General features: G+C 43.9%; 4 protein-coding genes across 5 annotated transcripts in view; all 4 read right to left on the bottom strand.

The window, feature by feature from the left end:
- The window catches only part of gabbr1b (gamma-aminobutyric acid (GABA) B receptor, 1b), a gene marked incomplete at both ends in the record, with an annotated part of 75,607 nt that extends 61,321 nt beyond the window's left edge, over positions 1-14,286 (bottom strand). Inside the window, 5 exons of the mRNA XM_080013953.1 lie at positions 7,315-7,332; positions 7,462-7,647; positions 10,713-10,851; positions 11,721-11,785; positions 14,214-14,286. Of these exons, the coding sequence (XP_079870079.1) occupies positions 7,315-7,332; positions 7,462-7,647; positions 10,713-10,851; positions 11,721-11,785; positions 14,214-14,286 (481 nt within the window). The remainder of the gene's footprint in view (positions 1-7,314; positions 7,333-7,461; positions 7,648-10,712; positions 10,852-11,720; positions 11,786-14,213) is intronic.
- A 24,961-nt stretch (positions 14,287-39,247) lies between these two features.
- Positions 39,248-54,035, bottom strand: sh3bp5lb (SH3-binding domain protein 5-like, b; the record flags this gene model as incomplete). Its single annotated transcript, XM_080013167.1, has 6 exons — positions 53,727-54,035; positions 47,643-47,705; positions 47,079-47,207; positions 43,122-43,283; positions 40,292-40,465; positions 39,248-39,889 (listed from the first exon to the last, which is right to left on the bottom strand). Exons 1-6 carry the CDS (start codon positions 54,027-54,029, stop codon positions 39,248-39,250), a joined length of 1,473 nt encoding a protein of 490 aa, XP_079869293.1. The 5' UTR covers positions 54,030-54,035.
- A 544-nt stretch (positions 54,036-54,579) lies between these two features.
- Positions 54,580-62,713, bottom strand: gtf2h4 (general transcription factor IIH, polypeptide 4). Of its 2 annotated transcripts, none has more exons than XM_080005347.1 (14): positions 62,592-62,713; positions 62,387-62,505; positions 62,202-62,306; positions 60,622-60,753; positions 60,347-60,532; positions 59,646-59,754; positions 59,057-59,125; positions 58,561-58,644; positions 58,297-58,474; positions 58,068-58,198; positions 57,138-57,185; positions 56,944-57,022; positions 55,905-55,966; positions 54,580-54,917 (listed from the first exon to the last, which is right to left on the bottom strand). In XM_080005347.1, exons 2-14 carry the CDS (start codon positions 62,500-62,502, stop codon positions 54,807-54,809), a joined length of 1,410 nt encoding a protein of 469 aa, XP_079861473.1. In that variant the 5' UTR covers positions 62,503-62,505; positions 62,592-62,713; the 3' UTR covers positions 54,580-54,806. The 2 variants fall into 2 exon arrangements, with proteins under 2 accessions (XP_079861473.1, XP_079861474.1); XM_080005348.1 differs by having other exon boundaries at positions 62,387-62,502; positions 62,592-62,679.
- Positions 62,714-63,128: 415 nt separating this feature from the next.
- Positions 63,129-64,815, bottom strand: polr1h (RNA polymerase I subunit H). Its single transcript, XM_079999398.1, has 4 exons — positions 64,446-64,815; positions 64,191-64,291; positions 63,493-63,602; positions 63,129-63,362 (listed from the first exon to the last, which is right to left on the bottom strand). Exons 1-4 carry the CDS (start codon positions 64,561-64,563, stop codon positions 63,338-63,340), a joined length of 354 nt encoding a protein of 117 aa, XP_079855524.1. The 5' UTR covers positions 64,564-64,815; the 3' UTR covers positions 63,129-63,337.
- Between the last annotated feature and the right edge of the window lie 7,274 nt (positions 64,816-72,089).

The raw sequence follows: 72,089 nt of genomic DNA, 5'->3' as shown, positions 1-72,089 counted from the left end.
GTAGACAGCATATACACACCTCAGGGCAAGGGGATTTACCATATTGCTACCTACGAGATACGTAACAGTGTCCATTCAATGGCAGAGAAGAGCAGACACAGAGCTTCCACATGATACCACCCTGATGTTGAATCGCGGAGAATAGTTCTTCAAAAGTCGTATTGAAAGTACTAATTCCTGACAATTCTGTGTCTCTGACTGACATAACGGGTACATGGTTTGTGTTATGGTATCGATAATAAACAGCATTTAAAACCCTCTTTCAAATTTGTGAAAACTTGGATTTGGAAAAGGTGGATTTAACTGTATTTTCTACACACAGGCCACTTCAGAGCAGGTCTAGCTCAAAAACCATAGTACTTATAGTTGTCAAACCTGGACTAGATTAAACCCTATTTCAGATTTGGGAACCCTTATTCTTATTTATGAACGTGCAGGTGTCCTCAGGCCAGCGCCGTCTTATTTCACTGCTGGGTGTGTTCTTTAATCAAACCCGGCACAGTGTCTCGGGAGCTTTGTGTAATTCATAATTCATGTGTGTTAAGAGCTGGATCTCCCTACAGTGTTTTATAAGAACCTCATATACCTCTAACCCATTGTCCAAAAGGTACTCGAAAATGAATTGAAATGCACTTAAGAAATAATTGAAGTCTGTTTGTCTCGTATTGGCAACCTTTTGATCACTTACGCATGGAGTAGCAGTGCACAAGTGCAAGCATGGGTTTTTGTGTGCACGTAGGGATGGAAGCCACAGTGTGACCACCTACCAATTTCCACTCATACATGTCGCGGTGCAGCTCTCTAAAGTCAAGTTCTATTTTTGTCCACCCACCGAAAGCCAAAGAGTGGGTTAAAGTGTCGCTGCCCTATTTGCACAACTTCCCCTTTTTCTTCATTTCAAGTCATGTTTCTTTTAAGCTCTGGCCTGCGACGGGGAAAATAAATGGTGTGGGGAGTTCACAAGGAGACATGGTGTTCCTGCTCCAAAGAGCCAGCCAGGCCGGGCTAGTCAGCCCAGCGGCCGACAGGGCGCAGGTGGGGGTAGCAGTGGAGGGAATGTAATGAAAGTTTTTTAAAAAGTAAGAAAAAAAGAGTCCATTTTCCTGCTTGGTTCCAATAGCCACAGCGCGTCACTCGCTAACGTGACAGATAGATAAATCTCCTGCTCTCTCTCTCTCCCTCTCTAATCCCAGTATCCCTTCCAATCTTTCTGCCTTCCTCCTCTTCCTTCCATCTTATTTTCCTGCGCATTTCACCCGGGGGGCATTGCGGCTCTGTTTCGCCAACTCTTCCTTCCTTGTTATTTTTGGGCCCTTTTTATTTTCTCTCCTTCGCTCCAATTTGCGAGGCTATCTCGATGTTTGTCGGCCTCTCTCTCTCTCTCCTTCTCCCGCCTTAACCATTAGCTGTGTGCAGAGCTCTGGGCAGATTGCGGTGCTGACAGAACCATTTATCAATTTAGCAAACACAGTTGGATCATCCCAATGGTGTGGTATGAGCAAAGAGAGAGGGCACTTTACTGCTTTTTCTCTGCAATATATTTTAATCTAAAAAACTGCACAGGGCTGACTGCTACTTTGAAACGTCAAACTGCCCCCTAGTGTTTTAACTGTAATACTTGTAATAAACATTTTATATTACAAGAATACTCAAAAATTAAAATAAATAAAGTAACTACGAAGTAACTAACTAACGAAATAAATGATTATTATTATTATTATTATTATTATTATTATTATTATTATTATTATTATTATTATTATTAATAATAATAATAATAATAATAATAATAATAATACGAATTTATTGTTATTATTATTATTAATGTTTATGTGAGTTTAAATAAACAGTTTGGACTGATCAATTTGATTTATCTACGAAATGTTCCAAATATAATTCTAAAGTTTATAGTTTTTGGTTCAATTACATTTTGTGCCATTGGAATTCAATAAAAAACAAGCCCTCTGGTTGAATGGCCTCTGGTGGAGGAACATCAGATCAGGAATGTGCTGATACTGCCCCCTACCGTTCAAATCCACACCGCTCGACTGCCATTTTCATCAGTTGCTAGACATTTGTGATTGTTATTTTAATATTAAGACTGTAATTATACCACATGTTGTATAACCAGGGTATGAACTCTAAATCACAAATTTGTTGAATGGTCATCCTGCCCTCATCCTCCTGTAGGGAGGTTTGTGAAAGTGAGTCAGAATTCACATGACAAGTAATTCAAAACTATATTTACAAACACGAATCCAATGTATTACATTAGATTTAAGACCCTATATCGGTAGATTGAGATATTAAAGTGGTAATCCGTGAGATTATTTTGCAGAAAAAACATTTTAAAGAAGACCCATTATGCTCCTTTTTACACACATTAATATAGATCTCTGAGGTCCCCAAAACATGTCTTTGAAGTTTGTTGCTGAAAATACCACTTAGATTATGCATTCGAGCCAGTCTAATGTGCCCCTATAACCCTCCTGTTCTCAAACGGCTGTTTAAATGGGAGCAGCCACCCTCCCGAGGCCCCCGGTTCCGTGAGCCAATGAGGTTTGAGCACAAGTTCTAGGTTCTGTGAGCCAATGGCGTTTGAGCATGGCGTCTGGCTTTCGTTACTTTCATCGTATCTTTTACTGATTTCACCTTATCAGTCCACCAAAATCTGTTTCTGAACAAATTTGAGGTGAGAGATCTAATATGAGTCATTTGAGATGACTCATATTAGATCAACAAGCCCTGATTTAAAACCGCACCGGAACACATCAGGACTCTCGGATGTGGGGAATTTTTGTTTAATGTAAATGGCGGAAAAAAAAAAATATATATATATAAATAAATAAATAAATCTACAATAAAAAAATAGAGATCTGTGAGGAGCTCATGTCGGCTTGTAGAGAGTAGAAAAAACATTTGCAAACCGAGCATTCAGAGCAGTTGGAAGCCTGAGCGTTTTGTTCACAGTGATTACTTTGTCATTCGTTTACCTCATTATTTGACACTTCGGCCACGTCAAATATGAACATCCAACATTGTAACATTAAATTGGAACGATCAGCAGAAGAAGACACACGGTGCTTATAACTCACTGGGGTTTATTGTTCCTTCCAGGCAATTGTCGGGGCCATAAAATGCTAGGATGTACCTGTTGCCCTTTTTTAGTACGGGGAAATGGGCCCAAAACATCAATCCCCACCTTCTCCATTGGGCCCCCCACCAGGAACTGTTGCAGGTGGGTATGTGATCGGTCCGAGGGGCCCTTCCGAGCGGCGCAGCTGTCCCAGCGGCAGCAAAAATCCATCACTTCCCTTTTGTGTTGCCCCCAATAAAATCCCTGCTGCAATGACCTGTCCCGAAATTACCTGTCCCTCGGGGCATGTGTACGGACTGGCGTACTGTTACCTTTTGGCTGTGGGTACTACCACTTGCCACCTTATTTCCCCTGTAGCTGGCTCTTTCCACCCCCTCTGCAATACACCATCTTGAGTCTCGAACATGGACCACAGCTATTTGGTGGTTTGTGAGGTAGCCGCAAACTCGTCCAATGCAGGTTTCTGCTGCTCCTTCAACAAACACAACACAGGCTTAAGGTCCATTGTCCTCTCCCTGCTACAGCCTCCACTCTGCTGCATCAACCGCCTGGAGCAAATGACCAGTTGCCAGTTTGGACAGACCCCCTACAGTGCATCTCTCCTCCTTCATACAGAGTTCCCTCTCTCGAACTTCCAGTTTCTCACAGTAGCAACAGTCCTGTTCCGTGCAGGGGCGGCAGGAGAGGGCCTCTGCATTTCCATGATGTGTCCCGGCCCTGTCTACCACCCTGAAGTTGTATGGCTGCAGCGCTTCCAGCCACTGTGCGACCTGTCCCTCTGGTTCTCTGAACGACATTAGCCACTGGAGTGCCGAGTGATTGGTCCTCTCAGTGAGCGGCAGGGCCCCCAGGTAATATTTGAAGTGGTGGATGGCCCGGACTTCTGCAAGCAGCCACCCCTCTTGTGACACAGTAGCGGTGTTATGCTTTAGAGAATGGCCTGATATGGTACGCCACTACTCTCTCCTCCCCGCCAGGCCCTACGTCAGCACAGCCCTCGTGCCCATGGTCCTGGCATCTGTGTCCAGGATAAAGGGTAAGGCAGGGTCAAGGGGGGAGAGAACTAGGGCCTCCACCAGGGCCCTTTGCAATGCATCGAAAGCAGCCTGACACTCCTCTGTCCATGCAAACTCTCTGCCCTTTTGAAATAGGTGGAAGAGTGGAACAGCCACACAGAAGAATCCCCTCACAAACCTACTATAGTATGAGGCTAGTCTCAGGAAGCTCTTAAGCTGCCGTGTGACTGGCCCACTCCATGGGGAGTGGGCCAGTCTTTCACTCCCCCGACCTTGTCCTCAACTGTGCTGATTCCCTCTTCTCCGAGCTGGTGACCCAGGAACGTGATCACTCTCTCCATGAAGTGGCAATTTTGTGGGTGAAGCTTCAGCCAAGCAGCTGCCACTCTCCCCAAGATGCACCTTAGGGAATCCAGAGCTGCTCGGAGAGACCCTCCATGGACCAGGATGACGTCCAGGTATACGACTCCTCCTGGCAAGAGACGCCACCCAGCACCTTGTCCATGAGCCTCTCAAAAGTGGCGAGGGCATTGCAGAGGCCAAAAGGGAAACTGCCACAGGCCCTTATTGGTGGTGAATGCTGTTTTGGGCCTGGCCTCAGGGGAGAGGGGCACCTGCCATTAGCTGCTTCTTAGGTCCAGAGCTGAAAGACAGGGGGTACTTCTTGGTTACCCCATTAAGTGGCCTGAAATCCACACAGAACCTCTATCTCCTTGGTGTTTGCTTTGGGACCGTCACTGCTGGGGCAGCCCAGAGGCTTGCAGAGGGTTCAATTATGCCTGCCTGTTGCATCTCCAACAGGGTTAGATCTGCTGCCTCCTGATGAGCCAGCGGAACGTGACAGGCCCCCATCCTTATGGGCCTTGCATCCCCTGTGTTGATGTTGTGATGTGTGAGGTGTGTCTGACCCACGTCGTCTTCACTCAGGTCAAAAATGTCTTTGAAATCAGACAACCCCTCCCACAGCTGGTTCTGTTCCTCTGAACTAAGGCCCTCACAGTTCCTTCAACATAGCTCTCTAATAGTAGCCAGTCTGTCTTCCTCCCTCACTTTAGGGGGTCTGATCGTGTGCCGAGCTGACTGTAGGTTCTCAGGGGGACACATGACAAGAGGGGGTGCCAGTTTGTGGCGGGTGGGAGCGGGGGCAGGCTCTACCCTGTTGACCATGTGCGAGCTCGCGGCGACCGGTGGTTCATCGACGACTGATGTCACTGCGGTAAGGGTTGTGGATGGGGTGTGGTAAATCGACATGGGGGTTATGCGGATTGTACAGCCGTCAGGGAACTGCATGATCCCCTTTCCAAAGTCCCAGACACAACCTTACTCCCTCAAAATATCCGATCCAAGGATACAGTCGCAACCAACACTTGATGGCACACAGTCTTCTCTCCCACTGTGATTGACAACAGGCCCCTCCAAACCATGGATGAACACCAGTTTTTCAGGATGGCAGGCCTCAGAGGCCTCAGAAGTGTTGCTGTAGACCCTGAGTCTGCCAGTGCTGAGCTGTGCACTCCCTCCACTCAGACAGGAACATACCAGCAGTCTCCCACACAGGTAGCAACCACTACAACTACCTGCTGCCGTAGGTCCCTGCTTCTTGCTTCTGGGTAGTGTGTGGACTGTCTCTCTTCCTTGTGGAAGTGGTCTCTCTGGCGGAGTAGCACAACTTGGGACACAGTGTCGGGGGGCTGTGTTATCCCTTCTAGGCAGACCCCAGGCCGCATCCCTGTGGGCCGGTGGACTTCGGGCATTGTCTGAGGAGATGGCCAGGCTGACCACATCCCCAGCCGACTCTAGTAGCTAGTAGCTGAAACAAGTTAAATCAATTTGCCCAATCAGGTTTTATTGGGACCACCCAAAGCTCTCTGGCAACTATATTCTAGTCTGCCCACGGTGATACCGGACCAGACCAGCTCCCCCTCTATGGCCACCTCCAGGGCCTCCTGCAGGGATTTTGGGTGGGCCAACTGGGTCTGGGTGCATAGGTCGACGGGAGAGAGTGCTTGGAGGAATTGGTCCCTGGCGAGCTCCCCTTGTATGTCGGGCGGCATGTGTGCGTACGCCCGACAGGCGATTCCCTCAATGTAATTTGCCAATGTCTGTAATGGTTGCCGCCATATGCTCCGCTCTCCCCGTAGCCCCCTGTTTCCTCCCCCTTCTTAACTTTGGGCAAGCCTTCGGAAAATATTTGCCGTTCTCTCTCTGCATGCACGCGGTCCAGCAGCATGGTTCGCAGTTATTAATGATTAGCACTTGATACAAAAACTCAGAGGCGTTCCACTCCTTTTTTTTTTCTTCTGACACCAGTGTGGCGTTCCGATCGGCAGACGAAGACACACGGTGGTTATAACTCACTGGGGGTTATTGTTCCTCCCAGCTCATTGTCCAGGCCATGACATGCTCGTAGAACTGTGCACAACACTTCTCTCTCCCCCTTTCTTGCGAAATTTGGAACCGCCCACCGTGCAACACATTCTAACAACCATAACAAGTTCCCAAGAAAATAAGGAAAAAAATAACAGGTCCTCTTTAAGAAACTACCATTCAATGTATTTGCGTTATGCATTGGCTCCTCTCTACAATTATGGAAAAATGTCACCCACCGCCTCAAGTGACCAAGAAAAAAACAAAGCAAATCAATCGATCAGAAGAAGGCATCATTTCAAGAAAAAAAAGTGACCATCTGAGGGCAAAGGGGTAAACCTGGATGGCGAAAAACAAATCATTGCAGTTTGAATGGAATTTGGAAACTTCAACTTAGAAATGCTTCTACGCATGTGACAAACAGAACTCCATGAAAGAATCACATTCAAGTCAAGCCTGAAAGTCTGATTGGTGGATTTTGGATGATTTAAATACAAAGATGCATCGAGTGGATATGTTGCTGAGGCCTTAACACGGTTGTTTTTACCCCGTTAAAACCGATAGAGGGCGCTGTCTTCTCGATCGTAACACTGTCTCTGGTTATTCAGAATGTGCTTCTGATGTCATACCCAAAGCAGGTCTACCATGTAACGCAGCCATGGCAGGTGCTCATTAGGGGTGTATGATATGATATGATATGATATGATATGATATGACATGATATGATATGATACATAAATAAGGTCAGACCATGCAATCACAAGACCATGAAAACCCATGAAACAACAATACACACTTATGCCACAACAGGCCATATTCAGAATAAAATCGTACCTGTGTAGTGACGATCATCTATGAAAAAGCAAAAATAGAGAGAAAGGATGCTGTGTTGAGTCAATGCTGCTCATAACAAATGGCACTTACACACAACATTCATTCCACAACATGGATTCCTCCTCCTCCTTTGATTTTAACACTCACAGTGACAGACAGGTTTCGGGGTGTCCCATTTCCCCATTTTATTGCAGTGAGAGGAGTTTTTTCCCATAAGGATGAAACCGGGCAGGCAAATGTAGTGAAGCACAGTGCCCTCCACCGGAGGGCCCGGGGGCCACTCGGACACACGGCCATTCTCCAGCGACGTCCACACCCGGGGACACAGCAACACTGGGCATAGGGACACAGCCACAGAGAAAAGGCTTAAATCACGTTATGTCATTTGGTGTCAGGACTCACAATAAGTGGATTTGTCATTGGTCGTCGAATCAAGTCTTCGTCAGCAAAACCTTCAATGAGAATGAGAAAGAAACATAGGTTAAGGCCTTATTTTGTTCAAGGTAAAGAGGTGAGGAAATGGAGAGGTCCCTGTGAAAGACTGGTTGCGATCCCGCCATGCTGACACCAGGGGGTACTCTCTCCACTACTACGGTGCCGGGGTGTTACATTTGTGACAGACAGACAGGCAGACAGACAGGGATCAGGGATATTAGATTAGTAGGTGAGCAAGGTGGTTACACTGCACGTGCATGTGTGTATGACCAAGTGGTGCAGGATGCATCGAGGGAGTAAATATTATCGAACAAGGGACGTGACAAACATCTGTCAAGGGTTTCAATGTATTTATGCTTCAGGCGGGTGACTCCAGGTTCATAAAGTTAAAGTCCTGCCATGTTTTCCGTGCCGCCCATTCCACTGTACCAGCTGATTTTACTCATTTAGTTGGACCCCTGGGTAGCAAATCCAGGCGCTGGACTCGAAGTACTGCGAGGACTTTTTACTTTTTTAACCTGAGCTATTTGTGCAGGCTGCAGGACAGCTGTTTGTGGAAGTGGGGGAAACCACACTCACCTCCTTGCTAAACCGAAGTGAAGATCTTGCTTCTTTCCTCCGCTATAGGATAGGGCCAAATATATATGGGAAAAGACCATATATACATCATTTGAGCATGTAAAGAGTATTACATACAGACCTGCCAACTGTACGCATATTGTGTACCAACTACGTAATTCTTAAGTCAAAATACGCAGGTACGAAATGCCAGCTGAACTACGCATAAAAATGTAATTATATGTAATTTAATGATGGCAATCAGTCAATGCAAAACTTTGGCGTACGTTTAGTGGGTATTTAAACCAAATTCCCTCGGATTGTACCAGATGCTGCGATCTGTGGTTCTGTGACCCTTCCCTCTCACTCAACATCTAATGATTTGCAGCACTGAGCGCAGCGGTACTTTATTATCCACCGAGGTGTAACGTTGTATTGTGAGGTAAAATGGGAAGTGGGAGATATATAGTTATAATAAAGCACAAAAATGAGATCGTAATGCTAACATATAAAACGTGAAATGCACCGATCGATCGGCCGGTGACCGGAGTTGGTCGGTTTTCACCGGCCGATCAGTGTCAGATATATTTTCAAATTCTGTGTCGGTCAAAGTTACAGCCCAATACTGTGCTCATGTACTGTACTCGTGAAGATGCTCAAACCCGATACCACTTAATGAAACTTAGTTGACACTCAAAAGAGAGCGAAAGAAAATGTCTGTTGGATGGCTGTTGGATTGGATTGGATTGGAAGATTGGATAAAATACTCATCTATCGCCTGACAATATTCCAAAATTGAGCATTTTGCGTATCTATCGCTGTCACTACAGCAGAGCATCTGCTCTGGTTGCTCCTAGAGCATGAGCTCTGCTCATGATGAAAGTTTTGACTCTTTTTTTAATGGTTCTTGACGAGTCATTCAGTAAAACGAGTCGTTCGATTTGATTCAGTTGGTTTAATGCACGGTGAGGGAAGGAGGGCTTCCAGTGAACGAGGGAAAAGTGTCGACCATTCATTTTATTTGTTTTTTTTGTAATCATTGCAATTTATTTTCAAAGTACCATATAAATATAATATAAATGTATATTTGCACTTAAAGTGAAAGAGTCTTTGATTTGAAGTTTGAACTGGACATTTCCATGTTAGTTATATGTTGTGTTCGACTAAAACTCAGTGGGAGTTAGAGGTTGAATTATGCTGAAACTTGGTGACAGTCCCATTCTATATTCTATTTTATTGAAACTCAGTGACAGTTTCATGTTCTATTATTGTTTCATAGCGAATAATGAACAATAATAAACAGTGTCAAAATCAGAAAACTCACTATTGTGGTAACCTTAATTAATTGCAGTGTAGTCCATATGTGCAGCTGTCCAATCACATGATTTGTGATCAGATCACATGATGTATTTGTCATCGACCCACAGCAGATGGGAAATCGGAATCTGCAGGTCAGACTTAAAAAAAGAAACAGAAATAGGAATCAGCCAAGAAAATTACAGTCGGTGCATCTCTAGTTGGTGAACATGTTCGTAACTTGAGGAGATGATGCATTTCAAAGGGTATATCCTAATGATATGAATGTTTATACTGTATATAGTTAGCTGTAGTAGCTCGCATATGGCTACGGTATGAATACCGTAGCCCAAGTAACCTAAAGCTCAAGTAGCCTAAACACCACTGAGACTCCCTGTTACTCCCTGTGGTGGTACTCAAAATATTTTCCCGAGATTGGCAGGTCTGTACATATAAAAGTTGGCCTAAATACTACAGAATTTTTATTCAAGACACGTATCCAAATAAAACCTCTGAACAAAAAAACCTTAACACCAACATAACAGATCAGGCACTTGATAGTTCAGGACTATTATTTCCATTTCCTGTCGTACCTGTAGTAGTATCTGTAGTATCGCTAACTGTCGCTAGGGGCACACAGCACCCCGTGGTCAAGCGGTTTTCTGGTATTACCTCCATTCTGAAACCAATTGGTTAAGAGCTGGCCTGCATGTAAGCGTTTGCTAAGATTCGGGTCCTCCCGCCTTCAGTGCACTGTGCTTTTTCAAACAAATTGGCCTCTTTCACACCAACTCAGCACTGGAGGAGCAGTATTTGCAGGGACGTTAACTTGAAGGACGAGTTGTTGGAGTATTGTTATTGGGAGAGACCTGATTTCGCAAGTGTACATTTGAAATGTCATTTGTCACTGTGAGATCTATTTCAGAGCATTCTTGAATGTGGTGGGAACAGGCCCACGTTTCCCATCTAACCATGGCAACTTACCACCACCGCTGTGAAGCAACTAGGAACCAGGAAAAATAAAACAAAACAGCTTGACAGTTGCCAGTCGCGGGTGTATGTGCCATCTAATGATTTATGAGAGTCGGGGCGTGTGGCGGTGCACTCACAGCATCTGCTGCGCTGGCTCAGATCCGTCCAAGTGCCGTTGGGCAGACACTTCCTGACCTTGGGCCCCACGATCACCCTGTTTCCTCTGCAGATGTACTCAATCTCGTAGTCCACCGGCAGCACCTGTACACTGCGGATCTGCGCACCACACACGGACGGGCGAGGGAAGCGATGTTGGAAAGAATACAATCAGGTTTTTTTCTCTCGTAATGAAGTGAGGTCGGGTTATTCAGTGAGGTCATTCTTCACGCAGACGGGTGAAGAATGTATACAGTAAATCCACAATAACACGTGAGGCACTGCGTAATTTGAGCGGCTCTAATCTCAGTTCTCCGATTAAATAGGAGGTTAAATCACTCGACATTTGCATTACTGTATCATGTCATACAACCTATCTGATGGCACCCTGATGCAATTAGTGGATGTACAGTTAAGCAACAGCTTTTCAAAAAACATTTGCACAACTTCCAGAATGTGAATGTGTTGATACAGAGGTGTATGTTTCTTATTTTTGCTTTTTGAGGTTTATTGCCATTCTGTTTTCTGTTTACATGTTAGGTTTCTTTTCTATTGTCCTTTGGCTTAAATGTAATGTTTTGTCATTAGGTTTATTATACATTGCCTTTCCCCCCTCACCTTGGGTTCAGTTCAGTTCTCTGGATCACTGCTAGCTTTATTTCACTACTTATTGCATATGACCACATTTTTAAGGTTTATTTATTTATTATAGTTTTTCCTGTTATTTTTATTATACCTAGGTGATATTTTGTTGTTTATCATTAGGTTTAGTGTATATTGTCACATTTTATTGGGTATAATTAATTGTAAGGTTTATTGTATATTACCACATTTTTCCATATACAGTACATGTATTGCCATTTTATTTAATATTTTTTATTCCATCGCTTGATTGGCACTGCAATTTCCCTCCGGCGATGAATAAAGAGTCTGTCTGTCTATCAAATGCCCCATAGGACAACATCTAATCAAAGTATGGCAGATCTTACCTGTTCTTGAGTCAGACCCCTGTACCTTATCCCTCCATCTCGAGGAGGGCGTATGATGGCACATCCTGGAAAGGGATACAAACCATCAGATAACTGATTAGGCATAAAAAAAAGGAAAGCCCCAGCCCTCTTTCACTGCTCTTTGGGTGCTGGGAGAAACTCCAGGTGGCTGGAGGACAGCCCTCCTTACGACTGACAGTGCCCGCTGTAGGCCTCTAGATGGAGATCCCAGGTGTGTTTTCTCTGATTGGTCTCTGGACTAGACGTCAGCGTTTTAACCCCCCCAACACCCCTTAAAAACAGTCCTCGCAGCCGGCAGAGCTCAATGAGGAAGAGGCGACGGTTGTAAGTGTGCAAATCATGGCGAACAACGGGTTTAATATTTTCAGATCAGCTCGACACTGGCAGGGAAATGACCAACGCACACCATGGGGGGAAGTTAAGCAAATGAATCAAGACATCATTCGACTTAGTATTTTCAGAGCGGCCAGCTTTGTGATTTCTCACCAAATCTTCTACTATCTACTTTGAAAAGCCGACAAAAGGTTTAGTTTTTGGTCTCTTTTGAGTGGTGGTATTTGGCTCTACTGCTGTGCATAGGCCGACCTCACCTCATTCTCTAGTAAATTAGGGAGTGAAATTGAATTGACAGCCTAAATGAATTTTATAAACACAAGGGTGCTGTATAGTGCTCACTTCACCAAGTTAGGAGATTAGTCATCACTACATCCCTACATCATAGAATAAGCAGATAGAAGTTCAAAGCATTTGCAGGCTTTCGGTAAAGGGCAGGTTTTCAGTAGGCTTTGGGCCACCCTGCCTTATTGGAATAGAGAATCGCCCCAATAGCCTAGATGCCTCACAACTCTAAGATTCAAATTCAAAACCATGCATTACACAGCAGTGGAATCAGTCTCCAGACCCCATTCCATTTTGAGCGCTTAAGAGGACAGCGGCTGTTAAGAGGACTCTTATTTCAGTGCTAGTTTTCCACAAAGCCCTATTTCCATTGAAGCGGAATACTTCCCGGGTCTGCCTGGGCAGCTGGAGTACACCGGATCATCATTTTATCATTTACAATTTTTTTTCTCACTCTTTTCAGCCCCCCCCCCCCCCCCCGCCCCCGCCCCTCCATACCGGAGGACATCACATCTGGAGATTTCCATTATACCAGTTCGGCCGATAGCATAGTCCCCTAATTGCTGGGGATCAGCCACATTTCTCACCAGAGGGCACAAAAAGACCAAGGGGACGTGACTCTAATAGCAAATTACCACAGGAGCGGCACAAACGGCTGGGTGGGGGTGGATGGGAGGGTGTCTACTAGGTTGGGGGGTGGTGACAGCTCACTAATCTGGTGGCAGGTTTACGTCTGCATTACAGGGATTCGACATCTGTCTCCGGGCATTACCATCACACCACGGGGTGGGGATGTAAAAGCACGATAATAGACACTTTGTGTTTTGAGCAAATATCCATTAGCTTTCCCTTTTCTCCTCCCATTGGTTGCAGATTAATTTTTAAACATGGCACTGCGCTTGCCAGCCGAGCCTGGTTGTTAAGAGTGGGAAGTGGCGCTGGTCTCCAGATCTGTGGCGGCAATTTCATGCCCAAGAGCAAACTGATGGGAGAGATGAAAAAAGGCCAGCAACACAAACATGGAATAACAAATAGCTACGTTTAAAGCCGGCCCCGGTGGCCATTGTTATCTGATCATGCACTGGCACAATGGATGCCTTAATATCACAAATTGGCAGCCGTCCTAAATAAATGCCACGAGGAAAGTAGCATCTATTGTAAAAGAAAGCAACCTGGTTTTCTTTTTTTCCAGAATCTCTATTATTAGGTAGAGTAAATTTTCATGTAGAAGGAATTTCACTTGGTCCTGGTTAAGCCTACTTCACACCAAATCCGTGTCCACATCCGGACAGTCAGATCCTGCCCCTGGTGGCCGCCGGATGAACTGCGTCTGAGTTTCACATCACAAAATATGTCAGTAAAATATGTTTTTCCAGTACAGACAGCAGTTTGATCATCCGGACATTTAGCATGTTTCATGAATAAACGTTTAAAGCTCCTTTTATGTAGTGTTTGTGAAGTGCAAAAAAAATATATGCACAATTCACTTATATACAAAAAAAACCCATTTATTAATAGAAGCAAAAATGGTGACATTCAATATGTGACAAATTAATTGAGTTTAAAGCCCAGTTCCGTCACAGCTTTTCGCATGCAGAATCTGACGCTCCATACAAATGAATGGACTTCTGGTTTGTTCTTGGCGATTCAGTGTGAAGTAGCCTTTAATGTACTGTTTTACACAACCAGACATTTGCCGAGAAACTATTCACGTGACTGTGTCTTCACGTCTTCAAATCAACAATAACAGAACAAAAACAAATCCCGCAAAAAGAACACCCACTTGCCCCCGCTCGGATTGGAAGACGTTCTGCGTGCCAACATAAATACTTAAAGAGTGAGTGCGGTCATTACCGGCGGACGTATTGTGCACAGCGGTGAGCGAGGGGAACGCCAAGACGATAAGGAGAAGAAATGACAGTGCCATCCTTCTACCTGTGGGAGGGGAAAAAAACAAACAAACAAACAAATATATATTCAAATGAAGGAACTGAGAAAGATAACAACAACGTAAAAAAAACAAAACTAAAATGAAAGCAGATAGAAAACAGGAAGGAGAGAAAGAATAGGATCACCGGAAACATTGTGGGGAATAATGACGGCCCGTGTCAGGGGGCTTCCACACTTCCCTGTGAGTCATTGCCATGTCAGTGCATTTGGGAAGGTGGGGAGAGGGGGGGCTTAGAAGAGTGCGAAATTGGCCCACACGCAGCTCTACATCATGGCTCGCGGTGAGATATTTATGTCCACTTCATCTTCGGCATTCGCCGGGCCGTAATTGCGGCGTAATTGAAGGGACCGTTTGTTTTGACCCTTCTATGCCACTGCGGTGGCTCGGTGAAAGACGGGGTGGAAGAGCGCAATTATATACCTTTCTCTCACACTCTCTCTCTCTCTCTCTCTCTATTGGCCAACTGGCACAAAATAAATACAAAAAACAACTGAATAATAATCACAAATGATGGAATGCCGAGTGTAGGAGCAATGAGGCGGCAACAGCAGCTGACTGTGCTGCCAGGCTGGAGACACGGTGCTAAAAGATAAGCGCGGTCGTGCTTCATCCATACGTCACATCACATCATGTCACGTCACATCACATCACATCACATCACATCACGTCACTGCCCCCCAGTCCCTCGGGATTTAATTGAAAATCATCTAATAGATTCTATTTTTTCTGATTAAACAGGCTTTCCGAGCTCTGAGTCGGGGGATGATGTGGCCAATAGTGAATTTCGACACGTTTCGTTCGAATGCCAAGTGGCGGCGGAGGGCAAACTTCTGTCACGTGCTGCGAGGTTGGCACTCTGACTGCCGTGGCCTTTGTAGTTACTTGTCCCGGGGGGGGGGGGGGTGAAATGGCTGTCCTGTGGTAGGATTAACCGGCTGCTGCCGCGCGTGATTACAAAAGCGCGCGTTTTCAGATGCGTCACAGCACCGTGACGCGAGGGCTGAGGAAATCATTTCAGGTAAAGCTGTTTGATGGTCGTACTGTGAACACGTAGTAGATGAAAGTCGCCCCAATTACCTCTCAGTGAGTATTTCGTGTTCATGTTCGTCTTCAACAGAGCTGTGTTATTAATTTTGTATAATTGAAGCAGGCAGAGAGGCTAATAAAGAAACAAATATCACCTCCGATTAGTTCCAATGCACGCTAAATCCTACTCTAGTGGTCACAATCAATGCAAACTACTAAAAAATATGGTCCGTTGCAGAGTGGAAGCGCTGCCACTACCAGCCGTGTAGCATGCATTACCACACTTGTTCTCCTTCGATTTGAAAACAACCCCCATGCCTTTAACTCAACCTAAAGACATCTCACAGGGATAGAAAAAAAGATGCAAATTGGAACACAGCAGCCACCTCAGATAGCACAAGCACACTTCTCCAGCGCTACGAAGGCGTAAAGGCATTAAGACAGCTCCGTCCACCTGCAGTGGTCGGAGTCTTTGGGCCATTCTCCCCTCCACCGCCTCTCGCACGCAGCGTCAAATCTCTTTCTGCAGTCCAGCAGACTCGCAGGCCTAAGGAAGCTGTTCTCAGTGGGAAGTGTGTTGGCTGTGCTGGTGTGTGTCCCAAATACTCCCCAGTTGAAAGAAGAAATGGTGCTATTCTTGACATCAGTGTTATTTTCAGTTCAACCTGTACTTAAACTACAATGGTGCATATTAATATATATCTCAGGGTATGGAATACAAAAGGTAGACGTGGTTGAGGCAAATTAAATTACGAACCACCCACTACATGCACACACACACACACACACACACACACACACACACACACACACACACACACACACACACACACACACACACACACACACACACACACACACACACATGTGTACGTGCATAAATGCTGACAGGTGACACTAGGGGACACATGGAAGAAGACAATCTCCTCCTTTGACTGTAACGAAAGCTGAACGCTGGCTAATTCTGTTGCCTGGCAACCATTCATGCACACTCCCTCCCTCCACTTCATTCGAGTCTCATATTTTTGCAACATTTAACCCATTATGACAAATTCCCTCCTCTGGTTATAAATCTTTTTACCGATACCACAGACACGGACCAAAGAGACTCCAATCTCTTCCTCCCTGTCAATTGTTTTGAGAGAGTGTTGTACATGCACACCAGCTCTGGAATTTGCACACACATACCATGACACGTGCACACAACACACAAACAAATATACGTGGCTGTCTTACTCATAACCGCTGGGATACATGATATGGAAGCTCGTTCTATGGAAGAATGTTTGCAGGTGAATGTGGGGTTTATGGTTTAAGACACGGGCTGACAGCAGCATCTCCTCCTGAGGACACCGCATCGGCTGCTGAAATATGGAGGGAATGGAACAGGGGATCGAATCACAGGAAGCAGGTTTCAGCGTTGGCAGAATCGAAATTTTAATGGAAAGCTACTGTAAGAGGCAAACCCAACTTCTCACACCTAACCATGTGTAAGGATTTGTATAATCTGCTAGGGAAAAACGGGTGGGCGATTCTAGATCAACCGCCTGAAAATTTCAATTTAGGCAGTAAATAGGCCATTATGGTAAGCACAGACCATCACAAGCTGAACAGAAAGGGATTTTACAGTGCTTAACTCCAGAATCCCTCTTTCAAAAAAGCTGCATTCGCCTCATATAGCACCAGAAAGTGAGCGCCTCTTCAAAGGTTCCTTTCGCGGCTCGTCGTGAGCAAATAACCCCGTTCAAGACCTATTTCACTGTAGTATAACTAGTCGTGTAAGGCTGCGTGATTCTATTCAGTACAAAGACAGTATAGAAATCCTGAGAATCCGCAGCCAGAACGAATTCCATGTGTCTAGCATTCAACAAATGGTTGAATGCCGAGTGGCATTCAACCATTTGGTGTTGAGGGAAAAAAGAAGCCTTAACATTCACTGGCCAACAATATAAGTAAGTTATGACAAACGACAAGCATAACCACAGATATTGAGGACGGTCACAACCTATTGACAGCTGACTGTACCGAGTATCTGATGTCAATTCAAGCAGAATTAATTCAATTACTTCAATTACTTCTTGCCATGTCTGTGACCTTTAATATGCACATATTGAAAATTGTGTGGGCGCAAATACATGTACTCACACACACACACACACACACGCGCGCACGCGCACGCACGCACACACACACACACACACACACACACACACACACTATCATCAGCATTTAGGCATAGTTGAAACAGGTCATCGAGGTCTTTAAAAAGACAATGAAGAAGTTGATTACATTTGAAATGTCCTACTTGTACGTAGGGGGCGGAGGTGTCAAAGGGAGGTGAGTGGCCAGGTGATTCCAGTATACCTGTCCAGCAGGAAGAGAAAACACTCTCATATGAAAGCAACTTGAGGTAAATGCTGTCTGAGACCATCCCATTTTTTATGGTTTGTTCTCGACAAGACGATCAAAGTCTTGGTCTTCCAGGTAGGGTGGTTGACCAGGACTTCTGACTCACAGCCGGGAATTGGGGCGGAGGCAACAATGCTCGGAACGGACCGGAATTCTGACATCCTAGACTTTCTATGTCTCAAATGCTGTGTCATTTGTCCTTCACCGTGTCATACTATACGATTCATGTTGTCTGAGGTGGCCTTCAGGGAGTCTTCCAAAATCCGACATAAAAAGCTCAGTGGACCAACAGGCCCGTGGGGGCCAGCATGATGGGGGTGCCAGCTAATCTTTACTATTTGTCTCATGAGGCAGCCTCTACCACCTCTGTGGGTATCAACTATTTCAGAGTCCTTTGCGAGAACATGATAGTTATTGAAGAGTGCACTTCCATTGCCGTAGCGCCTGAAACCAGAGCACATCGATAGATCAGGCACCGTGCCTTTGACTGTTCCGTTAAACTTCCCGTAGACTGAAACAAACCGTTAAAGCGATCAGCCCCTCGATGCGGGTTCTGCTCTGTGGGTGTTGGAGTCCTCTTGCACTCAGTGGTCGACGTTATCAAAGGCTCCGCTTCCACATGATGTCACGGACAACAAAGCTTAATATTCAGAGCCAGTCATAGCATACCCCCACCACCACCACCACCACCTCTATCAACATAACTTTTATCTGTAGACCCTGTTGGAAGTGATTTCGTCCTACTCACTGCGGATAAATCTCCCGATTTGCCGATGGAAAAAAACAAAACAAGATGTCAATTCACATTCTGCCAAAAATAACGGGGGGTGTCTGAGTTTAGGGGGGTAAAGGGGAGGGGAGGGGGGTTAGGACGTGACCAGACGTCAGTGGTGGAGGAGGGGTGGGCTCAACGTGAATCCAATAAGAAACTGCGCATCAGCCAGTCAATAATCTTTTCAGATGGATTCAGCTCTCACCACCCGCCCACGGTGGGCCTCACGCTTCTTGCATTTCGGAGCGGCCCTGCAACAGAAGACGTGTGAGCAGCGTGCGAAAAATGTGCAAACAACGTACAACAGCGCATCTGTACCTAGTGCGCCCCCATGCGTCGCGTGTTAAAGGGTGTTAAAGTTTGATGCGGGGGGGGGCAAGACGCTGCTCGTCGCGGGCGTTTTGCATTGCAGTCCCTAAACGGCGCTAAATCGCTTATCGTGACCCGCGACTCTCAGCTGTTTTTCCAATTACATTTATTTTTAAGGGGGCTCCAAATCCTCCGACTCTGACATTTGAAAGCTCCAGTGTCGATGATCTTTCCCTGAACTCTGAGATAGAGCTCTTTGTAATATGACAGGAAAGGTAATGTAATTTTCCCCTTCCAATCTGATATTCAAAAGATGAAAGACATCCCTCTGAACAGTGTTATGCAAATGAGAGAGCGAGAGAGAGAGAGAGAGAGAGAGAGAGAGAGAGAGAGAGAGAGCGAGAGAGAGCGGGCAAGAGAGCGCGTTCGAGGGGCAGGAAGGAAGCGAGAGAGGGACTGTGCGGAACCGAGAGCGAAAAACTGCAACACAGATAGAGTAATAGAGATAGAGTAATAACGCTGAGTGTGGGACGGGATATAAATGAGCGCTTGTCACATCGCGGGGAACGGATTGGAAGGAAAGCAGTGCGTTTTGCAGCGATTTCTTTGTGTGTGTGTGCGTGTGTCTTGCAGGGAAAGTGCGCCGAAAAGAGGGGGATATTTAATTATGACTGGGTGCAGAGTGGGGGGAGGGGAGGGGAGGGGGGGTCTACAGGGTGGAGGAGAATTGGGGGGGATCTCACAGGGAGACCAGGCAGACACCGCTGTGATAAACTCTCGCATCAGATCCGAGCAGAGACGGCCAGGCAGCGAAGCAGAGCGCGGACAGAAGCAGGGAGAGATATGGAACATAGGGAGCAGAGGGAGGCAGACGGGGGGGGCATTAAAAACATCTATGGGATTCACATATCCATGTACATACTGTATATGACACATGAATATAGAGCATCGCCGTTTCCTTAACTGATAATGGCCCCTTTCATGTAGAATTCCTACATTATACTCAGATTACTAGAGTATATGTTGTGTATTATGCTCGTTCAGTATTTCATATATATCTGTATATGATATATCATATTAAAACATACAGTGAAAATATTGTACAAAATGGGTATGAGTATAACGCTTGAATCCATATCATCTTCAATAAGTAAGATCCACGAATGTGATTGCCTGCGTCTTATCCACACAGAGCTATTATGCTAAATTATGTTTTTTATTAAGTGGTAGTAGGTTTTACAAATGACCATATTGAAATGAATTAATTAGTTCGTTATCTATGTTTTAAATGAAGGAACCACAAAATTGCTTTCGCATTCAAATTTGGTGATATTCCATGACCCCGGCAAAAATGATCTCCTGTCTAGAAATGAGTTTTCAAAATTGTCATGGAATCCATTGTGGCTCTAGTTTTCTGGGATGTAATTGAGTATCATTATAATTTTTTTTTTAAAACCTAAATCTAGTTGAGGTTAATTCGATTTTCCATAAAACAAACGTCACAATCACAGAATCATGGATCCCTGATATATATATCCTGATATCTCTCGCTCCGTCTTTCTTTGCTGAATGGACTGGGAAAGGGCTCCCCAAAATGACACTGGGAGAGCGGCAGACAGACCACAGGCGTCACCACCCCTGCACCTTGGTCCACTGTGGGCAGAGGCCGCACTTTTCGGCAGCACAAGCAGGTGTCTGTATTCCAAATGCAAATGAACAAACTGTGATTCTCTGGAGAACGTGAAAAAGACTCTTATGGTGTTTACATGATCGGTTTTGACACGTCAAATCTGATTTTGAGGTGCTCCGTGTGTTGGATTTACACTGCTCCGGGGATTGAGCGATAAGCAAAAAAGCACTCAGCCAAATCAAGTTACATTTCTTTCACAAACTATTAGGGATTTACTTCCAGTGAGCACTGCTGAGCGGAAGAAAATAAACAGGCCTTTTTTTTTCCTTTTCAGTCCGGGACACATGTGAGGAACAATCAGGCCCATTGTGGGAATATGGAAATCAGGAAACCTGCTGATTCTCAGTCCTCTCACCAAACAACAGGGAATAAGGGTGAGCTAATGTGCAATGAGTGGTAGGGTTTGATTGAGGTGGCCAAAGAGGATGGCGCAGTTGGCGGAGAAATACGAACACCCCAGAGGGTTTTTGAGCTCATAGCAGCTGAGAATTGGCATCTGGCAGGGGAGACCACCTCAATAAAACGCAAGACCCTCACAGGGTCTCACACACACACTCATTCACTCACATTTACACATCATTCCCACTCAGGGGGATTTCGGTGTCCATTGACCCTAACCAGCATGTCTCTTAGAAGGTGGGAGGAACCTGGGGCACCCAGAAGAAAACCTGCGTACCAACTAAACTAAAATGAATCAGGAGAACAGGATATCACTGTATGGTCAGCATCTCATTTTCAAAATGGAGATTTAACGTTTTCCTTTGATGGTGCGTTTGCCTCATGGGACTGCATTGAAGAACACTGAGAACCAGCAGCAGATTGGTACTTTTCTCGCTAGCAGAGTACTCAGTGAGGTTGTGCGGTGAACAGATGAAAACGACGGGAGACAACATTTTAACAAGGCCTGAGTTGTGATCCCCTTTGAAAAGCTGGCGGTTTGGCAAAAAAGACGGCCGGCGGATAGTCAACTGCCTGTCACAACTCAACGACAAAATCCATCCCAAAAGAAAGGCAGCGACAAAAATGACAAAGGCAAAATGCACCACGGGACCGCACGTGGAGATTCAACGGCACCCTTAAGTAACTGGAATTACTCGATCGAGGTCTAAACAGTCCTTACTTTTCCGCGACGTTATGCTGTTCATTCATACGTTCCCGCTCAACAACATGCGAGGTGAAGTGATTTCAGTTTAGTTAAGTTATTGGTCATTGCATTCATATTGTATTTATTTAAAGCGCACATTCATCACAGACTCCCCGGGTGTTCGACTGTAAACCAATGCGAGTGGAAATCGGGCAGGTGGCCAGTTGTAATGAGCATGTGCTTAAAGTGTGAGAGTGCTCTAGTACTGGCTGCATGTCAACAGCAGTTCCCCGTGGATGGAGGGCCATTTACAGAACAGCACCCAGACTGAACACACACACACACAAACACACACACACACACACACATACACACACACACACACACACTCAGAGAGAGAAGGAGGGAGATGACTGCGTGCAGCGTTCATTGTTATTTTTACTTGCTCTCCCACTTCATTAGGGCCCGAGAGAGAGGGGAGAGACCGAAAAGGAAAGGATGCACTTTGATGCAGGAACACACACACACACACACAGACACACACACAAACACACGCCCGCACGCACACACACACACACACACACACACACACACACACACACACACACACACACACACACACACACACACACACACACACACACACACACACACACACACACACACACTCACATAAACACACAGTACACACATAAACACAGGAGTGGAAGGAGTATTGACAACTTGTACTCAAGCAGAAGGACCATTACTTGACAAATATTGATGAAAGGAATCAGTCCTGGAGGGGTAATTGAAGTACTATACTACGAAATCTACTCAGCATATTAGTGACTTTGAAAGAAGCTATGATCCTTGCTGTCAGCAACAATGCCTTTTGAAAAGGGGGGGGGGGGGACACAGCCGTGACGTTTTATATTTTATTTGGTCATAAGGACGCAGTGCATGAGACACACAACAACACCAAACTCCAAGCACTAAGGCCGCCTTTATGCCGCAGGTCTTATTGCCCAGTTCCCATTTGTTGCTTATAGCCGATTTCTTTGCCTGCCTGTTTACGCCTCCTTTCCATGTGACCCATATGTGGTTCTTGTGTTTACACCGGATAGTAACAAAAAACACTCAATCAAGCCAATGAGCAGAGTCCATTCGCCATTTGCCATGCCGTTATATACAAATTATAATTCAAGCTATTGTTTTCAGAATACCCTTTAGAGGTACACAACATATAAATTGAATTTTATGACAAAGGAGAAAGCGGAGCGCCCTGACTGAAGCCTGTGCACGTGAAGGGTAAGTGGATCAACATTGGTGGGATTGTGTAGTCGGAACTTTTGACCAGGTGCAGTGGGTCAGCAACTTTCCAATGCGTAAATAAATGAAGTTTGGTTTGACCTGTCGCCACGTGTAAAAGGCGTGGTTGTCGCGTTGATGACGTTTCGATCACAACGACAATCAAATTCCCATCTATGCGTTTAGACGGAAGTCGCATGAGCTGATATCTGATTTGTATCCCATTTATTTCAGCATAATGAATGTGGCCCACGTGGTTTTTTCCTGTTTCGACGTTCAGAATACATAGTGTATCCGATCTCCGTCACATGAGGGCAAAACATCAGAATTGGGTCATTTCAGTTGGCGGTGTAAACGCAGCCGACGTGGCTGAAAGATCGATTCGTCCAATATGTGTCAACAATCCCCACTCTCCCTCTTTCACACACACACCGACGTGCCTGAAAATAATTACACACACCAAATACACAAATACACACTGAACCCATCGTCAGTGGGTGCTCACAAACATCCACTTATACACGTTCACACACATACACAAACACATACACAAACACCTGCACAAACACGTGCACAAACACTGCACCCTCTCATGCACGCTTCACACACTCACCGAGAGAAGGGCGACTAGAAAGGAGGGTTGTGGTCGGTCTGCCACACCACCCAACCCAGTGGCATTTGTTTACCAACTCCACACTCTTCTCCCTCTAATTGACGATTAACGTTATTGACATTGTGCGAACTGCAAATTCTCAAAAGCAGCGCCACCTTTAAACACAGGATCGAAAGAGCCAAGACTCCTGTTGAAGGCGCTAAGAACAACAGAGTCCGCCCTGTCAAAGTTTGCATCTCTCCCTCTGCCGGAGCAGAAACTGAAAGACAAAGCCGAGGCTGTACTTCTTGCAAACACAGCCCTTCTCTTTTGCCACGCTTACGAATCCAAACAAAAGGAGAGCAGCCGACTCTAGCGTCTTTTAGACCTTAGCGTTAAGAGAGGATTGATGGGGACATAGACACGACAGAAGAAGAAGACAGAAAACAGAAGTTTTATCTTCAGTAGGGACACACAGATAGAGCCTTGTAACATGATGTTGGTTTCATTAAGGTCTGGTTTAGTTTTGTATTGCTCATTCAGGATCAGGATCAAAATAAATGACCAAACATAATAAACACACAGGGTCTTCAAACGGCGTTGGTGCATCCCTGCTTTGCGATAGATGACGCATGTAACTGAAGAAAAAAAAGGGAGAGGAAAAAGTTATTCTCCTCTTTCACCGTGACTAAGATGGCTTTGAGATAAAGCCCCGAGAATTGTGTACAATCTGTCGGGCTAGAAATAGTACCATCGCATCTAATTAATCCCCTTAAACCAAATCCAATCAGTACTCCCAACTCCCCCCAAAAATGTTCCTTGTCACCCCTGTTAAGAGTTCACACTTCCTCTTCTTTTCGCTTTTATCTCTTCTGAACCTTTTCATCTTGACTAAAAATGACCTCGACCTGAACATGAGTTCTCAAAATTATATACATGGTGCGGACGCTCCATTCATATAACAAACGTACAAAAAAATCGAAGGAATTTTCAATTGAAATTCCATATTGGGTATGGAAATTGGGTAAAGGGTAAAAAAAATTTATGACGCCGACTACGTAGTAAGTTGTACCGGCCTATTGCCCTCACAATGCATTGTGGGATATGCTTGCCAGTAATGTGTTCAGTGTTTGCTACTTCGATATTTTACCAGATGTAGGATATCATTCTGGTACTTTTAGCCTACTATTAAACATACTTTAGTGTTTCTGTTATCCGGCAATTGCTGGTTTTTGACCCGGAAAATCTGTTGAAGTCCGACATATTTAATTCTCCCCGGTCATAATGTCCGGTGAAAATAATTCCCTCCAAGCATAATTTGAATTAGTGCTGGGTGGATCATTTCGATAAAAAATTCCGCAGATCTGTTCATTTCCGCGCTCGGCAAGTTTCAACGGAAAGCCAATCAGTTTCTAAAGCTGACCTTTCACCTCTGACCAATCATGTTTGTCGATATAGAACTGAGCCCCGCCCCCTCCCTCGTGGACAGGTTGCGCTTATAAACACACACACACACACACATGGAGCGGAGACGGAGCCGCAGCTACTAGAACTCTGAGGAGAAACAGAAAGATGATGTGTTGTTGGGACACATACATCCATAGTTTGGCGTTTTTTTGGGGATATTTAAGTTCCACCCAAAGCAGACGGTAAAATGTGTCAACGGGACGTCCCAACGAAGATGGACAACACCACAAACGACATTATTATTTAGACATGCACACATCATGTGCACATCTTCGTCTGACCAGCGATGGACACTCATCACCAAGTCCCCGGGCACGTCCACTGCTCCTGGCTGCCCCCCCGGAGGAAGGACAAAGCGCAGAGGCCTCGTTTCACCGGCCACCATCCAAAGCATGTGCCTGTGTGTGCATGTGTTGTAGTGTGGTGTGACAATTAAAGATTGTTCACAAACTGAAATTATATTATTTCAAGTGGTAATATTCATAATTATTTATTTTAAGAAATTGAATTAATTGACGGGACTTTGACGGAAATATTATACATCTACATGTCTTGCTGATGTCATTCTCTATATAGCCTGCTTATCAATTGTTTTCAAGCTAACACAGATAATATTTGACTGGAATCTCTCCCATTTGTCCGGGAAATTGAACTCTCCCAGGACACGTTGACCGGCACCAATATTTTCTAACGGAAACTCTGGCAGATGGTTTTGGACATACCGAACACTAATTTGGCGTATTAAATAATAATAGTAATACTTATATGCCATTTTGGACTGGCATACTAGACAGTCTGAGTCCAAGTCCAACACTTTAAGGTGGGCTGAATATTAGTAAAGTTCGCAAGCAGAGCAGTACAAATCAAACAGAAAACCATGACTTTAACCATGTGTGATTTTGGGCCATTTTTTACAGAAACTAAAGCAAAAGAAAAGAATGAATTTCTCTACTTTTATGTTTGATATTCATTTCCAAAAGTGAAATATGAGTCGTCGGTTTGGGCTTCTGAAATAATATGGAGAGCCTGCACTGTCTGAAACAGAATCTAGTCTGAGTCAGTACAGAGTCTTGAAAATGCAGCCTTGAAACCAGGCTAAGACTCCATAAGTACGATCCCAGGCCATGAAAGGTAGAAGAAGTACCATGTTGTCGATTTCAGGATTCAAGATTCAAGAGGTTATTTGTCACATACATATACATACGGTCATACATATTTGTCTCTCATTTGACAATTTAAAATCTGAAATCACCGGCAGTTTCAGTCGATCGGTGGATGAACAAAGTGCTGTCTGATTTTTTTAACGTGGCAGTTCATGAGCACGTACATATCACCTGCTGTGTGAGATTCCCTAAGTTCATCGGGATTACAAAACTTCCATGTCACCCCATGCCCTACTAAACCAGAGATAGAGAGAGAGAGAGAGAGAGAGAGAGAGAGAGAGAGAGCTCTCATTAGTAAGCATGACCAGCTTCGGCAGAAGGCCCACGTCCCTGTATCGTTGAGCATCGGCTCATCATGTCAATGTCTGTTGTCTCGTTAGTACATTTACCTCCCTGCTATCCAAGAGCAAGGTCGCTTTCATTTGTCGATCAAAGTCTGTGAATGGAATGTCAAAAGACTGAGATGGGGCAAACAGTGTGTGTGTGTGTGTGTGTGTGTGTATGTGAAAGAGAGAGAGAGAGAGAGAGAGAGAGAGAGGATGGTGGGGGAGAGAGATCTATCAGTCAGCCACGGCCTACCTCTCTTCCGTTATGCCCTGGGAGTGTGGGAGAACAGACGGGGGAGATAGTTAGGAATAAAGTGGAGGGGAAGAGAGGCGGGGGGGGGGGGGGCGGCAGGAGGAGGCCTGAAGGTTAGAGTGCTGACTCCATTAAAGCATCCATCAGGAAGCTGGTACCTCTGGCCGGCTGCGGAACACTCACGACCTGGATCACCCGTCCACAGGGCTCTGCACCACGATCCGTATCCGAAAGTTGATTCCAATGGCGGAATGGAGATATCGAGGAAGGAATGAATGATAAGTGTGCCCCGCAAACACACTGCAGCAGAATTTATAGCAAAAGCAGATTCAAGATTCAAGATTCAAGATTTTTATTTGTCACATACAGCAGTCCTGGGCGTGCAGGGTCACTCAGCTGTACGGACCGTTGGTAAGGAGAGCAGCCTGTCGCTTTTCATCCCGCTCCGGTTTTTGGAAAGCTCAATTGAAAGATACAGGGTTGTACAATGTGCAACGCATCTTGATACACATGAGATTGAGTGAGATGTAGCGCGGTAGCTCCACTTGGGAATGTTACAGAAAACTTAAAATCCATCAAAGGTGCGCTTGGTGCCTTTATTTGGCGGTGTGTGTATCTGGTAGAAATTGCTGCGGTAGTATTGTTGATACGTTTCGATCACATATCGATCAAAGGCTACTGCACTGGGTCGCATAGCAGCGGATATGCCGTAGTAGCATCTCGAAAAAAAAAAAAAAAAAAATTCTGCCTGAAGAATTGAAAAGGAAACGGAGGTCAACACCCCTGTCGATGGTCCAACTGTATCAACCGTATATTCTCACAACATGGCCCTTTTTTCTTTTCAAAGCAAAGGTAGTTAACAGAATAGGCCTTTGTTTTCTGCTTGAGCAGAGCCCCCAACGCCTTGCCAGTGTTAATGATACACTACCTCTGGAATTAGCTGTGAAAATGAGCCTCTGAGCCTGGACAATTTATATGTTCTTACTTGATTAATATACAGACACAGAATGGAAGGCCGTACCGCGGACAAAGCGACACCCCCCTCACCTTGATTTACACTGAGTGTCGTTATTAATCACAGAGGGGAACCTCTTTTTTTTTTTTTACATCGTCTGATAGGGGCCACCGTCTTCTGGCAGGAGGCCAGGAGCAGATAGGGGTCTGGGATCTTGCTAAAGGATACCGGTCTAGGCCCAGATCTGGTATCGAGCCCAGAAAACGACCTCTGAGACTGCAGCGCTATCCCAGCCCCCTATTCTCTTTATCTCCCTTTCTCCTGCCAGCTGCCTGTTTTGCAGTCCCGAGTCGATGCCGCCCCTGAACTTTTGTTAATCATTTAACTCTTTCCCTTTTGTTCCAATCTCGGTGTAAAACGCACTTTCAGAAAACAGAGAAACATCGTGGTGAGCAGCCCTTTTGTCTCCTAATTAAGAGTTTCATTTTCTCCCTCCGTGAGAGCCTTTCCCTGCAGGGGTTCCTACCACTGATGAACACCTTCCCCGTGCTTCGCCACAAAAATGCCGATTAGCCCAATTTACTTCCCGCACCGTCAAAATCAGAGACAACGCAACACAAACACACACACACACACACACACACACACACACACACACACACACACACACACACACACACACACACACACACATACACACACACACACACACACACACACACACACACACACTGTGTTGCTCCATCTGTAGGCGATGTGCCTCCACCAGCACTCAAAGCAACTCTAGACAGATAGTTGCTTCTTCTCAAAGGAGTTGTGTTGCTTTCAGGGCCATCAGTCGGGAGGTGCTGGGAGGCTCTTGGCTTCACTTCCCACTACTGTATAAGAACATCTGTTTTTCTTGCCTGATTAAAGTAATAAATGCTCATTCAACTCTTAAAGGGCACCTCCGGCCATTTAAAAAAACCCCAGTATATTTTGGCTATTTAAGGTGTATGGCACTCCCTGCTGCCTTTATTCCAGTCACTGGTGTTCATTTTTGATAAAAAAAACTGAGTTTAGCACCAAAGGTTCAAAAGTTAAAGCTGGTGCTCTATACTCTAAGCTGACATATGCTCATTCAAGCTGTGACAACCACTCACACACTTTCACACCATGAAATAAAATAATTTCTTCACACTCATTCTGCCCCTTTCAATTCAGCGACAAGTCAATTGAGTCAGCCAACTATGTCGAAAAATCCCTTCATCTCAAAACCTTCGAGTTTGAGTGGTTGCCCCGTTTACACTAGCCGAGACTACGGAGAATCTGCCTTGGTTTATCCGGTTGCCGTGGCGTTGTCAATAAATGACGTCCGATTAATAAGCAAGCCCTCGTGTTCTGTCTGTAGAGAAAATTGAGAAGGAAAGCAGGGTGTGAAATTGTCTGCAGGTCAGGATCAAGTCGACTAATGTGTCCCTGTACGCTGGGTGATGTGCACCCTTCAGCAATTTGGTTCTGTGAGACATGAACAAGAGACAGGTGAGGCAAACTCTCATCTAAACTTGTTGCTGTAGTCTACGGTCTCATCTGGGTCAATATTCCCAAAGATATAGCTATGAATTTATTTATCAACGTGTATAAATTGATAATGAGAGCATAGTCGATCTCGGTTAGCCTCTCGGTGATAATGGATAATTTGTTTGATGCTGCCGGTAACAATTATTGTTGTTTAATCCCAATATTTGGCTGCTGTAAAGGTTTTTAGAGGATTCATGTGTTATGGTTTGAGAGAAACTCTGTCCAAACAAAGCGGGAGTCATTCATTCATCGCTTCATAATCTCAGTCACTGCTACAGAGGTGCTGTGGCTGTAAAAAAAAAAAAAAAAGGACACATTGGTGTGTACATAGAGTTCGGTTCTTGTGTTCCAAGACATGATTAATTAAACACGTTGACACAGAGGTTTGATACTGCACAAGTGTTGGTTGGAAGGCACAAAGGCTGCGGGTCACTGAGAGCAGTTTTACAGATGTACGATTCCTGTTATAAATGATGCATTAGGCTGCGCACAGAGTTTCACTCCATGGTACTGAAGCTCCTCTGAGAAATGGCCTTGACTACTCGCTCACACACAAGCAAGAAAATTAAAAAAAAAAACATCCCCAAGACTGATGCTTTGGAGAGCTAAAATATGTACAGATACAGATAAAATTGTGGCAAAGTACAATGTGTCTCAAGAAATAACATTTGTTGTCACATGTTTTCCTGTTTTCATGTTACTAATGCAGGCCCTCACCTGAATTCATTACGTGTACATCAAACAGCACGGACCAGAGGCTTCACAAATGAAAGGGCAACGGGCAACATTTTCTCCCTTGAAAAAAGACATGAAATCAATCATGACAGACTTGAATTTTGGAGAGAAAAAAAAACACTCTCAAATGAGAAAAAGTCATGGTCTCTCGCTCACGTCACACATGAATACTTAATGCATGATACCACAATATCAATCTACAATTACATTGTCTGCTGTAATGGCCTTGTCTTGCATGCACGCTTCACCGAGCACTTTTGGAAATGATCATCGGCAATTAGATGCTACAGCGATTTAATCCCTGAGCTTTCCCTGGAGTCTAGATGGCTTTTGTGACTGTTGCATGTAGCTGTCACAGCAAGTAAGCGCTCTGCATTGAGCTGAACTTCCTGATGGGAATAACATGTGTCAGCGACCACAGCCAACCAATAAAGGAAAAAACACCCTAATTGTTCTTCCCACACAAGCTAATCACCAGAATGGACCTTGTGTAGGTCTACGACCACATGCACACTTGGTGCTATAGAAATGTGGGAACAAATTCACACTGCCACTTATTTCCCTTGATGTTTCTAACCTCATTAGCAGCATGTAACAATGAACCTTGCGCCTGCATTCACCACCAGGTCATGTTCTAACTAGCAGGGGGCTTCACACATCCATCTAACTATTGTTTTAGCTGTGCCTATATCGTAAACAGAGCCTCCCGACAGAGGGATTGAATGGGAATGATGCTGCAACCCAATACACAATTCTCAACAGACAGACACACACACACACGCACACGCACACACACACACGCACACACACACGCACACACACAGTAATGATGGCTACACTACATCAGCACAGGCCTGTATGTTACGGAGAATGATAACAGATGCCTATCTATACCCCTTAGTGAAATTATAAGCACCAAATATGGAGTGGTATCTACACCAGCTTAAAACCCAGGCCACAGTGTCGATCAGGTTGAGAAACTATCCACTCACTGACTGTCTAACATGATGCGGGTGCATTCATCATTCTCCACGTCGAATGGAAAACGCACACTGTGTAGTTACAAGTTGAAATTCTAACCTTGTGACTGTTTTTTCAGTGTCCTGACTATTGCTTCTCCTAAGCAAAATACAGTTTACATGCCATGTCATCCAAGTCCACTTCAGATCTTCTAAATTCTATTACATTCTCTGCCACGATGCTGTGAGGTTCACCCAACGGAATGCAAAGTGTGAAACCGTTCAGAATTGCAGTAATAGAGGATTTTTGCACAGAATAGAAAGCCTGTTTTCAGTGATGAAGAAAGACTTTTGATGATGTATAAAACGTAGGCCTTTATTATTAATCTTGTTTCACGTATGTCATTAAGAATTTACATGGGATCAAGATGCATTGTTTTATGACACCGCCCCCCACCCACCTTACTAGCCTGAAACAGGCTCTCAAAGATGTCTTGATTAACGCTATACCCCCAGACTAGACTAAAAGTGTTTGTGCTAAGTTAAAGTGCAGTGAAATGCAATAATGTTGGAGAGATTTGGACCGCCATCCAGTATTGCAAGGAAACTGGAAGCAATATTCAGGACATGGAACATGCAATGTTGCTTTGTTTGCACTTCAATGTGACGTAACACGACATAAAACAATAGTCTGTGCTTTGCACTGCGTGTGTGGCATGATAGATGCATGCATATGATGTAAATAAATGATGCCAGCAGATTGTCCGCATTTGGGAGTGCACACACACACACACACACACACACACACGTGATAAGCCTAATTGGTAGGCAACAGGCTGCTCTGTGCCAGTGTGTTGTGTACTTAGATGGCTGCAATTAGGAAGGCCACTTCAGCACCATGGACAGTGGCACAGAGATGAAACGGCTGGCCAAGAAACATGGTGGCACAAAGTTCACACAGACTGCTTATAATACTACTACCAGTTATTAAAACAATGTATGAATAAAACAAGATGAATATGCTACTCGTCAGATTTACTAAAAAGCAAAGAAAAAAACAAACTCTAAATACTGAATATACTGAATGTCCTGAAACCAGGTCGACAGATCAGCGGGGGAAAAAAAGTAGAATTGCATTTTAACGAGGTTGAGAAATGATACAGACCCGGGCGATAAATACAACTATTATTTTAATGCAATAAACCTCAGATGGAGTATTTAACGTCAGAGTTTACATATTTAATACGCACACATTTCCCACAACAACCCAGATAATAAAATCGTCCAGCTCGCCCATGCAGATCTCTTAATAAACACAAAATAAATAACATGGAGGTCGACGCAATGACGGAGAACACTGTGGCACTGATCACAAGGCAAAGGAATGGACAAAACTTACTGCGCTGCTTAGTTTGGCGGCTGGGGACGGCAGCTCCTAGTGCTGGTGTGAAAAGGCAGGTGTGCGGTAGCCACAACCTCCGTGCGCGTGTGTGCGTGCGTTTGCGCGCGTGTGCGTGCGCGTGGCTTCGAGTAAGAAGAAACCGGGCACTGTACGACAGGAGGTTCTGAAATGGATCGTACTGCAGAGGTGCGTTCAAGTCCGATCTGCACATTTTAACACCCCCGAAGATATCCAAGATACTACATTGAATATGATGTATGGTCAAAAAAATTCAAAGTCAACTGCGGTGCTGACAGAGTAAATGAGACAGTCTACTGTATGTATGAATGTAAATATAAGTAATACTCACACACCACAGTCGCCCACTCTCATGCCATGTTCCCATCGACAAGTGTGCTTTATGCGGACTGTCCAGAGCACTGACGTGAATTCATCACACGCTTATTCGGCGGCCCCCCACCGCCCGCCCCCCAAAATTAAATCCTGTCAGTGAACCAGCGACTGGAAGAGAGGGAGAAAGAGAACGAGAGCGAGAGAAAACCCCGAAGAGCACAGACAGACACGCACAGACGCACCCGAACGCGCTCGCACGCACACGCACAGAGGCAGCGTTGCACGGTGCACCGTCCCATTTCCATCCCCCGGTTCCCTCGTTTCGCTCCCTCGCTCCCTGGTGACGTCACGGCCCCGCTCCCCGTCCCCGCGATCTGCAGCACAGCGGCCGTTCGGTCCCCCGCGCCACGGCGCAGGAAGTCAGAGCGCTGATTAGTCGACCGATTGGCAGATAGCGGCGCATGCATCAGATAAATATATAAATATACCTTCTAATTGGTGTCGTCATTTTGTATGCCATTACGAAGTAGGGAATGTGGGCGTGGCTAATTGTTCGGGGCGGTTTCTTTTATATTGGGGATCCAGCCCCTAAGGGGCGGAAGCAGATGAATAGACAAGAATAAAATGTGTATTTGGGGCAGCTCCGACATGCCGTCGTCCAAGTTTGATACAGATCGGTATATTATGATGGAATAATTTTTTTTACATCATTGCCGCAACGTGCACACATGCACAAATGACGGCACGCACAGGCCACCTGATAGCATTGCAGTCATGTTATTGGTCGACAACCGGGTCCCACCATGATGGCAGCATGTGCAGATGAAACTGACGTCGGACCGTTACGGATGTCGTGGATCCACTGAGTCCACAGGCAATCTGAATAAGATTTGTATTCGAGGCAGCTCCAACGTGGCGTCGTTCAAGTTTCATCGAGATCGGTTCAGAATTGTGGATGGAGTTGGTGATCAACAATCGCAACCTCACGAAGACGGCGTCACGCACAGTGTGCATGTGCAAGTTGAGTATGCAGATCACATGATGGCACGGCAGTCTGCTGACACACAGATGTAGTACCGATTGGATTTTAACTAAAGGAATATAAAATACAAACTCTTAACCATACAAAGTTACAAAGTGACAGGTATTATTGTATTACTTTTAACCTTTATTGTTTGAAAATAATAAAGTTAAATTATTACTAGAACACAGTTAGATTAAACAAAGCGCATTAAGCATAAATATATATGCTTCTGGGGACAACTGACACACACCAGAGTAAGTTATACAAAAATAGACATTCCAGGGATATCAATGTAGACAATCTTCCTGGATTATAATTACTGATAACAATAGCCATAAGAAATTACATAATACAATTGTGTATGTGTTTTGAAATATTTTCATTCTTTTTGGGTATTTTGGGTTTCCTTCCAGATGCCTCAAAGATTTGTTACAATTACAGCAAAAATGCGCAGCCCACTGCACACTATTTGTTTCATTATATCCTCTACAATTGAAGTCAGTTAAACCTCTTACCTTGGTTTATTTATTTATAGGTTTATAAAATGCATTATTATTGTGGAGGCCAGTTTTCTGTTGATTTACAAATTGCCATCAAACAATTCTGTTCCCCGAAATGGATTAATAATCGTGATAAATAATTGTCATCACAATATTCAGTAAAATAATCATGATTCAAATTTTAGCCAAAATCAAGCAGCCCTACTTCAGACTGATAACCGCCGTAAGTTGCAGCATAGGAATCCCTCTCGCAGTCACAAAACACACCGGAACAGAGAGCCAATGCACACTTGTCCACTGAACTTTAACGAAGGACCGACTACCCTGCTTAGTGCTGCCTGCGGTTATATCTATTTTCAAAATCATACATTTTCTAAATTATATTCTAAATGATTACTGCAATATTTTGATCATTTTACTACAGTAGAACACAATTTATCTGAACCCAGCCCCATAAACAATATCTTTATCATATTCCAACTGATTCTGTTTTATATTCTGAAAACGTTAATAATTTAACAATAAGTTATAGATATGTACACTCACCGGCCACTTTATTTGGTACACCTGTTCAATTGCTTGTTAACACAAATAGCTACTCAGCCAATTACATGGCAGCAACTCATTGCATTTAGGCATGTAGACATGGTGAGGATGACTTGCTGAACATGACAATAAGTTCACTGTACTCCAATGGCCTCCACGGTCACCAGATCTCAATCCAATAGAGCACCTTTGGGATGTGGTGGAACGGGAGATTGGCATCATGCATGTGCGGCCGACAAATCTGCAGCAACTGCGCGAGGCTTGTCAATATGGACCAAAATCTCTGAGGAATGTTTCCAACACCTTGTTGAATCTATACCACGAAGAATTAAGGCAGTTCTGAAGGCAAAAGGGGGTCCAACCCACTACTAGCAAGGTGTACCTAATAAAATGTATATGGGCCGCATTAAAATTAGGTAGGCAGGCTCTGTAGGCAGGGAAAAATCAGATTGGTGAATTTTTGTTTTTTCACACTGTTAAGCTTAAAAGAAAAAAGGGCTTATCCTAGTAACGCACCAATCCTCACCACGACAAATTCCTGGTACATGTAAATACACCTAGCGGAACATACTCATTCTTGTTCTGATTCATTGTTAACAATGTTTCAACTTTGTTTTGGAGAAAATCACACAACTTGAATCCCTCAACAAACTTGTTAAAAGCCTGTAGTCTCTCAATCACAAAAATGGAGAGTGAGGATTACTTTATCTCATAAGCTTAGATAATCATATCTCACTTTTTGCCTCGTGGCATTATAACAACAGCTTGAAACGTCTAACTCTCAGTTAAAAGACAAAAATGTATGACAGTGGTTTGGGGCAGGGTGTGTCATTAGGAAAACTCAAATTAAAATGCAAAAACGACTGGAAGTGGCCTTTGATGTGAATCGTGAAATCTGAATTAGCCCCCCCCCCCCCCCCCCCCCCAAATTCTGACGAACGGGACTGTAAAACAAAACAAATGCAACACGAGGAAGAGACTTGGACGGCCCGTTACTATCTGGGCAAGGTGTGGTGCTCGAGCTAATCCTGTCCCTCTCTCATCTGCACTACAGTGTCTGCAGGAGCCCCGGCCGGTGAGTGCGACTCCAAATAGTGGAGAGAGGCACAACGCTCATTGGCTGACGGAAAGACAGATGGCGCACTCACATCCTAGATAAATAGTGCAACCCCCCAAAGGCCTGGCTGATGGCTAACAGCGTCTGACCAATCCACCTCCTCTGTCTCGGGCCCTCTCCTCTGGGCCGGTGTCAGCTTGATGTATGTAGTCATTGGACGTGTATAATAAAGTTATTCTGGTGACAGGGTAGACCTCTGGAACCTCGCTGTGATGCTATAATAACGGCAGGTCTGGGATCATCCGCCCCCAAAACCCCTTATTGTCACTGCGGAGGGGTGATCTGGTTTATCAATTGTTATTTCTGTCCTTTGTACAGAAAAGCTCCAGAGATAAATAAATAAATAAATAAATAAATAAATAAATAAATAAATAAATGAAATGCCAACTCAGCTGGCAGGATGCTAGGGAAGAGTAGACAGAAGAAGAATGAGTCACCCAGGTAAAAAATAGTCATTCATCAGAGACTCGCCGTCGGTTTGAGTCCTCAGCGCTATCTGTTTAAAAAATTCATTCTAATTTGTGCTATCGTGCAAAATCTGCTCGGCTTGCCCCAGTCATATTAACCCTTTCACACACGCTAGAACCTTCCAGCTCTGAGCGAAGGGGCACAGGCCACTGCGGTCCTTCCATTCAGCCACGTCGCAAGTCAGCGGCAGGTGATCAGTCACTCTAGACGTGCTGTCGATGCGCCCTTCCCTCTCTCCCAAAAGGATGTTTTTATCAATATTTGTTCCAGCGTAGACTGAAAACAAGAAAACTCTGATTCGCGGTTGCCTATCTCCTATATCCTATATCTTTCCTATCCATCCCCCTAAGCCCTGTGTTGATGCAACCAGTTTTTGGTTGCAGGTTGTATTACCTTGACTCCGGTTGGACTGAGTGATGTCCTCGGCCGCAGATGCCCAGACCCCGTGCAAGACCACAGCTAAAGACATCTCTCAAGCATGGCAGCCTTAGTCTTCCTTCACATCCTGTGGTTTATCATGCGTGGGATGATAGACTGTGTAATACTGTCTGCCTGGATGGATGGATAGCCTCTTTTCCACACACACACACACACACACACACACACACCGACACGGACACACACACACACAGCAGTATTTCGCCAAGAATCTTTTTTTCAAGGTTACGGGAAGAGCGAGGATCTTCCCCTACTACTCTTTCTAACTGACAGCTGTTCGAGTTTGTGTCTGCATCTTGTTGTTTCCCTCCACCGTGTTTTCAGCCGTCTGCCGGGTTAAGCCTTGGCAGTGTTATGTTGTAATTATAAATAGATGAGCTCACTAACGCATGCATAAATGTCCCACATTTGCACCTCGGTAAAGAAGGGATTGGAAGTGCGTGTGGGTGTGTGTGTGTGTGGGGTCCTGCTGTGATTGACAAAGTCATTTTCCTCGCTCACACTTTCCACACTGTCGGCGCCACTGGCTCCCTGCGACCCCGCCGTTTCTGTGTCCCCTGAATTTAGGGTCTGCCGTCCGTTTTCCCACCTCCACATATCTAACCACTTTTTCACTTTTTCAAATCAAACGATCACATTGTTCCCTATTCTCCTTTTTTTCTCCCTCTCAAATTTGTTCCTTTCCCCCACTTTGGCCATGATTGCGGCATGCGCTCCGTTTAAAGCGCCCATAAAACACTGACTCACAGACTGGACAATACATTATTCACAGACGACTCTTTATCTATTTTTGTTTGGCGGTGATCAAGGTGCAAAGCGAGCTGCAAATGAAGCACTGAGTGGTGTAGTTTTATAGTCCGGTACGTTCTAGAGGAATAAACGCGTCACCTAAGTGTAATAATGTCATGGCAAGCTGATTTATGGCTTGTCGTTGACGTCCAAGCTATACACATATGGCTCATGAGGTTGTATCCATCCTATCCCCCGCGTACGCACCGAGATGCAGCAGCAACAACAACACATTAAATTAGCACTTCAGAAAACGTGTTAGGTACAATTTTAATACTTTGACACAACCAACTCCCGTTAGACATCATTTGCAAGAACAAGGAAAGGTAATATTCAGTCCTCAGGACACAGTTTACTTCCTGAAATGTACTATCGTGCCTGGGCACACATGAAGTGGGAAGTATGTTTCTTGAACTGCAGTGATTTTGAAAGTATTTTAACTTGAAGATGAAACTTAACTGCTCTTTCTGAGCCAAATACTTTTGTCAGTGAGCGGCAAAGGTAAATATAGTGAATTTAGACACAATCATTCATTCCTTGTCTATATTTGTTTGTATGGCTGAGAAATTTGAAATTAGGACTCAAGGCACTTAAAAAAAAAAAGAAAGAAAAGCGAAATCTGCATATACAGGGTAAGGCCTCTGTCAATACAAGAGAATATACCTAATTTAATGGGAAGTTTTCATGCACATAATCCATACGTTATACGTGTTATATTATTAACAAGAAGCCTCACCATCTGCAAAGGTGCTCTGTCGATCTCAGGCGTGGCCAGTTTTTTTTAACGGGGTGTTGGTTCCACAGAGCAGGAAATTTCCACGACAGATTCAAAAAGGTCACAGAGAAAGATTTGCAGGCATTTAAGGTCAGATGAGAAACGGAGTTTCAACTGGGGCCCGACCTTTAGTGATGCACTGCGGCAATCATTTGCATTTAATTGCATTGCACCAGTGACATTATCAGGAAATGTTGTCAAAGTGTAGCTGCCGTGTCGTAACATAAACGAAATGCCTATTTAGAAACAAGATCATTGGAAAATACAGAGTACACAGAAAACGAAGCCCGTACCACCTAATAAACACAAGAAAAGTCAGGGAAGTGGCCGCTCAAGCTCCCCTTTGGCTGTGGAATTTCTACTCTAGAGACCGCATAAAAAGAAACATGATTCTTCGTCGCCCTAAGAAACAAATTAGTGTTGAGTTGGCATGCGACGGTAGCATTTTAACTGTGTATACAAACGGTAAAGAACAAAATGTAAATAAGTTACAAATCATGGTTAAAAACAAGCCTTGAGTGCTCACAAAACAATTCGTACTGTACAGTAGCACAAAATATCAAGCAGTCTACAAGCGACACTGAATGCTTTGCCTGCTTTGCCAATTTTTGCATTGATCAAGACATTGTCGCATGTTTTCTTTTCATGTGATATCATCGCAAGTGCCTCACCGTAGAGGGGACAGACCGGAGCCGAACATGAGAACTACACGTTTCACGATGGGGGTGGGTGCATGTGACTGATCTCTCTCTCTCTGCCATTTAGTCTTAATTGCTCTCATGTAAAGCAATTCATTAATGTGCGCCCGGCGGAATTCCTGCCCGTTTTAAATTCTCCACAGCTTGCGTGCGATTGCTCCATTCAGGGATCCATTTCTCCCACGGCCTCTTCATCCCTCCCCCGCGCCAAATTCCTCCTCCTATCCTCCCCCTCCCGCTTTGACCGCCAGCTCTGTTCATAGGCTCACACTCCTGTGGTGCTGTTTGACAAACCTCTCCTGTCTCTCTTTACCTGTGGCATCACTATCCTGCACAGGCTGGTTCGCCGCCTTCTCGGGGGGCCTCCTGCTCCTGTCTTGACCCCTGTCATCGGCTCGGAGGGCCCTCTCCCTCTCCTTCTCCGGCTCCTTCTCCCTCTCCTTCTCCTTCTCCTTCTCGCACTCCTCCCCGATGATGCTCCCGACATCGCTTAGGTCGCCCAGATGGCCGACCGAGTCGCACTTCTCCAGGTCCGAGGCGATGGTCAGCAGGCTGATAATCGAGGCCGAGTCCGAGGCGGCCTCCTCGGCCCCCCAGCCGGACTCCCTGTGCCTCTCCACCCACCTCCTGGTCTTCTCCCCGTCGGCCCAGGCGCTCTCCAGGCTCCCCGCTCCGGGACCGCTGCAGCCACCCACGTGGGTGGCCACCGTAGCCCTGACCTCCGCCCTGACTTCCGCCTCCGCCCCGACGGGTGAGCTGCGGCCCCCGCGGGCGATGGCGCGCCCCCTCTGGGCGTGGATCTGCTCGCTGATCTGCTCCAGGTTGCGCAGGGCCACGGAGTACCGGGTCTTCACTTTGGACACTCGCTCCTCCAGCTGCACCACTTTGGCCTTGTGTTCCTACAGAACAAGCATTTTCTGGACTCAATTATAACTTCTCTAACTGCAATTTCAACCTGAGAAAAGGTAGACAGTATTTAAACATATTTCCCCAGTCGATTTTCTCTCAACCGATGTGTTTTTCTGATACTCATTATGTCATCAGATACACATTTACATACAGCCAAAGTAGGAAAGTCACGCCCACCCATGGGAGCTGAGCTGTCTTTACATTAACCTTTTCAATGTGTGCCTGTATTTGGCTTGTGAGCAAGTCAGTTCATGAGATCCTTAGTTAAAACTTATAGTATCATTAAGGGTAATTGACAATAAAAACAAATGTCTGAAGGAGGAGTTTGGTCCATCTTTGAAGCCCTTAATTATCATTTCACACCCTCCGCCTCGGAAACCCCATGTATGCACCTCCAGGATGTGGTTGAACTGCGCCTTCAGCTCAAAGTACGGCTTGGACTTGAGGATGACCTTCTTGAGGGCCTTCTGCAGCGTCTGGACTCGCGCCTCGGCGTCCTGGCACAGCTGGGTGACGCGCTGGTGCTCACGCTCGCTGCGGAGGCGCTCCTCCTCTGCCTCGTTCACCTGGCCGGGCGGGAAAATTCCGTAAAATAAAAACAAACAAAGCAGTCGCACCTAAGCCCGTAAATAGTGCCAGCGGGCACCTTCCTCTATTCCCGTGAATGTTATAGAACTGCAATAACAAAATGAACACTTTCTGTTTAATGCGGTGGGCGAAACGGCCGTAGATGATTCTCCTTCAGACATCTACTGGGTATATTCCCACGTCAACACAGGCAATAAATATTCATTAGAAGGCACCGCAATTTTTTTTTATCTCAAAGGAAATAAACGGAACAGACTTATTTTTGTTTTATTCTGATGAATTGATAATTTTGTGCAAAAGATTATTCTGCGATGTCTTCAGCTCCTTTTCTTAGAAAAAAATAGCCCATTCTCGGACTTTCATTGAGTGAAATAGAACTTTTCAAAGAGAGCAGCATGCGCTCTGCACTTTGAAAGAAGACGTTTTAAGACATCTCTCTTTTTTAAGAATTAAATTTGTTTTGGACCGTTTAAAAGTACCACTGCTATCACGTGATTGATCTTCTTGTTTTCAGAAAACATATTCGGCAAGCTTCATATCTCAGATAGAAATCAGGGTCAAAAGAAAGAAACCTTGAGAGACCTTAATTATGTTTTATTTTCTTCTTTTTTTTTTTAACATTTCCCTTTTTTGCCAGTGAAATGTGTTCATCCTGGGCGCGGCTGTAAATCTTTTCTTAAAACCTTCAGTTAGGTATTCTATGAATACTGTGATATTGTTTCCTAAAGTTCTCATTTTACCAATGGGTGCGTGGGTGGTCTGTCAATGACTGCATTCAACCTTGATCTCATGGAAAACGAACATTCATCATCATGAATTCGATTTGATAGTGTCTGATATTCCCCAGGGTTCACGGTGCTCGAAGGCTACATGCTATACAGCTGTGTTAACTGGCACGACAAAATGCACATGCTCATGTTATTGGAAACACATTTGTTTCACAGCTTGCTAAGGGCCTGATTTTACCTCGGTGGACAGTTGAGCTCTCTCAGCACTGGCCAGCTGTATCAGCAATATTATTATTGATGAACTCCTCCCCTTGGCTCGCAAGTAGTCAATTTGACTGTGGTAATTAGGTTATTAAAAGGAGCATGCGGTGTCAAAATGGAAACAAGAGTGGTCTCATCCTGTGGTGGCTCACTTTTCAACTGAATGGCATGTAGAGCAGGGAATACCCAACACTGAATTAGAGATATAGCATTCTGTAGTCACTGTGATAAGCTGTCCCCAAGTGAACGCCGAAATACCAGCCAGTGTGTAACATCCACGCTATTGACTGCGCTGAAACTCTAATGGACTGATTTATTACGACACAAAGTCACATCTGTGGACATTACTTTGTCCGTTGTTTCACTATTAGTTCACTGTTGATGTGGTACTTAGTGGGGGCTCTGGTAGGCTGGTGGGATTGTGTTGTGGAAACTGAGATGTGTCGAGGGTTTTCATGTCTGAAAAGCTCATGTGTAAAAAGAGGTTTCTGTTTCTATGTACAGTGGTACCTTGAATTACGAGGCCACTAACATACGAGTTTTCCGAGTTACGAGCCGTCGTTCCGTCAAATTTTTGCATTGGTTTGCGAGCAAAAATGTGAGTTACAAGGAGCGAGCTTCAGGTACGCCGCCGCTAGTTGGCATGGCGAGCGAATCCGGCCAGCATCCTGCGTCTCACTCCTTCACTTCACGTGGTTACCTGACCGTGGAAGCATCGCTTTTGTGTTTTGTGCTTGCATTTTGTGCAATATTTTAACCATATTCTAACCATGGGTCCTAATAAAGTAAGTGCTGAGAAGAAGCGGATGATGTCGATTTAATTAAAGCATGAAATCACAGAAAAACATGAGCGATTCTCTTCGACATTCTCTAGTATTATGTTTTATTATGTTTTTATACAATATTTGTTATTTATAAATACATTTTTCTTATTTAAAAACATGTCACAAAAAAAAAAAATTTTTTTTTTTTGGGGCTGGAATGGATTAATGGCATTTCAATTAATTTCAATGGGGAAAATTGATTTGCTATACGAGCAGATTGAATTACGAGCTCTGTCACGGAACACATTAAACTTGTAAGTCAAAATACCACTGTACTGTTTATTGTGAAATGTTTATTTACTTTGGTAATAGGTACATTTACGTTTGTCATTAACAGGGCTGGGAATCAAAAATGGATTGATTCTGAACCAGCTCCAAATGACTTATTTTACCAGCGTCGACAGCCACCACAATAACTGTTCCTCTTGTTGATGCTGACCATCTGGAAGTTTGCTTTTGCATATATCATACTTCTTCTTCCTGCTCAATCAAAAAATTATTTTGTCACAGACACAGACAATTTGTGCCAGGCACAAGTTGACAGACCCTGGTTCTTACCCCTACTGATTTAAGCAGTAGAAATCTCTACGGGAAAGCTATAAATTGGATTTGTATGGAGAATTGAGAATGGCATAGAAATGAGAAAATAACAGATGACACACAACCCTAATTATTAACCGATCATGGTTTGACGTTTGAGCTACTTTCTGCATATTAATCGGTTTCATCTCGTTCAGTTGGTCATCCTGCTGGAGGCTGGTGCATTTTTACATCTTGCCTTGCATGTATTGTATTTCGAACATGCTGTGGTGTTTACCCACCTTGGCGGTGGCGTGGTTCAGCATTTCCTGCCAAGTGGGATCCAGGGTATTTCTGTCTGCCAGGAGACCTTGCTCCGCCACGTAGACCATCTCTCTGGCAGCTGTGTGCATGGAGACGGCTCTCTCATATCTCAGAGCCGCCTTCTGAGTCTCCTGTTGGGCCTGGGGGGAGCGAGACAGACAGCGGCTCAGTGAGAGGTGTCACTAGCAATCTAGCTGGGAAGAAGACGCTGACAACCAACTTTTATATCGAATGAGGGTGTGGAGAACTCTCAAGGATTAAGGTATTGGTAGAGGACAGACCGTCTTAAAAAAGAAGAAGAAAAAATGATGCTGACAGCTGATCACATGGTAAAAATCTCTCTTGTCTGGTCAAAGGTTTGAAATATAATACTTTTGCCGCAAATAGACATGCGCAAGCACGCATGCACGCACACAAACACGCACACGCACACGCACACACACACACACACACACACACACAATATCACCAAAAGAAAATAGTGTGATTTCAGTTAATGCACTTCTCAAGATATAGCCAAACTTTATGTTTTGGCTCTAAGGAGAGAGCCACACCTTCACATCTCTTAGACACGTTATTTCACTGATAAATGATGTTATGACAGACACCACTACGCCAGGGAGCACCAGAGTGTCCTGATGGGATCATAAAACCGATTTTTATGATGTGTTAGATTGGCTTATCACATTGAGAATGCAGGTTACAGCAGTGCAATATCTTTTCGTGAGGACTAGATATGATGCACAACGTTGAGGAAAATTTTAAAAAAGCCACCGTATTAAATGCATTTATATTTTTTTTCACTGGCAGAAATGCCACGCTAGTCAAAGTCCAGACTCCAGTTCAGATCCAGATGCAGAGCTTGTGGGAGTGCACTCACGATCCCAGTCAAAGCAACCGAGAGGGAAACTCTAACATTTTAATTGTCAGTTAGAAGAATCGCTATTTTAGATGGGGCTACCTGCATTGTTCGTGTCATCAACGATGATATGTTGCTTTTAGGCCATGTAACATGCTCTACAAGAATTGTCAGAATGTGTGTGTGTGTGTGTGCATGTGCATAAACCCTGAATATCATATTGTCACAAGACTCAGGGAGTTATGTCCATGCCCAAGAGGAAGATGTGTCCAGGTTAGTTTGGAAGGAGCCGATAAACCACAAGGTGACTTATACTCGTGGAAAAGGACACGGACAGCAGCTGTGTTTTGAGACAGCAATGGGGGGAGTGGTGGGGGGGGCGACCGGGAGGGCAGCCGAAGTTTAAGGTCACTGATACAAGATTGATGACTGCTTTAGCTCAGGGCGCTGTGATAATTTATATGACGGGACGCCGTGACTTGGTGGCCTCGCTCGATCGCTATCATGACCTCGCTGGGGCGGCTGTTTTGTGGACAGCATAACCAACGGCAAGTGGAGAAGAAGTGGCAGTTTTGCGTGGGCGTCCACACAAGCGCGGACAGTAAAGGAACGTCTGTATCTCTGTATCTTTCCGCTAGTTTCTGATCTGCTCCTTCATACGGTACCATTGCGAATGCTTGCGTTAACCGGCTTGGATTCACAACCCATTATTTTGCTTAATTGTTTTTCATTAGACCCTTGCTCTTAATCCTCACAATTTTAATTAGTTCAATTACAGTTTCAAATTATCCTTGACAATGTTGATTAAACATGACTTGCATTTATGCCCCATTTCTTCAAGGGTTAAACATTTTTGGCAATCAATTATGATCCATTAGAGGGGGATGATTCAGTCTGGGCAGTCGGGCATGAGTGACATTACGGAGGGTATAATATGCCATCATTCAACGCTTCTCCATTGCGCAAGCTTACATAAAGTTATTCCAATAAATGTAGGCAGCATCAATTTTATACTCTTTAACGATGATCATTTATTCACCTGAATAGTCATTTGGAGGAATGCAATGGTACACGGTATGTTATCGAACCGTTCGGTGCACCCCCTACACTTCAATAAGCACATGTGAAACACGGTATGACGATATCACGGTAGTCCACGGGACGTGTTGGCACAGTGTACGGCTGTGGCGTGTCGCATGGGCACGGTGTGTCGTAAGTCACGCTTCCTATTGAATCCACTGTTGGGGCTCCACTGGCCACATCAAGGCCACATTTTTGCCCGAGGTCTATTTCTTTTTTCAACTGCGCGAAAAAGGCTACGCAAGCTCATTCAATAGAAACACGAGACAAAAGAAATAGAAATGTTTTTGTAAAGAGTGCAATCGATCAAGGTGTCCAGTCGGAAAATAACTCCATGAGATGGCCGTGTCCCACATTATTACGAACTTCTCTGCAGAATCTCGCTTCCACTCACACCAGGCACTCGCCTCACTTATCTCTCTGTCCTCTCCTTCCACACTTGGACTCTCCGCTGGGAAACTGCCCCTAGACACCTGGGCAAGTTACCCACTATCCTGGACACCTCCAATCAGATGAACTTATGCAATTATGACAACCTAGCCACCAATCAGCCTTGACCCCCGTCTCCCACTTCCCCCCACAATCACACACAAACAGCGTTACACTATTCATTTATAGCAGACTACTTAAAAATGTTTTACACATTTTTAATTTTTTTTATGTATGTATTGAATTGTATTGTATTGTATTGTATTTTTTTCATACATATAAAGATAACAAACCCCTACCGTTACCGTGGCCCAAAATCCATGATACATTCCTTACCGTGGGTATTGCACCCTTCATGTTCCTCATTCTACATTTTATCCAAATAGTGATTGGATCGTTTTTTTGTCAATGTCAATTTGCATAAATAATGAGCCTAAGGGCATGACAGTAATCAAAACACCAAGTTCTATCCTATTCAAAAAAAAACATCATGCTTGCTGTAAACATTGGGAGAATAGATGCATATATTTATTTTCCAATCTTTTTTTCCTAACTCAAGCACATTGTGTACATAGACACACAGCTATAGACATGCTCAAAAACACACATACACATAAGTGAAATGTATTTTTAACGCCAGTTGAGACTGTAACTTTGATAAAGGGCTTTACAGGCCAACATTTAAAGGACAGTTTGATGGCAGGCCCTAACCGTAAGAAGAAACCTTGAGTAGATACCATCTTCCCAGGAGGGCTAGGGGTGTGACTGTTGCAGTGATGGAAGAAATACGGCCAATAAGAAGAGCAAAACGCAAAAGTCAATTGAGAACTAAAAATTATCCATAGGATCGTATTAGTAGGGGAGAGAAATTAGAAAAGAAAATCAAAAGGACACTGTGTGAGAGATCCTAAGGCATCAGCAAGTAAACCACAGTAGCGAACAGGATGGGTTGGTAGAGATATGGCCTCACAAGCTTGCACAAATTAACAATGTCCTGACATTTTAGCTGATGCTAAAACGTCAGAGCCATCCTTTTCTATTGTGCCTTCTTGCTCGGCCTCTGACAGAGCGTGTGATGCTCTGATAAAGACAGACAGCAGATAATCTAAGATTAAAGGGTAAGAGAATATCTCTGAATCATTTATGACTTAAGTGATGGTATGGAAGAGAGGGAAAATGATATTTTGATAAATATTAAAATGGGAAAATAAAAATGGTATGAGGAAGAAAGTGGTCATATACTCCAGTACTGTAGGTACAATGTGTTAACCCTGATGACTGTCATGAAATCATCATAAAATGATGATTGTGAAACTGAAAGATTGTAGGAAACTATCCATGTACAATTTATAATATTATATGAGCATGGTTGTTGCTCCTATCTCATACTTTACATCACAGAATCTGATTATCACTACCCTGTGGCCCTGAGAATCATCCCACGCCTGTGAGATTCCTGATCATCTTCAAACAGTTAAAAACTACAAGGGTCCAATACAGTATTAGTAGTAGGAATGATATCAACAGCAACACTCTCTCACACACACAAACAAATAAATAAATGTACCTCTTTGGCAAGCCTACGTGCTTCATAATAGGGCCGGGCTTTCTCAATGCATGTACCAAGTTGGGATCCCTGCGCATTGAGTTTTCTTGCAGAATCTGTGAGAATTCTCCTGTAGCTTGACCTGGCATCCTAGGAAATATGATTCAAACAACAAAGATACACACACAGACACAATGACTTCAAATCAGAACAGATGCATACAACCTATCTTTGATTTTACGTTACATATAGGACCCCTACAGTGACAAAATACCATCAAAAAGCGAATGTATTTGTTATAGGGTGCTTTCACACTTCACAGTTTGGTCCGTTTTAATCAAACACTCTTGTGCATTGTGGGTTGTTTTTTAGTGTTTGTGATTCACGCAGTTACAATGGATGACGACAGCAAGCGCATGCAGCAAAGTGCAAACGGTGACTTCATTGCTGATCGTGTGAAAACTGACCGGACCTAATGACAAATGCAAAAAAGTAGCAACTTAAATCAGACGGAATCTAGCAAACTACATGTGTGAAAGTGCCCTGAATGCGAGCATTGTGAACAGGGTCAAAGAGGTCACTCACATCAAGTTGCAGTTCCAGCTTATTGATCTCATCGCTGGCTTGGTTGAGATGTTCGAGCTCTTCCTAGAAACGGAAAAGAAAATATATGTTTAAAGAAGATATAAACAAGGTTATTGCCTTGACACATCCTTATGAATCACCTTTTTGTTGCATGATTTGATGTACATGGAACAATACACACAGGTAGTTTCTGTTAGATCTACTTTGCTTCATGCAGGGAAATACATTTGCCAAACCGGAACTGAGAAGGGGCCCTCTGAGAAAGGAACCAAATACGTACTCCAGAGCAGGGTCCATTAAGGAAGGGTTTCTTTAAACTCTCTTTTGCATAGACACCCGCGTTGAGTTTTTGGTTAATTGCCCAGGCTTATTTAAAATGTCGTACTTTACAGTACATGTAGCATAGCAGCTAGTAGTGGTCTAAACCCAGACCATGAAGGTGTGGTTATTTTCCTAAATTATACCATCACCCACCATCCTCTCATAAGTCATAACAACTAATAAGAATTTAACAAATGAAAGACAATTCATTAAAGATGCCCTATATTTATATTGTTAGAAGCCTCTATTTTGTTGTGCAATTTTCCCTGTCACTGGAACCACCTCCTGGGAATTTCCACAACAAAGAGAAATTACCCAACCAAAGTAAACCAAAGAATGCTGCTCTCTTGGGCTTCCCCAGTTGTGTGGTAATTCTTGTCGTACAGTAGGGCGTACTCTACACATCACAGTGCAGTCTGTTTGTTAGCTTCTATTCTGCGAGAGTGCGGGCAGCAGACTTTACCAATGATGGCACCAGAATTGATCATAGATAATGAGTGAAACCAACTGGTTCGACCAAAAAGGTGCGAAATACAAAGCACAAACGGGGATGCCCACAATCTAAAGAAATCCCCTGTCCATGTCAATATATGGTCAATTAAGTGATGGCAACCCCAGGCCGGAGCTCATAGCTAGTGCGTTATAATAATCTTTTACAAAGTACGCTTCAACTCAATAAAATATTATATATTTTACAATATGTCCACTTGATTTGTCCACTTGAGAGGGCAGAACAGAGTACAGGCATCTTGTGAGAAATCCCGGTACGCCAAAGAGTAACCTGTAAAAGTGCCGGTTTGTGTACCAGTGAGTTACCGGCCCACTTCGAGCACTGGTAACAAGTTGGGTTTGCTATTTTACCAAATAAGGTTTAAATTTAAGTTTAAATAAAATCTAATTTTGCAAGGATGTTGAATTGGTCAATGGTAGGGCAACCCTGCATTTTATAAAAGGAATGAAAAGCGAAGTGATCATGACCATTTAGATGACAGGGGTCATAGTAAACTTTAAATGATACAAGGTAATGAGCTTCCCTGGCATTTATTGTTTACTGTGACCGCTCTATTTTACCAGGTCAAATTCATGTACATGTTAATCTTAGTTCATGTATAATAATTATATAATGTCGTACAGAGCAATTGCAAACAGCAATTGCACTTCAAAGGCCCGGGCGTAATGAAGTCAAAGTTTTTAAGCATTAAAAGTTTTTAATGTTCTTCCAAAAAGTTGAATTTATCAAAACTGCCCAATGACATGATTTTGTTTGTTTGAGAGATTCTTGGGTAGCAGTGTCGAGTCTGTAAGAAGAATAATAGCAATGAAAAAAAGATAAAGGGCAGCTGAAATTTATCCATGGCAAAAATGGAGGGGGATGTTTTATTGGCCAGAGAGCTAAATGCATAAGATGGTGAGGAATGTAAAGCACTAGACATGAGAATGCTCTCAGAGAAACCGTGGACAACTGCTTGTGACGGCTGATCATGGCTCCTTATTTCAACTGTGAGCTATACAGGTGTTCAAACTACTGGCTCCACAGTGGCTCACAGTTATGTTAGCTGACTAAAAGGACAGATCAAAAGGGATCACAAGATAAGGTCAATAAATTACTTGAGAGTTGCTGGAACCTAAAGGGGGATTAGAAAAAATGTAAAACAACCCAAGGTAGGCAGGTTTTTCTGAAGTACGAAGAAAAAAAAACAAAAAACAGAACTTGGCGGACTCGTTAGCGGTGCCACCTTTCCAAAAACTAGATTCGCCGTCAGAACTGCCCTGGTCAAATGTAAGCGTTGTTACTGTGAAGTGGAAACACGGAAGAGCAACAACAGCTCAGCCACAAAGTGATACAACAAATCCAACAACAGCAAAAACAAAACAATTGTGTTTGAAGCTACCTCTGGATGCAATATCAGCACAAGCACTGTTCATGAGGAGCTTCCTGAAATGGTTTTCCATGGCTGAACAGCCGCCATGCACAATACCAAGTGTCAGCTAGACTGGTGTAAAACTCACCAGGATGGACTCAGGGGATATGCATTCTCTGGAGTGATTAATCACCCTTTGCCACGGGGCTACCCAATGGATGAATCTGGGTTTGATAGATGCCAGGAGAACACCACCGGCGCAAATGTATAGTACTAACTGTAAAGTATGGCAAGGGAAGGAAAAAAGGCCTGGGCCTGTTTTTTGATGGATTGCGCCAGGCACATGGATTATTAACTGTGAAGCGCTGGTTCAAGTGGTGATTTTCAGGTACAAACTGAAATGCCATGTGTCAGAACACAACAGTCAACAAAATTCCTTATATAACTCCTCATAGTTACCATGCCGCCATCGCTATCTTTGTACTAGACACACAGGAATGAAACAAGTATTGACCGTGTCTTTATCTGGGTAAGGTAGACAAAAAACACATCAAAAATGAGCATCCCTTTAATAATGCTTGTTTAATTTGCATTACATGGGTTTACAAACACAAGACTAACCCATAAAATAAATCTGATAAAAAGCCCAATACATACATTAAAGTGGACCTATTATGCTCCTGCTTATACAAGTTAATATAGGTCCCCAAAACATATCTTTGGAGTTTTTTTGCTAAAAAATACCACTCAGATTATGCATTAGAATCATTCTAACATACCTCTAAATCCATGATGTTCCCGACACTGTTTAATGGGAGGAGCCACCCCCTGAGGCCAGGAGTTCTATCAGCCAATGGTTTGAGCACAAGTTCCGGGTCCTCTGGTTTTCATTGTATTTACTCTGTAACTTTCACTTACTTCACCTTACCAGTCCTCCATCTGTTTCTGAACAAATTTAAGGCAACAAATAACAATCCAGTTGCTGAATCTTCACTCATATTAGATGTACAAGGCCTCATTTAAAAGTTAGTTCAGATTTTTGTTGTCCCGCTTCAGGCTTGTTGGACACCGACACCGCGCGGCGATTTTTTGTTTCATGTAAACTTTGGAAAATAAACTCAATAAATACATGTACAATAAAAACACAATTTTTATTGGTTTTGTTTGGAGAAACGCACAGCGGAGCGGATGGAGGCAGATGACCATATAAAGAAATCCGTGACAAGCTGATGCCAGCTTGTGCAGAGAGCAGAAAAAAAACCTTTGAAAACAGGAGTTCAGTACATTGTCTTTAGTTTACATCATTATTTTACACTTTGGCCACATCTAATATGAACATCCAACACTGAAAATTATATTTATATGACAGAAAACAAGGAAAAGCATCATAGGTCCCCTTTAAGTTTCACTTAGCATACTCAACTTCATTAACAAACGTACACAATTGTAATGCTTTATGAGGCTTATAGACTTATTCTGGTTGCCCTTGTTTTTTTTGCTTATTGGGTCATGGCCCTCACTTCACCCAGGCAAATGTTCATGGCGTCCCTGAGTAGCCAACTGTGTTATTTCAGCTGTTTTAATGTTGATCCACATTACAGGCACTTATCAATTGCTCAGTCACACTTGGAAGTGCTCTGTTTTGTGAAGTTGATTACAATCACCATAAATGGTACAGGATTCATTAAATGAATTATTGCATAAAAGTCTGTGGCAAAATTATAAATAATGCTATATATATATATATATATATATATAACCATACATTATCACAGTCAGTGATCTTTGAAAATTTTATATTGGTCTGTTGGTTTTGTGACATTGTCCCGTACTCAGACCTTTGCCTTCCCACTGCGGCGGATGAAGCACATCCAGTTTCCCTTGATTCCTGTGATGGAAAAAGTGAAATGTTAAACGGCACATAGAATTATGAGGGTTCTGTTAAGAAAAGTGCCATCCTTATTATTTATTCTCGGAGAGTGGATAAACAGGTCAATTTTACACGTCATCACACAAGCATGAACAGACCGTTACACTGTCAACCTTAGTGCTTTCAACCTCATTTTGAATCAGCATGGTTTCTATTCTACTTTATTATAGATGGACAAATAAACCTCTGTCATTAAGCCACTACTATCTCTATGTGTTATAATCAACTGAAGCTGACAAGCAGCATTAGCTAGTCTATTGTATACTCAATTGGCTACTTTGGATGTCTCACCCACTTCACCATTTATTTTTATTTATTGTTTTTTTTTTTTTTTATCAAATTTTACCAGTTCTGAAATTCTGTATAAAATCATGGTAAGCTTGCATGGCACTTTACCTCTTCTATTAACGAGTTGAATCCTGTTCTTCAGAGTCTTGCTTCTTCTTTTTGCAAAGTTTGTAGTTTCAAATTACAGGACTTCAGATAAAAGCGTTTGGGTTGTCTTGGCAACGGGATAGCACCACCAGGAGATAAATATAAATATAAAAATATAAAATTATCATGTCAAAATCTTTTCGGCAGCTGCTTTAATATGGTATTGTCAAAGTGCGCGCTGAAAGGGTTCAAGGCAATATGAAAGCCTTCAATAGTGGATGAGTCTAGACATTGTGGTTCAATTCAAACTACATTTTTAAGAGCTGGACCTAATAAATGCACTTTATTATCATCAACCAAAGTTATATAATGCTACAGTTGGATAATATACATATACTGATCAGCTATTACTTTAAAACCACTGACCGGTGAAGTGAATTCTCAGTTCTTGAAGTTGATCTGTTGGAAGCAGCAAAAATGGGCAAGCATAAGTATCTGAACTTTGGAACTTTGACAAGGGCCAAATTGTGATGGCTAGACGACTGGGTCAGAGCATCACCAAAGCGGCAGGTCTTCTGGGGTGTTCCAGGTATGCGGTGGTTAGTACCTACCAAAAGGGGTCCAAGGAAGGACAACCGGAACCATGGGCGCCCAAGGCTCATTGATGTGTGTAAGGAGCGAAGGCTAGCACGTCTGGTCCGATCCCACAGAAGAGCTACCGTCACACAAATACTGTAGCTGAAAAAGTTAAGCTATGATAGAAAGGTGTGAGAACACACAGTGCATCGCAGCTTGCTGTGTATGGGGCTGCGTGAACTCAAACCGGTCAGAGTGCCCATGCTGACCCCTGTCCACCGCCAAAAGCTGCTAAAATGGGCATGTGAGTGTCAGAACTAGACCATGGAGTAATGGAAGAAGGTGGCCTCGTCTGATGAATCACATTTAATTCTAGATGATGTGGATGGCCGGGTGCGTGTACGTTGTTTATCTGGGGAAGAGATGGAACCAGGACGCATTATGGAAAGAAGGCAAGTCGGCGTAGGCAGTGTGATGCCCTGGGCAATGTTCTGGTGGGAAATATTGGGTCCTACTTTGACACGTACCCACTACCTAACCATTGTTGCAAACAAAGTACACCCCTTCCCTTCATGGCAACGGTATTGCCTGATGGCAGTGGCCTCTTTCAGCAGGATTATGCGCGGTGCCACACTTAAAAAAAACAGGTCTCAATCCGATCGAGCATCTGTGGGATGTGCTGGAACAACAAGCCCGATCCATGGGGGCCCCACCTCGCAACTTACAGGACTTAAAGGATCTGCTGCTCACGTCTTGGTGCCAGATACCATAGGACACCCTTAAAGGCCTTGTGGACTCCACGCCTCGACCGGTCAGAGCTGTTTTGGTGGCACAAGGGGGACCTACACAATATTAGGCAGGTGGTTTTAATGTTGTGACTGATCGGTGTATATACTAATAAAATGAACATGCAAAACGTGTGTGCACCCTCTTGTAAAATGTTATACAACGTAAATTAAACCACAATGTTAAAAAATAAAAAAGCCATATTTTGATCTGTAATGGTGTGTGTGTTCATGCCTGTATTCTTGGGTCCAGCTCCTCTTCGTATCTTCCACCTCCCTTTGCAACATCATCATCATCATCATCATCAGTCCTTTTCTGGGGAACAGCATCTCCATCATCCCCACATTCCGTCTTCATCTTGTCCGCGGTACCGGCTTCGCCCTGCCCGTCCCCTCCTTCTCCCCCTCCCTCTCGCAGAACGCCCTTGTTGTTGCTCTCTCCCTCGCTAGCTTCCCCTCCCGGCGTCTCTTCCCGCAAGTCGCCCGCCGCCGGTTCCCCAGAACCGGACGGGCACTCACGCGAGGTCCCGGGCTCCATTAGCGGCCTGCTGCTGCGGCTCGTGTCGTCTCTGGTCTTCAAGCTAGCCGATCAAAAAATAAATAAATAATAACGACGCCGCGTTGAAGTACTCGTCGTGCGAAACCAATGTCCAAAGCAGCCCCAATGTACATTGTAATATTTAGAATCTATAACTCCGTGAAAGTTAGCGGTGTAGCCGAGGAGCCCCAGCTTCCAGCTGCGAAGCTGCCGCCCTCAGAGGCGTGTGAGGTGGATGCTGAGCGAGGGGAAGACGGTGGACGGCGCTTGACTTTTCATTTTTTTTGAAAGTATGGACGTATGTTAAAACGTATATTAATTGGTTTCTTTAATATGATTTGGAAATATTATTTTTCCACTGCCGTTTTTTTTTTTTTTTTATCTGGAAAAAAAAAAGATAAGTATTTCCCTCAAACTGTAAACTATTGCAAACATTTTAGTGCTACTGTCACCCAACACAAGTTTATTCGTTTCTTCATGCTAACCCAACAATGTTTTCCACTTGGTCTGAACATTCAAGAAACGAACAACCCAAATTCCACCATCACCATTTAATCAGAAATTGAATGATGCAAATTTTAATTCTAATAAGAAATATACAAAATAATGAGGCGGGCGCCGCCGCCTTAGCACTGAGTTTGTGCCTCGCCGCCATGATACAGAGCCTCTCACAGAAGCCGCGGGGAAGTTGTGAAACCCAGACTCCCGCATGTATTGTTCGTCGCGGTAATGCTGCTGGCTCCTCTACGCTCCTCCTCACTTCTCCCCCCCCCCCCGTTAGTTGTGAGACTTCTGTCTCTTCCAGAACCTCTTCACTTCGCTGTGTCCGTGTGTCGTCACCACCATCATCCGATGAGGAACATTCTGCCACACTAAACAGCCCAGATCCTGGAGAAGCCGAAAGGAGGAGACGGATTAATGGAGTGAAATAAAGAGCAGTGTAAGGCGCGACAGATAGGGCCGATAGAAATGTCAGCGGTATCAATCAATGGTGCCCCGCCTTGTTGATAATATTATCCCAAAACGGGGTGACATTCAGTATTGAAGGACAGGTTTGCTTTTTCGCAACCCGGGCCTTTTCGACACGGTGCTTCCAATCATGCATAACTGTTCGTAGCACAACCTCGCTAAAAGGTTTACAACTGAGAAACTTACCCCTCTGCCGCAACTTCTCACGGTGCTTAAATTAAGTACGGGGGAAAATTTAAGTCCTTATAAAAAATATATATGTTAAAAAAAAAAATCTCTTGAAAAGAGGAAACGCAGAACGTTAACACATGCATTTTTTCTTTTGCATGTTTTGTTTAACAGTAAATATCCCATTTTATCTAAAACGACTTTTCGCCAGATCCGCAGTACATCCAAAGCGTAACGTTGGCTACAGAAAGTTGCCAGTCGGAAGCGCTGCAACTTCATGTTTCTAGTCTCTTATCTTCGTGCGGATGAGCTGATTTGTGCAAAACAATCAACAAAACTCTGTATGACCTGATGAAAATGCACGTTTTCGGTCAATTCTTTTTCTTTCGGTATAACATATGAAGTCGGACAATATTGTGAGCTTCCCGTTTTCAAAAAGGAAATATAACGTTTTCTCACGGTTTAAACGTTTGCCCCGTTGGACTGCATTTAAGCACAGTGAGAAGCCGTGTTTCTCAACCTCGCACCACCTTGTGCCATAAGCAGTTCTAAATGATGAAAACCACCATTTTAGGCCACCCTATCTTTTAATGGAGTGCATTTTAAAAGGTTAAAGGATGGGCACCAGTTGGGGGGGGGGGGGGGGGGGGGCTTGTGAGCCATACAGAATCTTTCTTGCTTTCTTTTCGGAATCTAAAATGTCTCCGCAAAGTAAAGAAACTTAAAAAGGAATCTTACCTGAGCTCTGTCTCGCAACACCTCAAAGTCTGCCTGGGAGAGGAACTGGTTATAGAGCACTCCTGTGAACCAGCCGTTGACAGAGAGGTAGGCGGAGAGCGGATTAGGGGAATTTCACGGGAAAGGGGAGACAGCGAGGAGGAAAAATAAAAGTACGAGTTGAGCGAGCAGAACGATAGCGAGACTCATCCGCTCTGTGCCAGCTTACAGCATTTCAGACAGAGCATTTGCAGCGAGAAGACAGGTGCGTCTGGAGTAGAATTATATCTACAGTTCTGTCAATTATTGAGTGAAAGGATGCCGGCCTTTGTCATTGGCTCAACAGACAAACGTGTTGTTTCTCAAAAATTAATTTTGGCATTTACAAAGTTGTACAAATTGAAAAATCCATGCTGATGGCAAAGTTCAGCCTGTTGCCATGGACTATGCTCACCAAACAAAGTCTGACACCTTTCACTCAAGTACATATTCATGTTGATCACCTGTATTATATAAAAAATATCTATTTTCAGATTTTTTTCTTCACTTTAAATAATATATTTTTACCTTTTTGTCACCTTTTACCTAAGTACATATTCATGTTCACCTCCTCTTTCATATTATATCAAAAATAAATATGTATCAAAAAATATATATTTACAAATAAATATTTGTATTTTTAGATTTTATTTGTACATTTTAATGTATAAAATTTTACGAAAATATTTACTTTACTTATTTTAATTGCACTGAGAGTCACTGAAAACAAAGCAAAGTGTTTTTATATATGAGCCTATACATGACTGATTATATGAATGAATACATGAATGATTATAATAATTACTATTAAAAGAAAGTTTGGTCTCTGGTTCAGTTGAACACTACACAGGGTTTTACTGAAGTAACTATACTAACATGAAGATGTTCAATAATAAATGTTAAAGAAAAGATTTAAAAGACCAAAATAACCTTGAACTTGTATACAAACACAGACAAAGGCACATGAAAAAAAAAAAGCAGCCTGCATTCTGGCACACTCCAGCCTGCAAGGCTCACTCACCCTCACTGAATTGTAGCCGATCTCTCTCCAACTCCCACAGTCTGATCTGATCTGTGATGGTCGGGGGCAAAACTGGGGTCTGGGGGGGAAAGAATGAAGGAAAAAAGGTTGGTGGGCGAAGAATCGCGCACTAGGCAGTGGTGAGGTGGGGGCCCTAATGGTTCAGTCCACTAATATTAGAGAGGGCGTGGTACCTGTTTCAGCATGACAGGATGTGCTCTGGTCCTTAGAAAGTGGATAATCTGAAAAGGTGAAAGAGACTTTATTACACAGGAAATTAAGGGAAACTCTAATACAGGATTAATTCTGCCACTGCATAATGACATTAAAAAGACGTCAGTGTATTTTTTAAGCACAATTTTTGTTTTCTAGGACTTGACACAAACCATATATTTAAAATATCAAAAATATCATATTTTCAATGTGATCGTTATTTAATAAAATATTATGTAATCTTAGTCTCATTGTCTACTATTTATTTATAATATCTATGGTAATATATATATATATATATATATATATATATATATATTTATTTATTTTTTTTTTTTTTATATATATGTATAATATATATATATAATTAATGCCATCTAATAACTGTCTATTTCCAACCGCACTGCATTAAATTTACATTTCTTTGTCCTAATTGTGCTTTTTTTCATTATGTTACGATTTGAACAAATATCACAGGGGACATCACAGGTTTTCAATGATTGCTTTTTTTTTTTTTTTTTTTTAAGGACTTCAGTACCAAAGGGGGCTATTTTCAAAATATACCCGTACTTAAAATTTCTGAGGAAGAAATTCAAGCACCTCAAGGACCTGGTAAGAACCCTGCTGATATGGGTTGACAAAACGTGGAAAATACACCTGTGGGTCTGGGCTGAACCCTGGATGAATTTGGATATATAATTAAATAATAGCTAATAGCTGTCATTTCAACGCATATTCAACTACCGCATTTCACCGCTGACGCTTCGGCTCTTTTATCCCGATAAAAACGTTCCAATTGAACTTCATAATTTGAGCCGATGATTGCCTACACTTTAAATTCCAAGAGCCAAATGGGCTTAGCCAGATTCAATTCTGATCACCGGATGACGTCACGCTGAGCGGTCACATACCTGTTGTGCGGTGATGCCGTTGGCGATGGCCTGCTGCACCGACTCTCTCGTTACTTGACCGACCACCACGTTAGGGAACCGGTAGAGCATCTCACTGAACAGCGCCACCAAAGCGATCTGAAGCTCAGAGTCTGAACGTGAGACCAAACAAAATAAAACGTTAATGGATTTTTTTTGGTGTCCGTGCAACCCTGAACAAAAGAGTTCCCTTGGAGTATCGGGTTCATACTTGTGTAGGCGTATATGCGGTAGTTGGTTTCGACCACAATGCAGCCGGCGTCTCCTGTGCCGGGGGAGACACCCGCGGCAGCCGAGGAGGAGGAGGAGGACGAGGACGAAGAGTCGCTCGTGACCCCCGCAGCCAGAGTGATGGCCAGCCTGGTGGGGTAGTACCTCCTCGACTTCCTCTGAGGAGAAAGCAGTGGTAAATTAGACAAAGAGCAAACTAAGTGTTAATCCTTTTGGCTTCATTTTGATGTGTTTCCCTCCTCACCTTTCTCTGGAAGACCAGGCCGAATTCCCGCAGATGCTGGAGGAAGGTGAGCAGTGAGTCGCTCATGCCTTCCACAGAGTAATCCTGAGGCCGAGAGGTGCAAGCGTGATCAATAACGGTGAGGAAATTTTAATTCAATTCCTGGTGCATTTAGAAGTTAGAAACGTCAGCTCCTTCCAATTTCATATGTTGCGTTCCCCGCTCAATTTTTTCCAAATGGAAAACAGGGCCAGGTTAGTAGTTGAACTTACCGCAACATTTCAGTCTCATATCAGCAAACGAAAAATCGCCAAACAGTGATAATAAACAAGGCAGATTCTCACAAACACTGCTCGCTAGCTTCCATAATAGAGAGTGATGGTTAACATAGTGTCCACTCAAACAAAAATTTTGAAGCGGAGGAATTTCATATAGATACTTGTGTCAAGTACTGATTTGAAATTTTGGTGCCAACATCAGATATTTGTCAAACAAATAAGAAATATTTTGCACTTACTCTGCCAAGTGTTGAGAAGCTGAGCTGAAATAAAAAGGACAGGATCTCCACTAGGTCCATCCCTCGAGACTAGGGGAAGAAAAGCAAAATGAATGAAATAATTCATTATATTGAATTATATGTCATTATTAAGCACTTATATACCTATTTTGTCAAGTTGGCCATTGACTCTCTTCACCCTTTACCCTAATTTGGAACAGATACATAGCGGATGTATTCTGTCAGATTTCGAACATATTCTCATTGTCTCTTTTTTCACTTTTTTTGAGTGAGGTGCATTGAAAACAGACAAGGAATATCATCGCAAACATCTTTCCGGGTGTGAACGTCTGAAGATTAACAACTGGAATAATCTTCCACAGCTTGTTTCGGGGCAGTCAATGTGTCATATTTGGTTTTCCAACTCAAGTGGAAAATTGCAGTTAATAAACAATTTCAACACAAAAATGTGTTGGGTAACTTTGTTTAACGATTGCTGCATCACCACTTATCCGTAATTAAAAAAAACACAAAAAATCAATTTACCCCCCCCCCCACACTTTATCATTTGTTTATCTTGCATCTGTTTATTATAGTGAAGAAGAGCTACCTGTGCTGTGTTGAGGTACTGCAGGGTGAAGTACCAGAGCTGGCTGGCCGTGTCCAGGAGGAGGAACTGGAAACCAGCGGAGGTGATGCAAGGGGCTTCCCCTGGGTCACTGGGAACGGGGACAACAATATGTTGAGACGGCTAGAAGGTAGGACACGTGTTCCTATGTACACTGGTTAAATCAAGTTTCTTTCCGTTTTGATCATTTGGATTTAAGCACGGTACTTTAAATGATCGTCTTTGGCTCATTATCACTATTCTGTTGCTTGAAATGTTCAGATTTCAGGTGTATTTTACATTATCCTGCCATATTTTATTTGACCAACTAGCAGTTAATTTCCAGCTTTATATTGCTTAAAATGGTTTATTTTCCATTACCCTGCCATATTTATATTTTATTGTGTACATTTAACTGTAAGGTTGATTGTATATTTCACTTTTTCCCCAGATATTGACACTTGCATTCAAATATTTTTTATTATATTGTTTGTTATTACTACTGTCTATTGTTTGTGATGTTAAGGACGTTAAAATTTCCCTCCAGGGATGAATAAAGTATATCCATCTATCTATCTATCTATCTATCTATCTATCTATCTATCTAAATGACAAACTAAATATAGTAAAAAAACATGGACTATCGGATTATCCTTCTTAAAATGTGTAAGTAGGTGTGTACATTAGATTACTGAGCCAGGCACCTTCTCATGAGGCCGGCTTGTATGAGCAGCTGAGCCAAGTCCTGACTGACGGCGGCGCTGGGCGACCCCACCATGAAGTGCAGGATCACCTCCCAGCGCTCCATGGCGTAGCGGTCCAGGCTCTCCATGTCCCGAGCGTGGCGATCCGGGCCCAGGGTGCTGCCCTCGTCCGCCCACGCCTTGCCTCTGTGCGGGAGAGTCGGCAAAGAGAGTGTTGAAAAGTGTTCCGAAAAGCAGTCGCCAATGAATACACCCCCCCCCGAAAAATCACTTACCCTCCGAGAAGAGCAACCCTCAGATTCTCTTTGAACACAGGATTTAAGATGTTGCCCTGTAAACCACCCTGCAGCTGCTGACTGTGCCACAGTCGGAGCCCCGAAAGCACGGACACACATCCGTCATGATCTCTGGATTGGAAAGTCGCAGGGGAAAAAAAGGGGGGAGAAAGATCACTTTATTAATCCCCCCGTGAGGAAATTTGTCCTGTGCATTTTACCCATCCTAACTGTTTGGAAGCAGCGGGAAGCCGGTCGGGTTTGAACCATGGACCTTGTTGCTGCGAGGCAACCACCGAGCCACAATGCCACCATGAGGCAGCTCCGCAGACGGGGTTTAAAATAAATCCGGACTAAGTTAATCCAACTTAAATTCATCCAGAATTTAAAAATGCCTTTCTAATACGGTGCGTAATTTCAAATGAATTAGATCGAGACTAGGACATCTTAGACTAAGGTCATAAAGCACTAGTCAGCTCCTTCTGTCTAGTCTTGGTGCTGGTCTTAGTCCAGATCACCTGACTGACCTGGAGGTCCACATCCATTAACCCAAAGATAAACCTGCCTCTGGCCAGGTTGAATTAGACCTAGATTAGCTCTAACCTTCCTTCTGGAAATCAGGTTTTTTTAAACCTAGATTAGAGCAGGTCGGAGACTATATTAAACCATAACTGAAAAAGGGTCATTTCAGTTAGTACAGATTAAACGCGTGATTTTGTCTAAGACTCGGTCTAATCTGTGTCCTTGAAACCTTCTCCAGAAGTGAAATCAGTGCCAAGTAAAACCCCTTTCCCACTGCACTAAAAACCCGGTAACACACGCTAACATCCGGCATTTGTCACAAGTGGGAAAGGTGAAACCTGGGTCTCAGTCCCGGTCTCAAATGACCCTGCAATAAACACCGTTTTTAAAAGGCTCCACCTCCGATCGGCGCAATAAACACAGTTTTTAAAGGGCTCCACCTCCGATCGGCTCTGACGTAAATAGGACACCCGGGTCCACGCGCTAACTTTGGCCCCTTTACCAGCGCGATGCATTCGGGAAGCTGGCGCATAAATACACAAAGATATCGGTGTATTATTCCATCATTTCTAATCCAATTTAGAATCCAAAATCAGAAGTTGTTTTGATTTCCCCCCCCCCCACACGGCCACCATGAAATGTTGTGAGTGTAGGGCTCGCGCCATGGGGAGCACAGCGGAGAACCCCCACCGAGTATCCATACTACCGGTGCTCCATGCTGCTTCTACTGTAGTATTTGGTCGCTCATGAAACGGCTCAAAATCCGTTTTTGTTTTTCCAAATTTTACAGTTTTATGTTGTTGTTGTTGTTGTTGTTTGTTTAAGTTGCTGTTTCCTTTAGTGTTTTGTTCCTATTCACGCTGGAACGATGACACGCCCCTTTTCCGATGTATCTGTGACGTCAAACGTGACGCACCAGAAAAAAACAAAACAGCATTTCTCCTGCAATGGGAAAGATGTCAATCTATATAGATAGATAGATCGATAGATAGAGAGAGAGAGAGAGGGATATTAGCATGCCTGCTAAATAAATGAAGGAGGCTGTGATGCCATCTTACTTCTGACTGTCTTTCCTCACCCACAAAGCCACCGCTGCCTGGGGAAGGGGCTGATCCAGGAACAGCATGCGCATCACATAGTTTTTCGCCAGTGACGGAAGCTCTCTGAAAAGGATGGAACACGTTCTCACCCAGTTCCGCCATTCATTGAGTTCCATGAAACCCGCGGCCGGCGTGTGGCCCACCTGTAGACAGCCAGGCACGTCGCTGGGTGGTTGTACAGTCTGTCCAGGATCTCCGGAGTCAGCTCCTTCAGATACTCCTGCAGGTTCTTGCACTGCAGCTGGACTCGTAGCTTCATCTTCTACGGATGGAAATGCCAACGCATGCGAACATATTTCGTGTCGCCACTCAGCGTCGTAAAAGAATTCGCACGACGGCCAAGCTTACCTCTGGTGCGATCTGTCAGATGTCCCGGAACTCTTCTGCCAAGTCGTTCAATAAAGATTGCGGCATCATCGTCTCTCAGAGGAGCCACACAAGGAAGCCATGTTGTCTGGTCACGTGACGTACCACCGAGGGGAAATCGTCGTGGTGCATTCCGCTGAGGTCTGAACTCGGGACAAATCAGATCTACTTCTGGCCAGAAACCGTGTAACTTCTACCTAGGAATCCCTGCGCGTTTCACAGCACATTAACATACGTTTTGTACATTGGATTCGCAAGCTTGCTGAAACAAACACCCATTCACTGCGGGCGTCCATCTTTCCCCAAAGAAAGGCGATGGAATACATTCACTTGGAAGTGAGTGCAACCGACTCGGAAATATTTTTTTTCCGAGTTACAGCAGAATGCAGCATTCTTCCTTGCACAAACTACGTTCAGTGGAATTCTTCAGCGGTTGGAGGACGCAAAGCGATAGCAGTAGTTTATACCTACACAAAACTAATCACCACAGAGAAGGAGATCGTAATTCATTATGTTTTTATTTATTGAAATTATATCATACAATCATTATAGAAAAATCCAGCGGTGCTCATTGGAAAAAGGATATCCGCCTATATGTTTAAATAACTTTATTAAAACATGGGATACTGTCAATCATCCACTTGGCATAGCCTTTCATTTTAATGTATCGTGCATAGAAACACATTTTGTACATTTGGTTCTCTTTTGGAAACATCTGGGATGTACACTCAGGAATCCTCTTTTTCTTGATACCTGCAATTAACATGAAAAAGGTGGGAAAAAATGAATTACAAACAAAATAAACAACAATAATGACCGATAGTAAGAGATTGTAAAAGAGTAACCAATAACCTAATTTTGAATACATTCTAAATTAAGTTACCTGCAGTGCACACAGGTGAAGAAGACAGTCTGCCCTTCATCTGCAGATCTCATTTGCCTGGTGTGGTAAATCATCCCTTCTTTATTGCAGCGGGGGCAGTGTCTGTCAATCTAAAATGACAATGTTTCAAGTTTTTATTTGACTTATGCACAGAAATAACACACAAAAAATGAATACAAGAAGCACATTATTTTAACAAGACGTATACAACATGTCAACATGTCTTCAATATCAGATTTTTCCAAAAAGTTTATTTAAGGAAGAGGGGGTTTATCAACAATCAAAAGGGTGTCAGCGTGCAATATTTACTGAGTTTGATTAAAGTAAAGATTTCACAACTATTATAATTGATTAATTGCCAATTATTACCAGAGGACCTTGAATAACTTGTTTAGAGGTCCACGTCAGACCTGTCTCTTTTACACAATTAACTGTAGCCTGCTATTTGGATATTGCAAAAATTAATATATGAATATAGTTTTTTTTTCCCCTTTAATGAATTGCTTGACCAGTCATAACAACAATACAGTAGGGGATGAGTCTGACTAATGCCTAGTGTCCCAGACACATTTTCCAGATTTTAAAGTGAGTCACAAGGAAACTCTCAGCTCCTACAGTGTGCCTAGAATCCCAAGATATAGGATGAGCCCCTGTGATCACCGCCCTGATGAGAGTCTGCCTTTAAAAGTCATACTCACCACAGGTCCCTTAAGTTCCGATTCCTCCACATTATCCAAAATTGAGGTTTGCTCCAAATGGTTAAAGACGACGGTGGATTTGATCTCCTTTACTGCGAACTCTGTCAAATAAATGAAAGGATAAAGCATATATACCCAGCCTTCTAGTGGTTTCTAGCTTGACTGTCGACATGTTAACCGATCGTTTACAGACATTTGGGTGGTTCCAACTGATCAAGTAAGGTCGAGTAAATGCTGATGAAGTCAACTCCTCACCTTGGATGGGGATGCGAAAAGAGCACCGGGGGCAGGTGATGGCGTCCTGCATCCCTGGCAGAGGGAGGATGTTGCCGCACTCCGGGCAGAAGTTGGAATCGCCGCTAAAACAAGACATCGCCGAGGGATACTCATCCAGCCAGGGGCCCGTCAGGAGAAATGCTGCTCTCACCTCAACGCGTGTTCAGCGAGGCGGGCGATGTAAACACCAGCGCGTTATGTCTGATCGGAGGCGGCTCATTCGATACGTTTGTATTGACACACGGACCTGTACGGCGTACGACCAGCAACTGGACGCGACGAACAATCCAGAGCGCCGGAAGTTTTTAATGGCGGTTAATAACACGACAGGCACATGTAGCGTAGTCTTAAATCGGGGTCTTTGGGCTCTTTGGCGGCGCGAGGTTATGACGTCACAGACATCGGTAGCGCCGGTTTGAGCGTGGTTTCTGTCAAAGTAAGGTAGGCGTGTAGTCAGCTTTCCAAACCAATGAACGGATACCCTTTTAAAATGTGTGTGGGTTGAAGTGTTGTGCTGGTATCGAGTGACTAACGGTTTCGGATCAAAGATTAAGATTAAACAGGACAAGCTTGGCTTGCCTTCATTGTCACAAACACACCACAACACATGCGTTATGTGCAGCTGCGGCCGACACGCACGCACACACGCGCACACACACACACACACACACTGTGTGTGTCTTTCCCGCATTTATCCCATCAAGGCTTGTGCTTCCTCACGTGTGTGTGTGTGTGTGTGTGTGTGTGTGTGTGTGTGTGTGTGTTTGTGTGTGTCTCCCCCTTTCCCGCATTTATCCCATCAAGGTTTGTGCTTCCTCACGTGTGTGTGTGTGTGTGTGCGTGTGTGTGTGTGAGTGAGTGAGTGAGTGAGTGTGTCTTTCCCGCATTTATCCCATCAAGGCTTGTGCTTCCTCACGTGCGTGTGCGTGTGTGTGTGTGTGTGTGTCTTTCCCGCATTTATCCCATCAAGGCTTGTGCTTCCTCACGTGTGTGTGTGTGTGTGTGTGTGTGTTTTTCCCGCATTTATCCCATCAAGGCTTGTGCTTCCTCGTGTGTGTGTGTGTGTGTGTGTGTGTGTGTGTGTGTGTGTGTGTGTGTGTGTGTGTGAGTGTGTGAGTGTGTGAGTGAGTGAGTGAGTGAGTGAGTGTGTGTGTGTGTGTGTCTTTCCCGCATTTATCCCATCAAGGCTTGTGCTTCCTCACGTGCGTGTGTGTGTGTGTGTGTGTGTGTGTCTTTCCCGCATTTATCCCATCAAGGCTTGTGCTTCCTCACGTGTGTGTGTGTGAGTGTGAGTGAGTGAGTGAGTGTGTGTGTGTGTGTGTCTTTCCCGCATTTATCCCATCAATGCTTGTGCTTCCTCGTGTGTGTGTGTGTGTGTGTGTGTGTGTGTGTGTGTGTGTGTGTGTGTGTGTGTGTGTGTGTGTGTCTTTCCCGCATTTATCCCATCAAGGCTTGCGCTTCCTCTAGGGGGCAGGTCAGGAGCGGTGGGCAGCTCCCAGTGGAGCGCCCGCTTCCAAGTCCATCGCTGGTGAAACGACGTTTTGTTGTAAACCGCTGCCGACGCTTAAAACGTCATTAGCTGTGGCCGCGTAATAGCCAAGTTACGCCGGCGCGAGTTTGACAGCTGCCACGTGACTTTCTGTGCCGCGCGTTGCGTGCTGCGGTGGAAAGCCTCTGGTTCCACAATTCGCCTCTTCCAACGCGATTTACGTCAAAACGCCGCTTTTAACTTGTAGCCCCGTCGGGTCCCTCGCCCCTTTTTAAATGTATTATGGCTATGGAACGCCCATAACACGTGTTTCTACGGTGTTTTAGGCATTTAAAATGGAAACAGAAAGTCTTTATTCGTCACGCAACACACCACACTACAACACATGCTTGCACACACACACACACACACATGCACATGCTTTGATGGTGGCCGGTGAAATGGATTCTCTGCTTTTGACCCATCCTGGCTTGTCCTTCCTCCGGGGGCACAGCCAGGAGCAGTGGGCAGCATACGTGGACGCGCCCGGGGACCAGGTGATAAGTGTCCATTGCTGGTCAGACAATGATGGGTGCATGTTTTTGGTGGGGGTCTGGACTGACGTGAGGTGGAGGAAACCCCATGTGAGCACGGGGAGAACATGCAAACTCCACACAGAAAGGCTCCTATGTGGGAGATAACCCGCCGGAGCCCGGTGCCAACAGCGCCCCAGGCGGGAATCGAACCCAGGACCTTCTTGCTGTGACTGCGCCACCGTGCCACACAACGGCGGTGGATGGTGAATGGCATTTAGGGAGACTGTCCAAAAAAGGGTTCTTTTCTGTCACGTAATCCTCTGAATCCAAGTATCTGCAATTCATAAAGGCAACATATAGATAGATAGATAGATAGATAGATAGATAGATAGATAGATACTGTTGATCGGAACTTTATTGATCCCTGAGGGGAAATTAAGGCGTTATAGCAGCTCACATCACACACACAACAGCAACAACAACAACAACAACAACAACAACAACAACATAAAGTGTCGGTCGAGTGAAATAAAAGATAGACATCCGAAACATTATATGCAGCAAGAAGAACAGTCCAGTATGGTTTGACATCCCCAGCCTGACCCTGATAGAGCCATCCGGAGTTGTACAAGCTTATCGTGGCTGACAGAAAATATGTCCCATAGCGCTCCCTAGTGCAACATAGTTGAAATAGCTTGTAGGAGCTTCTCTGCTCTGCCACAGTAGGGGATGGGAGGGATTGTGTCCATGATGGCCAGGAGTTTGGTCTTCATCCTCATATTGGCCACTTAGGATTAGGGTGCATTGGATCCTCCTACGTGTGCTTCTCTACAGTGTCCAGGGTGACAAAGAGGACAGAACCAGCTTTCCTTATAAGCTTGTTCAGCCTCTCGGTGTCTCCCCCTTGGTGACCCTCCTTGATGCTGCATCTACAGCCAAACAATGGCAGCACCGTTCATCAGTGCGTTGATTTGGTCTGGCTTTACTTTTCACTGATTGGTGAAACTTTTAACTTACTGGCGGAAGGAAGGGCTCATTAGCCTATGGGAAGACCGGGTAAAAAAAAAACGTCAATTTTTTAATGCCTAAAATATGCGTTCTAATGCAGTTTGCGTTCAAAACAAGTGGTGACTTCTGGCACTAAGGGCTTTCCATATGCTGCAGGGATGATGTTTTGTTGTAGGCCAACCCGGAAGTTAGCATCGACCTGGTTACCTCAACCAAAAGCTGTGATTTTTCGATTGGATTTTTGCAGAAAATATGCTCTGTGGCAAACGTATGATACTTACACGTTTTGTTGAGCAAGATAATCTTCACAAATCAACACCACTTTTAAGATTTTTCAAAGTGTAAATGCAATCGCCAGAAGCGAAAAGCTAAAGTGAGGCTATAAAGGAACTACACCACGGTTGCATGACGTCGCCAGAACTAAGCTTCCATCTAGGAATTCGATTTTGTGGAAAGTTTGAGTTAGAATAGTTTGCAAGAGCGCAAATATAAACACAATTGGAGGCTGGTAAAGGCAGATTAGTGTGTAGATGGCTTTCCGACAACCTCTGTAGTCTCATTTAGCTACTTGTCAGCAACCGCCTTTTTTAAGACACGTAAAAACTTCAAGCTTCAAAATTCACGAGTGGGGTATTTACTGACGTATTTTATGTCGTAGGACAAAACGTGAAAATCTCTTTAGCTTGTGTTAACCACAGACCTTATTACAGGCATTGAACTAAAAAACATTAATAAAAAAACCCCATTGCAGGGCTCTAGACTGCGACCGTTTAGTCGCATTTTGCAATGTTTTCCAATTTCAATGGTGTGGGTGGGTGGGTGCGTGTGGGTGTGGGTGGGTGGGTGGGTGCGTGTGTGTGTGTGTGATGAGATTAGAGCTGAGGCTCTAATCATTGTTGTTAATGACACTACTGAATGTTTACATACTGACCTTATGTTTACACTTGTTCATGTACTATTTGGTGTCTGTTTAAAAAAAAAAAAAAAAAAGCACAATTTAACTTCATGATTTTCTTTCTGCTAAAGCACTACTTCACTTGTGACTTTTTCCTTTACAATGAAACCCCACATTGTTATTTCTGTAAATTGTATATTTATTGCTTACACAGTTAAGATAGAAAAAATATGAATGTGTTGTTTTGCATGTCGATTTTCGGTGGTGCTCCTAAAATTTTCAGTCAAGAGCACCATGCTACTAAACCTGGAAATTAGTTGAGAACTCTGTAGAGCATTCCTGCGGTTCCCTCATCTCAAAGTCAATGGGTTTTTGGTTTCAATAAGGAAATAAGGTCTGTGGTTAACACAAGCTAAAGCGATTTTCATATTTATAAATATGCATCAGTAAATACTCCACTCGAATTTTAAAGCTTTTCCGTGCCTTAAAAAAGTTGGTTGCTGACAAGTGGATAAATGTTAATCGTCATCACGGCGAACAGAGAACGTCATCTACTCACTAGTCCACCTTTGCAGCCTCTAGTTGTGTTACTACACACGCTCTTGAAACTATTGTAACTCAAACATTCCATGCTTTTGTAGAAGAGGTAAGTGCGCAAAATCAATTTCCAAGTTTGAAGCTTAGTGGTGGTGACATTGAAGTCATGCGACTGTGGTATAGTTCCTTTATAGCCTAATGTCAGGTTTTTACATCTGGAAATTGCATTTACGCTGAAAAATAAAAGTGGTGTTCATTCGTGGAGATTATCTTACATAAAACGTAAGTATCGTAAACTTTTGTTTGTTATAGAGCTTATTTTCTGCAATAATCCAAAATCAAATGAAAAAAAACCCATTGGGTTTTGGTCGAGGGAACCAGGGCAATGCTAACTTCCGGGTTGGCCGACAAAAATATATCATCCCTGCAGCACTCTACTTGGATGTCTTCCACTATTCATTTAAAATCTAAAATATGTGTGCTTTAAAACTTGTGCAGGCCTGAAGCACTCAAGCCATTTTCTACGACCTTTACATTTTCTATTTCCTGGCTTTAACGTACATTTCTTGCAATTATCGCTTTCAGTGTGTGTGACATTTACTAAAGTGTCTAATTAGATTTAGTTCAGAAAAATCCTCTTGGGCACATACACATGCAGGATGTACTGTGTATATATATAGTAACAAATGAGGGTAGTAATGTAATCATTACAATAGGATGCAAGCCGTTCTGGGCTATGATGAATGATGAAGGCTGCTGATTAGTATGCTATTCCAGACGATAGGGAGAGGACAATTTTGCTTCCAGATGCTGCACGGGAGCAGGTACCACATCATAGGGTTCTTTACAGCTTCCTCTATTGGCCTTGCTGACTATACTTCTCCTGTAAAGCAGTTCCAGAAGAAATACAAACAACTGGGCGGCTTGCGGACCGATTCCCGTCTTCAGGGACGCCCCGGCCTTTGCTTTACAGAAATGACCACCCACATCATTTCAGCACCATCCAACCAGTGCAGTTGTATCTCCCAGGTGTGCCTTCAGAGAACCTCTGAAGTATAAGCAACTGTAATTCCTGTTGATTTTTGGCCACTGGTAAATTCACTCAGTTCATTGATCTTCATCTGCCTCTACAGTTGTCACCATGTTGACTGCAAACGCCTGTGTTTTTGTACTTATGAATGCTTGTAAAGGTCCATGGTTTGAGAATGAACATCAGGCTCTGTCTTATCAGGATGACCGACAACGACGTGGACAGTGAGCTGTTGGACTATGAGGAGGACGAGGTGGGCGCAGCCGGGGTGGAGGATACGGGGTCTGGAGAAGTCTATGAGGAAGAAGGGCATGAAGGGCTTCTATGTGTCCATTCACTCGTGTGGATTCAGGGACTTCCTGCTGAAGCCAGTGCTGCTCAGGACGGTGGTCGACTGTGGCTTCAGGATTCCGATCAGAGGGTGAGCAGTGCGTCCAATCCAGCTCTTCTTAAATCTCATTTTGACTGAAAATGTGTATGTAATTGGGAATAATATTTTGAATAATAGTGACATTTGTTTACAATAGGTGGTTCTTATGGAATACATACAGCCATACAGAATAGTGTTTACCCTCTCATAATCATTCGTGGGCGACCGTCACTAATTATTCCTCCCTGCCCAAGAATCCCCCTGTGTAGAGAGCAGCTTGAACTTGCAAGCTCTGGAAAGTTTTAAACCATTTAAGCTTTGGTGTTTCAAACCTGTTTTGTGTCTCCATTTTCCCAGCAGTTCAGCATGAGCGCATTCCCCAGGCCATCCTCTGCTACTGGCTACCCTGCAGCGGCTGGAGCCTGTCACTGGACCGGTAGTCCTCCCAGCTGGCATGCAAACAGCAAATGCATGTTGGTGTAGTGAAGTGTTTCACAAGGTGCTATACAACTGCTACAACTTCTTTGTCTTAAGATGTGGCACACAAAATCCACTCACTCAGCATTTTATTAGAAACACCTGTACACCTACTTATTTATGCAATTATTTAATCAGCCAATCATGTGGCAGCGGTGCAATGCATAATATCATGCAGATATGTATCAGCAGCTTCAGTTAATGTTCACGTCAACCATCACAATGGGGAAAAAAACGTAATCTCAGTGTTTTCGACCGTGGGATGATTGTTGGTGCCAGGCGAGCTGATTTGATTATTTCTGTAACTTCTGATCTGTGATTTTCATGCACAACAGTCTGTAGTGTTTACTCAGAATGGTGCCGAAAAAAAAAGAAAAAAAACATCCAGTGAGTGGCAGTTCTGCAGGCAGAAACCCCTTGTTGATGAGAGAGGTCAACTAAGACTGGCCAGACTGGGTTGAGCTGACAGAAAGGCTACAGTAACACAGATAACCACTCTGTACATTTGTGGGGGGCAGAAAAACATCTCAGAATGCACAAGACGTGGAACTTTGAGGCGGATGGGCTACAACAGCAGAAGACCACGTCGGGTTCCACTTCTGTCAGTCAACTTCAGAAAGCTGAGGCTGCAGTGGGCACAGGCTCACTAAAGCTGGACAGAAGACTGGAAAAATGTAGCCTGGTCTGATGTGTCTCGATTTCTGCTGAGGCACACAGATGGTAGGGTCAGAATTTGGAGCCAACAGTGTAAATCCATTGACCCAACCTGCCTTGTGTCAACAGTCCAGGCTGGTGGTGGTGGTGTAAATCGTGTGGGGATTTTTTTTCTTGGCACATGTTGGGCCCGTTAATACCAATCAGTCATCGCTTGAATGCCATAGCCTATTTGAGTATTGTTGCTGACCATGTGCATTCCTTCACGGCCATAATTTAGCCATCTTCTAATGTCTACTTCCAGCATGACAATGCACCATATCATCAAGAAACCCTCCTCAAAAGCTCCTGTCTTGCTCCAGGTATCTGTCCTGGTCGTGTCACACGAGATAGCTGGCCTTTCATATCAGCAAGGAGTAAAAGCGATTTTCCAAGTGAAAGTACATGCCACCATCAAGGTAAGCACTCTAAACTCACAAATTTACCATATATGTGTATAAAAGCATGTCTATGTAATATACTGTTACTATATACATACTATATTAGTTACTATATACTCACATGGCTGTGGGGACGCCAGGACGCATCCTGGCCCTAAGGCACAGCAAGACCCTCAACCTGCGTCCCATCATTATTTCATCCTGGACG

This window comes from Zeus faber, assembly GCF_960531495.2.
Source record: "Zeus faber genome assembly, chromosome: 1".
Classification (NCBI taxonomy): domain Eukaryota; kingdom Metazoa; phylum Chordata; class Actinopteri; order Zeiformes; family Zeidae; genus Zeus; species Zeus faber.
Note: the sequence above shows the minus strand (reverse complement) of the source record. Positions and strands in the feature narration are given on the sequence as shown.

What these genes read in the sequence shown, in the direction of transcription:
- polr1h (XM_079999398.1), bottom strand. Translation starts at nt 64,563, where the DNA reads ATGTCTTGTTTTAGCGGCGATTCCAACTTCTGCCCGGAGTGCGGCAAC. An exon ending in CGGAACTTAAGGGACCTGTG is followed by an intron (nt 63,603 to 64,190) that starts GTGAGTATGACT and finishes TTGTCATTTTAG; the next exon opens with ATTGACAGACACTGCCCCCG. An exon ending in TTCACCTGTGTGCACTGCAG is followed by an intron (nt 63,363 to 63,492) that starts GTAACTTAATTT and finishes TGTTAATTGCAG; the next exon opens with GTATCAAGAAAAAGAGGATT.
- gtf2h4 (XM_080005347.1), bottom strand. Translation starts at nt 62,502, where the DNA reads ATGAAGCTACGAGTCCAGCTGCAGTGCAAGAACCTGCAGGAGTATCTG. An exon ending in CCGCATATACGCCTACACAA is followed by an intron (nt 58,199 to 58,296) that starts GTATGAACCCGA and finishes TCTCACGTTCAG; the next exon opens with ACTCTGAGCTTCAGATCGCT. An exon ending in TCGGCTACAATTCAGTGAGG is followed by an intron (nt 55,967 to 56,943) that starts GTGAGTGAGCCT and finishes GCTGGTTCACAG; the next exon opens with GAGTGCTCTATAACCAGTTC.